The 72089-nt window shown below is 42.1% G+C and overlaps 3 protein-coding genes across 9 annotated transcripts; all 3 read right to left on the reverse strand.

Annotated features, from left to right (window-relative positions):
- Positions 1-18291: 18291 nt before the first annotated feature.
- Positions 18292-23581, reverse strand: morf4l1 (mortality factor 4 like 1). 2 transcript variants are annotated; one of them, XM_084554533.1, is made up of 12 exons: positions 23398-23531; positions 22371-22417; positions 22208-22275; positions 22032-22118; positions 21343-21420; positions 21226-21251; positions 21028-21119; positions 20763-20864; positions 20592-20680; positions 20302-20474; positions 18857-18941; positions 18292-18776 (listed from the first exon to the last, which is right to left on the reverse strand). In XM_084554533.1, exons 1-12 carry the CDS (start codon positions 23435-23437, stop codon positions 18692-18694), a joined length of 972 nt encoding a protein of 323 aa, XP_084410659.1. In that variant the 5' UTR covers positions 23438-23531; the 3' UTR covers positions 18292-18691. The 2 variants fall into 2 exon arrangements, with proteins under 2 accessions (XP_084410659.1, XP_084410658.1); XM_084554532.1 differs by lacking the exon at positions 22371-22417 and having other exon boundaries at positions 23398-23581.
- A 721-nt stretch (positions 23582-24302) lies between these two features.
- pias1b (protein inhibitor of activated STAT, 1b) lies at positions 24303-33169 on the reverse strand (the record flags this gene model as incomplete). Of its 6 annotated transcripts, XM_084554528.1 has the most annotated exons (15): positions 24303-26238; positions 26869-26906; positions 27339-27478; positions 27613-27790; positions 27871-28001; positions 28612-28772; positions 28977-29050; positions 29454-29559; positions 29639-29773; positions 29868-29958; positions 30605-30652; positions 30828-30912; positions 31097-31529; positions 31660-31767; positions 33134-33145. In XM_084554528.1, 13 exons carry the CDS (start codon positions 31524-31526, stop codon positions 25906-25908), a joined length of 1950 nt encoding a protein of 649 aa, XP_084410654.1. In that variant the 3' UTR covers positions 24303-25905. The 6 variants fall into 6 exon arrangements, with proteins under 6 accessions (XP_084410654.1, XP_084410657.1, XP_084410652.1 ...); XM_084554531.1 differs by lacking the exon at positions 31660-31767 and having other exon boundaries at positions 33134-33169; XM_084554526.1 differs by lacking the exon at positions 31660-31767 and having other exon boundaries at positions 27613-27775; positions 33134-33157.
- A 1434-nt stretch (positions 33170-34603) lies between these two features.
- skor1b (SKI family transcriptional corepressor 1b) lies at positions 34604-40266 on the reverse strand (the record flags this gene model as incomplete). Its single annotated transcript, XM_084555898.1, has 7 exons — positions 38533-40266; positions 38104-38197; positions 37875-37979; positions 37680-37739; positions 37017-37091; positions 35169-35243; positions 34604-34701 (listed from the first exon to the last, which is right to left on the reverse strand). Exons 1-7 carry the CDS (start codon positions 40255-40257, stop codon positions 34604-34606), a joined length of 2232 nt encoding a protein of 743 aa, XP_084412024.1. The 5' UTR covers positions 40258-40266.
- Positions 40267-72089: the final 31823 nt, after the last annotated feature.

Raw genomic sequence — 72089 nt, forward strand, 5'->3', positions numbered from 1 at the left:
TCCAACAATATCAATATATTTCATTAATCTGAGTATGTAAGGCAACGCAGGAAAACAAAATAAGCCTGTAAATCTATAAAGAAATCCTTAAATGATGAATGTGAGCTAACATTTACTCTGCTGCTTCAACATACTGTTGCAGAAGTAGATGTGAATTGAACCAGCTGCCTCCAGACAGACAGACAGACAGAAAGCTGTCTGCTGCTCTATGGCTGCTATCAAACAGCACACCATGACTTCTTCCAGCTTCCAGCACGCTACCTGCATACTACGTCCCCCCCAGTTGCCATGGTAATAGAGACTGGCGTAAGTAGTGACGGGCCAACCACAGACATCAGAGCAGCTGTTAAGCAGAAACATCAGACGACGGCTTGGCGGAGGTGATTTATTAAGCCTGTGTTCAAAGTCCATCTGAACCATAACAAGCCTATAAGCATGCAACGGATCGAATACATTAAACTGGTTGAGAGGGCCCTCTCCCTCTTCATTACAGCGTTCATATTACATTCCACCATGCATGGAAAGGCTGAATGAAGGGACAAACAATACGCCGAATACAAGAAACTGGAGTGTGCTCAAAATCAAGCTCACAATCTTATTCGGTGCATATCATGTTTATGCACGGTGCGAGCCACAATTTGCTCCTAAATAACTGACTTCTGCGGTGTTAAAATCTCCGGAGACCCTTTTTGTTTATTCACTGAATGGCCTTTAAAGCACACGCAGCATATTAGCCTTTCAGAAATGTCTTGTCAGGCCCGCCACCAGGCTCTGCATAGAGACTCTTTTTCCACGACACCTTTTCCCTGAATAATAACCTTCAACTAACCTTTAAACCACAGTGAATAATTTCAATCCTATTTTCATATCAATGGGTGAGTCAAGCCAGGCAATTATCTTTTATCCGTATACTTTGCTGTCAGTGGAGAGAATAATAAAGTTTTCCCTTGTGAGGAGCTGGAGAAGGGAGGAAAGAGAGGGAGCCAAAAAGCAGAGCAAGATGCCTGAGATGCTATCTAAAGACATTAATGCAACGATGAATTATTCAGTAATGACTACAAGATCTGTCATAAAAAAAAAAAGCTCTGCTAACATCTGCACTGTGTTCTGAGGGGGCTGAGCAGAGCAGGGCATTGACGCCAGAACGCCTCTGAAGATAAACATGACAAATTGGCAGATCATCTGTTCAATTAGTATAGCAGAGCAGGTGTGCCGGTGAGGTGCCTCTGCCACAGGATGACACAGTTACCAAGCCAAACCAGAGGCATGATGGGAAATACCTTGTTTGTGTGACAGTGATTTAGAGCGATGCACCAGAAGGATACCCCTTGAAAAAAAAAAAATAGGATATTCCCCTTGGTACTCATTAAAATTTCGACTGCAGACGGCACCCTGCCCCTCTCCCCCTCTGTTTCATCGCTTCATCCTTCTGCTTTTGGCTCCTCAGCTGCCTGACTGGACCTTCCAAGATCATTTCTTATTAATCCATAAAACATACTGCTCTGGTGATTGGATTGAAGGGAGCAGCGGAGCAGCAAAACACGAGATATGGAAAAATATCACACATTTTGGCGAGCAAGCCGGCAGGTTGGGGCGGCTGGAGTGGGGGGGGGGGGTAGAGGAGAATAAGTGGTGAACAGGGAATGGGCTGCATGTGTGAGAGATGATGCTGGGGGGAGGAGAATCACGGGGGCAATGGAGGGAGAGGGGCTCAGGGGGGGGGGGGGGGGGGGGGTTGCAAGCAAGAAACATGTTTTGAAATATTAATCCGTGGTTCTGGCCGTGGGCTGGTGCACAGAGATGAAAAAAACGCAGGGGAACCTTTGAAGCGGGGGAATGTACCCTGAATTTGTAAAGCAGGCGCTGCACAGACGGCCATGTTGGCGGAGAACAACTGGAGCAGGTGCAATGTTTCTGAGAGCCCTCGTCTCCACTCTGTCCCGTTCGGCTTATTGGTGCAGTGTGTATTTAGAGTGCTCCCTTTTCCTAGCCCTGACACAAATGAGATGAGTGTGGTACAGTCTCTTAATCCCCAGTGCCTTGTAAAGCCTTTGAAAGGAATACTTACTGCGGCATAAACTATCGTTCACAGTCTTAAAGCAAGCACGGGCCCTGCGCTCTGAGGGAAAGACAACTTCCTACGCACAGCATCCACACACACAGGCACATCTAGCATCATTAGATGTAGGTGAAGAGGAAAAGTGTGTAACAGGATATCACAAGATCTTATTGAACCTTAATGACCTGCTGAAACCCTGCTGAGGGACTAATAGATTCAGCACCGTGTTGTGACTGCCCTGTGTGCCTGTTATAACCCCGGCCCACTTACTCACAGCTCTGTGTAGCCGAGCGGCTAGCCGCATCACCTCTCAGCCATCTCTCAGTGGTATCACACATGATCTCTCTACACGCACAAGTCTCTGCACAGAGATGTAGAAGAGGCGCGGCCGCAGTACACGTGCAGCAGCATTGAAGACGTCTGCAAGAAGTGAAGGCTCATTAAACATGGAGGAAAAAGACTCATTTAGGTGGATAACTTAATATGCGGTCCTCGAATTTACAACAGCAAACACGTCCGCTATGAAGACGATACATTAAAACATTTTGAAAAATCACATTGGGGAAAGTCATCATCATTAAAGCGTACTCAAGCTAAGTATCTTAGATGAATTATGCTCGCTGCATCAAAAGACAGCAGGAATAACATTGAGAGTGTGTCCTTTCCTCTTCTGTTCCCTGGCAGCACCCTGCTGGGAAACTTGAAATTACCCTCTGTCTGGCTATTCCCCACTAATAATAATGATAAAGTTTTTTTTTTCTTCTACCTAATTATGCAAAGAACTCTCAATTAGCATAACTCGTCCTCTGTGTCAGTACAAACAGTAGAACACCCCGCGGGCCCATGATGGTTTCATTCTCAGTCTGTTTTCTTTTTTTTTTTTTTTGAAAATCATTATTATTATTATTTATTTATTTTACTTCCTCTGGTGAGATAATGAAGATGTACGTTAATAAAGATAGCTGTGATGGAGGTAGTGGTGGTGGTGGTGGTGGTGCAGGTGGAAAGAGGGAGATGACGCTGTGCTTAGTATGCTGCCCTCTGCAGGCATCCCAGAGGGGCTGCAGCGCTGTGAAAGCAGGCCTGCAGCCTCAGTGGAGAGGCAGTGGCACACACACACACGCGCACACACACACACACACACACACACACACACACACACACACACACACACCCACACACGCACACACACGCTCCCTCTCACGCAGCCTGCAGCGAAGATTAAAGATGTATGTTTAGGGCAGATCAAATAGAATGCAGAATCCACAGGCCTACAGAGAGAAAACAACACATTTTAAAAAGGGTTTTAAATAAAACCATACATAGTGAATCCTCGAGGCTTTGTCTGAGCCTGGATTCGTGGCGGCTGATAACGTCCATCATGCTCGCTATCATCAAAAGGAACAGGCGTCCTGAAAACCAGAGCTATTCGTTCGTTATAAGGACAATATCGTCCTGAGGGAAAACCTTGAAAGAAGCTGCAAACAAATGAGGATCCTGTTCATGTAAATGTATAACGTGAGCATGCTGCTGCAGCGAGATGGCAATCAGACACGTATAAGTGACCCCCTGAGACTCAAAGGTGTCATATATAGTTTTTAAAAAATTCACATGGGTGTGAGAGGAAAATAAGACATTAAAGCGGAGTGAACACAGGCGGGGAAGTGTGTATTATGTACCGCTGAGTGCTGATGAAAGTGCCTGTAAGTCCTTAAGGGGCTGGTAGTAAACACTACAAACAGACAATCCCCAGAGAGCCCCATCACCTCCCTCCTCTTCCTCCCCCTTCTGTCTCTGATGAAGTGCTCTTTGAGAGGGAACGCCATTAAGACCACACGGAGGGAGGAGACGCAGCATTTCCTTAAAAAAGTCAAACCACACGCCAGAAGCCCTTGAACAGATCCACTTCTGCTGCTGACTTGGGCTCTATCGAGTGTCGTGAGCAGTGAAACAAGTTGCAGCTGAAGGTGTGAAGTGGACACCCAGCCACCACATGACACGGCGATATCCAATCAGCGAACAACTTTTTGACACATCAGCAGCACTCCAGAGGGCCTGTGTCGACTCAAGTGTCCACATTTCTGCTCGGTGGGCTCTCGTCCCGGCCAGGAAAACACACACACACACACACAGGCACGTACAGTGTGCAGGGTGGAGCACTGTTTCCTGTGAGAAGTGGAGATGAAAGGTCACATTATGGTGTCAGATTAGACACGACTTTGGGTCCGGCCCTCCCTGAGATCGGTCAGACACATTAGAAGGACATGTTTTCCCTTCGCCTCGTTTGAGGTGTGCTTGTGAGTCTCGTGAAATCCTCTCCCTGCCTTCCGCCGCCTCAGGCTCCTCACAAAGAGAGAGCGAGAGAAAGGCAAGAGTGAGAAAAAGAAAGAGAGAGAAAGTGTGTGTGTGTGTGTGTGAAAGAGAGAGAGGATTTCACAAATGCCTTCATCATTTAAACGGCTGTGCTGTCGCTGGAGCGCAGCATGAATAATTCAGCGAGACTGCTCCTTCTTCAAACAGACAAATAGAACAGGATTACGCCTCCACAAAACAAACGGTAAACACCACAATCAAAACAACAGAATTAATTAGGTAATTAGGGAGACAAAATAAATGTGAAATAATGATAAACTCTTCTGAGACCACAGCTGCAACTCCGCTACTGTATGCAAATATGCAGATTCGAGAGTTCAGAATACATTACGGGCTCGGAGGATTGTTTGGAATGAATGGCACTCGCAACCATTTTTATAATGATGAGATTCGACGCATAATCCACATCCAAGCACACTGCTGAGGAGGAATTTCAAAAGTCTATTTGCGAGACAGCCTTGCGCAAATCTATACGAAGCCAATCAATCACTTGTGATGAATATTCAAAGCCGTTTTCAGTAGATCATCAGCAGAGACTGTATTGCTTACTTAATGTTTGAGTTGCTTAAAAACCTTGGGAAAAAACTGACTCATACCCTTATTAATGCTTGCTCTTGAAAGCCGAAAGAGATTATGAGTCTTGTCTGTCAAGTATATATTTGTATATATACACAGTGACACCATTGAGGAGAGAGAGAGAGAGGAAAAAAAAAAAAACAGATGGGTTTACATAATTGAAGAATGAACAGCAATCCAGCTCAAGGATTTGTAGTTCATTTGCAGCCGAGAGTTAAGAAGGCCTTTATCTGCTTCTCATTCCAGCTGGAGTATTTCACCGCTCTATAGCCGATTAAAAGTGTAAGCAAAGAGAATCCTTCTCATCTCCGAGAAATCCAGCCATGAGGAAGAAGCGACAAAAAGCGTGCGGAGAAGCAGGGCCTGCAGAGAATTTTGTTTGCCTTGTGATCTGGAAAGGTCAGGGCTAAACTTTGTGCTAGCAGCAATTAACGTCCTCGGCTCATGCACAGGAAGTACAGTTGACATCCTCTGCTTTCATCGCACGACAGACTCTGGCGCGGGGGGCTTAGGTAAATATGATCTATTCATTTCAAGCAATATTTAAATCACATTTCCAAATTGCAGCCCTTGAACAGCAGTTTAGAGCGGGGATGAGGAGGTTGAGGCGTAATGACAGCTTCTCCGGGGTTTATTGAAAGTGATGAATGCACAGAAGAGGGGATTGCTCACTGTGAATTCATGAATTTGAAAGAGATTATTTAAGCAGAGATCAATTTGAAAGTCCTACAGCTCAGCACTGATTCAGTGTTTCAAGGGCAAAAAAAAAAAAAAAAGAAAAAATACTGAGCACCACCAAGCGAAAAAAAAAAAAGGCATCCCTTCAACAGCCTGAAAAGCCCTTTTGCCGCTGGAACAAATTAGCTCTAAATCTGATAATGCTTCCATCCGAACCAGTTTCATCATGACACACTAGAGTGGAGAGACACTGTGCAGATACCGTGCGGCCTAATCTATCCACTGTATATGCGGCTGCAGCATGTAATGGTGGGTAAGTAAGAGGATGAAAAACAAGCCTTGATGTGGACCAAAGCAGCAGGGGGTCACAAAAATAAGGAACAATCAGTAGCCGTTATGCCTCAGAGTGAGCGCAGATTTACTACCGAACTGCCTCTAAACTGCTGGGACTAACTATATTAGCCACTGCTGAATACAACCCCCCGAAGACAGCATTAAAGGCTCCACGAGATAGACTGGAACACGGCGGTTTTATCAAAGGACCACAGAAACAGATCCCCCGTGTCATTGGAAAGAAAGGAAAATACATCACTAATAAACGAACATGAGATGCAAAGAGAAAGGGAAAATCTGGGACAAAAAGAACGCGGCGCGCGTACTTCGTGCGAGTCAAATGGAATAGCGAATGAGGGGCTGCTGCTGTCCTGCAGGGGCAGGGCGGCTGTTTTTCTACAGCAGCACATCCCCGTCTATGCCAGCACTCATTTGCTGATCTCATTAATATCCCTACTCTGAGGAGGAGAGAGACAGCAGCCGTGAAAAAGCCTCCCCCGTCTCCTCCTCCTCCTCCTCCTCCCTGCATCCTCCATGTGCCTGTTCCTCTGGGTCCCCCTCCCTCTCCTCTCATCTCCGCCTCTCTGTAGTTCAGTAATTGGGCTCAGCTCATTGTTATTCAAAACCCTGTAGAACCAATTAGCAGCAGACCTCCTGACCCTGGGTTGCTATGTAATGGTGCAAGCTAAAGACTCTAAGTGAGGAAGCCAAGAGCAAAGGTTTTAAATTCCTTTAGTTCCTGATTAATAATCCTGTCAGGGCGATCAGAGACATTAAAGAGAAACCCTGGTTCAGCTCCTGCTTTTATGGCTTCTCCCTCATTTCTAGGCTGTCCATTAAAGCTTAATGATGCCGGGGGTCGCTCTCTCTCCTCTGTCTTGTCAGATAAATGTACAGTTAACAGGATAATGAGGAATCCTGATCCTCCAGCAATCTGGGACAAAGCAGCCCCCCGCGACCCCTCCGGGAGGAAGTAGGACAGCGAGGGGGAAGATGAGCGGGCGAGGGCAGCGGCGGTGGAGTGGACGGCGGGCCGAGATGTCCGGCTGCCCTGGAGGATAGAGATGAAAGAGCCGGGGCGGGGTAAAACCTGGTGGGGTGGAAGGCAGAGATGAGAGAGATGCAGATAACACCCTCATGCAACATTGATGAGGAGAGTGAAGGTAAAGGAAGAGCAGCGGTGGGGGCTGCCTCGACCGCCTGCTGCTACAAGTGATTTGTTTGGCTGGGATACTGGAGTGCAGTTGTTTCGCAGAGGAAATAATCAGCTACCCAGGAAGAATGTCTGTGTGCAGCTGTTTAAGTATGCCGGCGTTATACGAGCATGTATCCATAATTTGATTAATTTTGCATATTAGATCCACATGTCATACGGCGAGGCTACATTTAAATACTAAACAGCTCTCCGATTCTTAAAAAGGATTTAGTGGAGGGCACGTCTGCTTCTATAGTTACGGCCCAGAGCTATACGGTTTGGGCCGAGCCTCACTGCTTTCATCAATTCAACAAAAACCTCCAAAGACAACTGACAGACAAAGCTTGTAGCAGCTAAAGAGGCAGATGGTTCCCCTGAGAGATGGTGGAGACCAAAAACTGAGAAAAAAGCTAAACGATTCTCGGGTTTACATTCGCCAGTGACCACAAACACATGTCCAGGTGACAGCTAACATCGCTCACTGTCTGCGAGCTGGTCCACGTTAACTCGGAAGGTGTCAGTCAGTGTTTACAGCTCATCTCTACTACGCCTCCAAGCTGACAAAAAAAAAAGAATCTTCCGTTTCAGGTCTAAAACTAGAGCTCCACATCCTGAGAGGTGTATTTTTATTTTTTTATTTTTGCTCTCTCGCTGTGAGTTACGTAAGAAGATTGACACAACTCTCTCATCTGTCAAACCGCCTAGCTTAGCATCAAGACAGTGAGCAGGGCGAAACAGCTAGCCTGGCTCTATCCAAAGGTGACATCCACACACAGATATGAGAGGGTTATGTCATCATGGAAGAAAAGCAAGTGCCGTCATTTATTCAAACCGTTCCTTTTAAATATACTGCTGAGCAATTTTTAAATATATTAAGATCTGTCAACTGCGTGTCTGTTTTCAGTCTCAGGTTTATAGAGCCAATAATTGCATCAAATCTCCACGAGGCACAGAACCAATATTTCCTAATCGGCCCATATAAGGCCTCGACGTGACTTGTTTGTGAATCATCTCGGCAGGTTGTTGCAATCTTTGAACCGGGACGAGGACGAGCTCACACCTGTTTTCTGAAACCTATTTGGAGCAGTTGTGGTGTTTGCATTCCTAGCGCTGAAGTGCTTATTTGGTTCAGTTCTCCAGGCTTGGCCGAGAGTTTAGGGAGGATTCACATGCGATGCTGTAAACACTGGCTGCTTCGGGCCCTCGGACACTGATGCATGGCCTCCCAGGCTGCTATAAATCCTTTTACAACAAACTCCATAAAGCTCTTTGGTGCCTAAATATTTACGGTTGCCTGAGTTTCCCTTGAGGGTTGTTTTCTGTCAAAGCACCAACAGCACTAAGTCATGTGGAGCGACTCCAGACATCTTATCTGGGAGTTGGGCTAAAGGGCCTGGTGGTCTGGCCATCTCTGGCAGAAGAGGGAACACACAGAGAGGAAGGGCCACTGATGAGTGCCTCTCCCTCCATCACTGGCCTCCTCTGTTACTGGACTCAATTGACCCGACAAACAAACATACCACTGCGTGACCTCTGCTCACCAGACAGACAAACAAACAAACTTTTCCGTGTCAAAACTACCAAGCTTGCCTCTGTGCGGGTCGACAAGCCAGTCAATGTAGGACAAACACGCTGGAAATATCAATGGACACGGGACAATAACGGACATGACAGGCTGTAACCCGAGCAGCCTGCTGCGTGACTCACAGATCAGGAGGTCAAGCGGTGTTATTGCAGTACACACCGTCTGCGTGTAGCGGCTGGGGAGTAAATAAAGGTGTGCCGGTGGTGAATCTCATAGGTGGGTGCCTTTGTGAAATGTGTAATTTCGCCGGTTGCAGTGGCGCTGTCAGCTGCTAAACACAGTGGCTCCTTGAAACAAGTGTCTCTAAAAAAGCAGCAGCGGGCCTGATGAGTCCTCAAGCATCCTCCCAGTGCTGTGATTACTGACGTTTACCCTCTTTAATATGTGTAATTCCCATTTTCTCTGATTCACGAGTAAGGGCCCTCAGGGGGACCACACTAAGTGGCAGTCTGCCAAAGTCCTCCTGTTGGAAAGGCTCGAAGTCACTTCTCCCTCAGCAGTTAGATGCAGCGTGACAGTTACAGGTTGTCTCATCTACCTTTATTATTGTTATTTGCATCTAGGAGCACTGACGATGGCTTGATTATACAACGTGCATGCAGGTGTTGCTTCGATTTCGGTTCATGACTGCATACCTATAAAAGGAACTGAAAAATAGAAACACAATATTTTGCAAACAGCAGCTATACGCGAGTCGCAAACTGCTGCTTTTGTCTGAATGAGCTTCAGAGCCCATATAATGACCACTGCTTAGTGTGGCCAGAATAACTGACCACAGACGGGACTGCAGCATGTATTTTCCTAATCCATTTTCCAATATGGTCATGTATCGAGACTTGAGGTCGTAAACACGTTTGAGGTCAAAGGCAACTGCAACGGCCCTGCACAAACATTACATCTGTGAAGGCTCTTAATGTGAAATGTGTCAGAGAAGAGCTGCGAAAGCTCAAGAAAAACATTACCGGTAACTCTAGTTTCTGCACACATGCAAAGACAGGCTGATGTCAAAATAATATTTTTACCCTCGGTTAAACAAGTAAGAGAAATTCAGTCACCGATCGATATAATATTGAATTTCTCCGTCTTCCTGGCAGGAGGTAAGCTTCATCTTCACCGGCAGAGAGAACGTGAGAGGTAGCGATTTCGTTTAATGTCTAGTTAGTGTATTCTTTTCATCTCTGGGTTGCAGAGTGTGCTACAGGCCAAACACAGAAGGCTCACTGTTGGAGAACAGCTACATGATGACAGACCCACCAAGAATGTTACCCTGACCGCCATATGTAATACAGCACCAGAGTTCCCTTATTAAGGAGTGAAATAATTTCCACCAAAGTGGTTGGTGGTGCTGACAGCTCAGATTAATGCTCTCTGTAAAACAGCCAGAATAACAACTGCTCCTGCACGCATCGTGAAAACCAGTACGTTTGGCTGAGGGAAGCCTGCCAGCTCTACAAATTCATGCATATTTGGGTCTGTGAACATCTGCCAGCGCAAATAATTTATGCTGTTCTCTCAGCTAAGGGGCAATGAATCCCCTCTGAAAAGTTTTCTTCAACTTCCACAGTAAGCCTGCACCGCCCCCTCCCTCCCTCCTCTCCCTGGTGTGAAGTGGTGCAGACACACGCTCCAACCACAGACCGGGCTGAATGAGGAGCGTCCTGAGGCGTGTGGGAAAGTCCCAGGCACCACTTCAGTCGACCAAGAGCCAACTGTTTCCTGTCCCTCTTCAGGCCTCGGGGCTAGAGCGTGCTGTCAAGGCCATATCCACAACATCCTCTATGGTGCAGCGTGAACGGAGCCTTGCCTTGGGTGGAATCTCTACAGCAGTCCCAGGCACACGGCAAATTTCTGCATGCACGCCTCTCTGTTGGGCCCCAGCAGACGTGTTTCTCCACTGGAGCGATGAATATCTTATGATATCGTGGAGGTGGATCAAAACATTTGAGCTCGCTGACACGACGGCGCTTCCAACAGCTCCGTTGTTGTGTTTCAACACAATGGAATCAGGTGATTAGACATCCGGCGGGAGTCGAATTGATATTCAAAACGCCACCACAAACATATGGCGTATTAATCATTAATTGATTCTCTGACGTTTCTGTTTGATGTACAGCACAAAATTCTGGGCTAATTTAGCTCCAATATGATGACACCTAGACTATTTATGAGCTCAGAGGAAACCTAACATTTTCCTCTGAAATTATAATAATACACTGCTCCCTGTGCCCATACAGTAGTCAACAAGCCCAGTCGGACATGAAGCCAACTCCATCATGCAAATCAGACAACAACCATGAAAATATTTGCGTCATTTTACACCTATAACTATAACCCGTAAAAACGTACCTGGGAGCAAAATGAAAGTAGTAATTTAATAAATTAGTACGTTGCCCTTTGACTCACGCAGTGGAAACGTGTGGGAGGAAGGTCTTAAAAAACCTCACATCAACCGTGCCAAACGTGCAAAAGCGTGTGTGTGTGTCAGGCGCTCCCCTCCTCTCCTCATTACTCCCCCCGTCTTCTCCCTCTCCGCCCAGTGCGAACCGGCCTCCTTCTCTCCTCCAGCGGACTGGCAGGAGGTCAGCGTCGGGCCAATCCCCAGCAGCCCCAGAAGGGAGCTGCTGTCAACAAGCAACAGGGATAGTTTGAGCACTGAGGGCAACGCTGTGGCACGCCGAGGTCAGGAGAAATCACTCAGCCCTCGAAACTGACCAACAGCACAGTTGGAGGAGCTGTAACTGTCATGGTTCAGGCCTCCTAATGAGATAGCGCCGTTACATTCTTACAAATCTTAAAGTGCGCCGCTGCCTGTCCTGTTCGGAGGTGGGATTTCACGGAACAGCTGTTAAACTGTGTTACTACACTTTCACGCATTCAAATGTTTCCATGATGATCCAGAGTGTCTCAGAAAAACTGTAATGCAGCTAGAAGCACATCTCAGATACCAGATGATTAGAGGCGCTTAAACACACTGTAGGCCAATGCAGCAGTCATGCATTTAAAAGGATAGTTTGGTTTCTTTGAAGTGGGGGTTGTATGAGGTACTTATCTATAGTCAGCACTTGACCTACAGTTTAGAGAACAATCAACAGGGAAGTAATTAGCTGCTCTGAACAGGTCAGCAGCAAAACATATGATACCAGTTTAACAGCATGTTACATTTAAAATGTTATCACTGCTTTACCTTTCTGTCACACACCTAGGTGTTTCTAATCTTATAAATAAATGAGGTGTAAAATTACCACAAACACTGCCAGAACAGTTTAATAAAAAACTAAGCACGATCTCCAAAAACGATCATCTGAGGACGGTACCAAGAGGACAAGATTTATTGCAGAATTGTTGTATACGTCCGACGGTGTACCTAATAAACTGGCTACTGGGTGAGGCTACTTCAACTCCTCTTTGCTTTCGGCTTTTTTCCCCTCAACCAAGTCTGCCCTCTGCAGGTCAAAACAGGAAAACTCTCCGTTCTCGGTTTCGTATCTGCTTTGAAAAAGGTTTCATGAGATTCAACTTCATTTAATTTGTCACAAAAAAATAAATAAATAAACAAGAAAAGAAAAAAAAAGCACACACAAATTCAAAGACAAGAGTAGCCAAACTTCTGGTTTTTGTCCAAATTAGGTCAGAGTTCATGTGAGGTCAAGCTATCTGAGATTTTCTACTCGAAAGTACACCTCGTGTTCCACAGTTGTACTTCCTGGAGACGTTTCGAGCAATTTCTTTCCTTCCAAGCAACAATTCATTTGCAGAGAGTTACAGCACTGTTACGCAACATCTATGTTTCTCTTTTGCGGCACCGCCCCGCCAATAAAATTTACTGCTTGAAATTTACGACGCTTAGCCGACTGATAGATTGCTTCCATGTGGAATCCCAAAAAGGACATCCATCTCTGTCATGAGAGGTGTCAGGGGTTAAATGACATCTCTGCCCCGCACTTATCGCCTGAGTGGGGCTTTCCAGAAATGGCTTATCAGGAAATCCAAATTAACATAGAGACAAATCTACAGTGAAGAGGAGCAATCGTACCCAGCCGCTCGGGCGGCGCGGATCAAAGCCGTGGGGAGACACAGGGGGATAGCAGATGAAAGGGGTGCACATTAAGCTGTTTACTAAGGTGACATGAAAAGGTGTTTTAGCTCAGTATTCAGCCTAATGAGGCACAGAGACAGAGGCTTGTCTTTTTAGATATTCAGAGCTGCCAGTTCACAGCTTTTTACATCCCTGCTCAACATCAAAAGAAAACTCCATTTTCTGGCAAGGTGATGTCTAACACAGTGAAGTCCCTGTAGATTAAATTTACATCTAACTATTTCAGTGACGGGCTCGTTTGCTCTGGGTTTCTGACTGAAGCTGAGCTGAGGTCTGAGCAGCATTATTGTGACTCCAGGACACTGGTCCTCGAAGGTACAGGCCCTACAAAAAAAATATGTGTACATTCACAAACTCATTCCCAAGCTAGAGGACAAAATAAGGACTCATTCTTCCTTACGAACATGTTTTAAATTAGTGGATACTATGTAAACATGCAAGATATTGGGAGAAATATTCACATAGAACAAGAAAGAAAAAATAACCGGTGAATAAAGATAGTGAGTATACATGCCTTTGTTTCAAGGGGCCACAAGCTGAAATGACTACAAGAGGCTGTTTCAATCTCACTGGCTGGAAATAGAAAAGCGAAAATGCTGAAAAGTGAAGAACGAACATTTACCAACACCCTCTGAATAGAGAAAAAGCTCTGGGCAGAAACAAAATTGTAATTATTTATAAGCAATATATGTAAAATGACTAAAGGCCCCAGCTCGCGCTGAAATCTCCACAATTTCATAAGTTTGATCCTCATGAATAAAGATTTCAGAATAAGGCTGTGGCGGTTACTGATTCTCAGAAAAGACTGAGGTATGTTTTACTAATTCTCTCCTTTCCCAGATCATAAAAGACCAGACTCAGACAGAATGACTGATCTGTGTGGAAGAAGTATTCAGATTACTGTAAATGATACCACAGTGTAAAAAACACTTGAGGAAAGTATCTGAATAAATGTACTCCAAGTTACTTTCCACACTGTGCTCGGGGTTGAGTTATGTTTCAGACGAAAGATCGACTCATTGCACATGTGATAAACCTTCACTGCAAATGCAGAAAAGGCCCCAGCCCGCTCTGAGGCCTCCACAATTTCCTCAGTCTCCCACGGAGTCGGGATCCTGTGCACCAAAACCACTACTACGCCACATTGAAAACAGATGGATCAAATAGTCCTTCCACTTTATTTGGACTGCTCTCTGTTATTGGAAAGAATCTCAGTAAGAATTACCAAATCTGGCCGCCTTTCAGGAAAACAAATGGACACAGATGTAGTTTTCCATTTTACAGGCTGTTTATGTCTTGCAAATTCCTTCTCCAGAAGAGCGGGATAGGTCCTTTCATGTTTTAATGGCTCAGAGTGACCGCAGCCCTTTGTGGCGAACGCACTTTTCCAATACTAATGACATGCAGTCACACAAGACTCTGGCAGCAGTGTGCTACTGAGGCTGCGTGCCCATTGTGTAATTAGTCTACCACTAAGTCCTAGTCTGGGGAAACATTCACAACCACATTAAACACTGACAGTCTTTCACCTCAGAGAGCTTGAAGCAGATGGATATGCTCTGGAGGAGGAACACGGAGCACAAATGGCTTTCATTAGTCATTTAAACGGATAACATTTGTTGTCTAATAAGACGGGACTCTCCGCTGTCCCTGCAGGAGTTTGTCTTTACGGTCTGGAGGACGAAGAAAGATGACAATCTCTTTTATTGGCGTTACATCTCCACGGTAACTTAATCTTCCTCTAGAGTCGATGTATCATATGTGTTGCTGTTAGGAGACAAATGACTCTGGAAATAAATCCAGGAGTCAGCACTGTCAGTAATGACATCCCACAAAAATCCCACTGCAAACCAGAAAACCCGGCTTTGTGAGAGATGTTGTTCTGAGCAATCCTGCCATCTGGTGGCCATCGCTCGGTATTGCACCAGAGCAAACTTGTTTCAGCAGCAGGTGAAGTTTTGATTTCTTTCATTTAAAGTGACATTTTCATGACATCAGCACATTAAAACATGCGACTCCCACAGTAATGAATCCTCACTCCTACTGGTTTCACAGGATAATTCTAGTCCACGGCAATGAAACCCTCCACACAAGACCTGCTGAGCAACATACCCCAGACACAAACTGGAGAACACAGCAGAGGATTTTGCAACCGAGGATTCCCCTCAGGAGGTGGTGGAAACAAAAGCTGAGCTATAAACAACAGGCAGCCATCTGTATGAGCTACACAGATGTATATATAGATCTATATGAGCACTGAAACAAGTTCATCCTGCTGTAGACATTCCTCACGTTAATCCTGGCCGATGAGGGGTTCGTAACATGTTCACAAAGTTCCAGTCCTTCAGCTTCAGTGCAGGGTCGTAATTCAATAAACTGGTTTCCTTCACACAATAACACAATAACAAAGACATGTGTTGAGCTGCAGGGGACTGTTAGTACAAACAAAGGACAAACTTTTTGAAGATTCGATGGATAGATGTGGATTTTGTCACCCACCATTTCCACTGAAAGTACAGCCACGGGCCTCAAAGCGGTTAAGAGGCTCTTTCTCGCCAGGAGCCATCAGGCCACACATGGCCGAGTCACCTCCTGGTACGTCTAGCCCCAGCTGACCGTGACTGGAAAACAGACGCCACTTACGGCCTCGACTAAACAAACTGTGTACAATCCCCTCGCACATGTGCCGTTTATACACGCTGTTGTCGTCTCAACTGTCCTTAAAGCAATTATATAAACAGTATATTTTGACAGATATTTGTGAATATCATCATTTTTACCTTATGTTCAGTGTGAACAGAAGGTTTTTTTATGATTACAGCATAAAAAAAAACACATTTCAGTGCTCATATAGCAAGGCTGGAAACTTCTGGTTATTAGGGTAATTTACATTGTGAACATCCCTTCTTGAAAAGTATCAGTTCCCTCAGCAACAGGGGTTACGGTCAGTCATTGCAAACTGCAGGTAAAGTAAACTGAGGGTGAAAACATAAACCTAAGTGATTTAACTTGATTTCTTTATAAAGAGAAAAAAAGGAGGCTTAAAAAAGCTTTTCCATCAGAGAGTGGCTGGTGTTTCCTCCTCCTCCCAGTATTTGTTGAAGGAGCAAAGCCATAAGCTACATCAAGTGCCAAAATAAGGATATCTTTTCTACTGAAAGCCTCCTTCTGTGAAGTTTAGTGGAGCATAAGTATGAAGCAGAACAAAATATTTAAAAAAGCAAAGCACCATAAAAGTACACTCAAGTACAGTACTTCAAGTGAACTTTCTACAACTGTTTTTTTTTTTTTTTTACACTAACATAAGAGCTAAGGATAATTTGTTCTAATACGTAAAACACAACCTCACATTTATTCGGTTAAATCCCGTGTAAGATCATCCCCAAAGGAAATGAACTCAGGACATTTCTGATCCAAGTGGTTTCTGCAGACCTGTCTGAAGTGCCTTTAGGTTGGCAGACCAGAACAGACGCACGGGAGGTAAACCTGCTCAAACCATCACTCAGGCTCCAAGCAGTATCATTAGTGGTGGCAGTACCCTGCATACGTCCCTCTCATCTATCAGGTAATGACAGCGCTGAGGCTTCTCGTCACCTGGATCACATGAAAGCCCTCGCACCAGAGGAAACCTCTCGGCGACCTCTAAAACTTGGCGTGTCAAGTGTTAATCGCAAGCGCCGAACGGAGCCAAGCAAGGAGCAGGCACTGAGGTGTCTCCCTGAACGGATCTGCAGAGAAGCCCTGCGTGCGTGTCAGTCTTTCTGACGGGCCGTTAAAAGCCATGAGGGTGCTGTGATCTGAGAGCGACTCCAGCGAAAACACATATGGTCTCGGTTAAGGCCGGGGGAAATTGGATTAAAGAAATTCTTTTTGAATTGTTCTTGCCATAACAACTGCGAGCAGCTGACAGATGAAACCACAAATCAGCCTGAAACTAATATTTAGCTTCTCCTTTTCATGTCAAGTAAGTCACAACAGTGGAAAAGGAGCTGGCTGGAGGGGATTGTGCTGAACACATTTTTTAGTGCAGAGAGGTGAGAAGAGTAGGGCGCGCTGGCCTGGGTTCAATAGACTATTACATTTCTTTGCTCAACAAAACACCCAGACTGCAGCACACATGCTTTCCATCACCGGGGTTTTATTCCACCACCAGTTTTGAAGAGCTGACCGCGTTCAAACCACCAGAGCAGGAAAATCCTCTCAGCCAGTACGAGGGCGAAAACACAGGTGTCTATGACACCCAGATATGTTTAAAATCATTGGGTAAAGTGGAGTATTAAAAGCTTTACAGCAGAGCCACAGCTCAGAGCCAAGACTGCTGCTTTCAAGTGTTTAAATGAAGACCACCTGTCTAATTCAGACTAAGTAAGTCCTACGCTACTTTTTATTTCTGCAGAAAAAAGTAATCTTGGCTGCAGTCACCAACAATTAGCTGAAATAAAGCAGAATACAGTCTGTGCTGCTGATGCTCCAACATCCCAGGTCAACTAAACAAACCAGAGACGGGACATGAGCAGATGATTAGGAAAACTAATCAAACACAAGTTAATTCCAGGAGGGGGAAAAAAAAAAAAAAAAAATGAATGAGCACTGGAGGAAAAACACACATGCTGATGATAACATTAATAACGGCCAATTTCTGTGCAATAAGTCATGTCAGTGAGCAAACACACACAGAAAATAGAAAAGAAACTGGAACCTCACCATGACTACTAACATTTATACCCTTGATCTTTCTACTGTGTTAAATGATGATTACACTCTGTGCTCCTGGTAGATATGTTTTCCTGATTTAACTGGTGTCTGCCGGCCAACCACGTGACCTGTAATCAGCTCCAATAACACACTTCACTCACGACTCACATGGGAGTTCCCACTCACAACTGCATACAAAACTTAGACTATATGAAAATACATTACTTTTGCAAAATGAGCAATTAGTGGGGCTGTCAATTACACAATTAATAAAGTAACTACTATTAATTTGTGATCATGTATCCTGAAATATTGTCCACATCAAGCAGCTTATGTCATAAATGAGCCGCTTAAACCTAAGATATTATAACAGTAATACTTCAAACTGATTACTCGCACAATTAAAATTTCATTAACAGAAATGCACATTTCTGCATTCAAAATTAAATGATTTTAAATGCATTTAAAATTAGTTGATTAACAGAACTTCCTCAAAATGTCACAAAAACAAATCTTCTCTGAAATAGTTGATTATTTGAGCAAAACGTACTCTTCAAATCAAGCGACTTAACAAATAGAAAACTCCATAACACTTATGTGAGGACAGTATATCGTCTGTAACAAAAGAAAAAATAATTCCATCATCCACCGTAGACTCTACTTACATCTAAAATCAGCTTCAAGACAAACACCAACATCTGGAGAGTTAAAGTTTTTATTAGAAAACGATGACAGTCTAAGAGACAAATTTAGCCAGCATCCAAATCAAAAAAACAAACAAACAAAAAAACATTCATGATGAAATCCTGTTTCTGAAGATGTTGATAAATGTTGGACCAACAAAAAGTCTTAGAAACTAAAAAGTGGTACTCAAAAACATACCAATACAGGAAGAGCGTAATCAGCAGCTTTCCACATGAAAGAAAATAAATTTGTCCAGGGATCAGTCTGACATCTTGTTGCGATTCTTCTTTAATAAAAATCAACAGATCTCGCACAATCCTTTCTCCAAAGGCGCCTTGTGAAATCCTTTCGACAGGTAAAAGGACGTCGTCTGCCAACGTCAACGCACGGAGGCTTCAGATCCTGAAATATAAAACCTCAAACGGCCTTGCGGTGGTACTCTGGAGGGGCAACTTCATAGTCGCTGGCATTGAAGAGCGACGCCGAGTTCTTTACAAGGTACCTGCAACGGAGCAACGTTTGTCTCAGCTGCTGCGGACTGATCACTACGAGGCTTTTGTTAAGACATTTCTGAATACTCACTTGAGGAAGTCTTGTAGGTAACTGAGCAGCAGTGCAAGGCTCTTCTCATCAAGAGGAGTGTACGCCAGCATGGCTCCGATCCTCACTTTCAAAACCAAACAATGACAGAGTTTTACACCACGTGACCTTGACTTTTATAGAGGAAAGCTCATTAGAAATACGTCAATACCTCCACTTCACTCATCTCCACAAGAAGATACTTCAAGTGTTACTCTTTTATATCTAATGTGCAAATCTACCTGATGTGTGTGAGAATATTTCTCTTTAAGCGCAAGAGGATAATGTGATGGCTGGCTGAAAAGCTGTAAATGTGGCTTGAATTGTTCACGACGGTGCAGAGATTCGGTTTAATGTTCAAAAACAAATTATAACTTCTCATCATTGAAGCCAGAGTGAATTTCCAAATGTGATCAGAGTTTCAGAACTCATCACGCGCAGACACAGGGGAAATACGTGTCTTTTAACTCAGAGATAACCGCTGCCAGAGTTTTGAAAGGATTTAATAAAAGTGTTTCTGCGGAACATCATGTCACACCGACGCTGACCTTTTGAATATAAAATGTCATGAATATAAAATGTCATCCTTTAATTATTTTATGCTCTTTCATATTTATTGTTAAGGTTCCTCATAACAGGAACGCAGCTCCTTGAGTTATGGCCAAAGACGGGATTTGTGAGGTCACAGTGACCTTGATAAATCACATCAAACCTTTAATAGATGATCCAAAACACACAATAACCAGGCTTCACAAGTGCGCACACCTTTTTTTCTAAGAGAGCGCACGGCTGTGTTCACAATCAAATTCTCATCCAGCTCATGCGAAGCGGTACACACCCATCTACCACTGAAGTGACTGATTAACTCGAAAAGAAATCTCATCTGTTCTCGTAGGATCCATCGGCCACAAAGAGTTTACAAAGAACAGATGTAATAAAAATCAGAGCGTGCTTCAACTAAGTATTAGCATCAGGCAGTTAGGTCATTCAGTGTTTTAGACTTTTATCTTTTCTTCTTCTTCTTTTTTTTTTTACATTAAATGGGTCACACTGGTTTTGAGTGTCATTACGTAGGTTGTCATTTTTAAGATATATATATGCACATCAACTTTCAAGGCCTGACGGCGCTCTCAGAGTTCTGGCTTCCGTCATGTTTTGGATCTCCCTCAATTGTGGTCTGATGTCGAGACACAGTCATTAGAGAGTCGTCGTGCAAAACCAAGTCTTGCAAGAAAGCAGTGAAATCTCTAATGAGTACGGAGGAGATCTTTAGAGATCTCTTTGATTGATTTATCTTTATCTTAAAGTGGAGTTTCATGGCATAAAGTTTCAGACACATTTGTTATTTACGTCATGTCTGCCTCATCCTGATGGCATTTACTGACTCTTTAAAGGCCATTGCTCATTTCTGTAAGACTCCACAGTAATGTTATGTTGAGTGTTTTTACCGAAGAGTCTGAGTAGATGAGGAGCGCCGTAGATCTGAGAGATAGATGTGTCTGGGTGGTTGGCCAGGATGTCTGCGTACTGAGGCCTCTCAAATTTGTAGAGAAGCTGCGTCCCCAGCATAACATTGAAATATTCCCGGATACCAGCGACCACCTCGTTTACAGCAAACTCCCTGAGCAGAGGAGATAAAAACGGTTATTTCTCTGTGGTGAACCATTAACAGATATTAGTAACAGATATAACAAGCGTGTCAGCTTCATAAGAGAAAATGACAAGTAACAGTCTTTACTTGCTGTCAGAGTTTCCTCTTGATTTCTTGTAGTTTGCATAATCTTCAAGCACTGCATCGACATTCTTTTTGGCAGGTAGGTGGAAAAGCTGAAGACAGAGAAGACAAACCATAGTGTAAATACACGTCACAATAGAAACTAATTAAATCCTAAAGTCACTGCTTACGAACCTGTTTTTGCCGTGTAATCAGGTCCCAGTCATCCACAAGCCACGGCTTCAGCTCCTCGGGGATTTTCACTTTGACCTCCACTCGATTTATGAAGGTTTCCTCCTAAACACACAGGAGCAGATTTAATAAATACCACAACCTTTTTACCACAATATTTAGCTCTACCTGAGCTTGTGGTGTTTGTTGTAGTTTCTTCTCATTCTATTACTTTCAGTGCAGATGAGATATATTTGGCCAAATCACAGCAGGAAAAATATAAACTCACACTTTCCACAGTTGGATCGACACGTGCTCTCTTCTTTCGTGGAGGGTGTGTCGGGTCCCCTCCCGAACTAGTCCCTTCTCCTGCTCCAGGAGCTGCACAGACACATAATTAACGGTTATTGACAGCTGTAAATTGAAAGAATTAAATTTGTGATATTAAATCAGTCAAACAGGTAAATACGCAGCATGATATACTCACTCTTCTGTTTGTTCTTTTTGGTTTTCCTGCAAAAGAAATTAGAATTTTTAAGTGCCTAAATCATTTCAGAGGCAGAGGTTCAGCAGTCGACAGATAAAACAAGCGACTTGAACTTACACATCATTTTTCTGCGTAGCAGCAGGTATTTTCTTATTCGGCGCAGCTCCCCTCATTCTCCCTTCTACATAATGGTCTCTAAAAGAAAACCAGACAAGTTCATTTAGTTAAGAATACATCATTTATACCAAAGTCTTTACAGGCAAGCTAGTTATACTGGGTTAACATAAACAGACCCTTATGAAAATGAATGGAGATGGGAGTCACTAATTGCCAAACGCTTCAAAGGTTTGCTGACTTCACCCCCAAAATAATGTTTAAAAAGCCATTTCCCTTTTCATCTTGTCACAGAATTCTCCCATGATGTTCAACTCAGGATTTACAATGATTTGTCTCCTCCTTATAAAATATCAACTTTGCACAAAAGTCAAGGAATCTGTGTTATGGGGATTTCAAGACACAAGATTGCAGTGGGTTTCGTAAGGAGGACACTTTTGGAAACTTAGGATCTGTGCATCTGTGTTTTGGAGATACATATCTAGCCATCACAACTTGACCGTTGTCAAAGCTGCCCCCCTCCCCCACTGACAGGTGCCATGATAATGACACAATCTGTGTTATTCACTCAACCAATGGCTGATTGATGTATCTAGACATAATGCACCGTACTGTGTACTCAAGATGGAATTTAAAAACAACAAAATTTGTATATATTAAAAAAAAATACATAAAAGAGAGACTGAACTTACTGATTGGCCCTCTGAAGCTCTTTCTGTTTCTGCAGATTACTGTCCACATACTTAAGAACTCTGCTTTCAGGAACCCATTCGTCCCAGCTGGAAGAGAAAACACCAGGAAAGAAATCAAACACGGGTGAAACCGTTACTGTACACATGTTCTTGATTTAGCCGAGAGTAAAACTTACTTCTTATTCCACCCACTGTAATGAATAAAGTATTTGATTTGTTTTTCCTTGATGTTTATCTTAACACACTGCAAAGAGAGGCACGATTCAATGTCAAAACACACATCAGAGTCACAGAGGAGGATCGCATGATCAGAGAGACAGGCTAACTAAGGCAGCCTACCTTAGCTTCGTAGAGCAATGGCCCATGAAAACACAGCACTCTTTCACCTGAACAGAGTGTTGGTCGATTAAAATCAGCATGCGAGTAGTCCACGTACAGTTGAACAAAAACAAAACTAAACTACACAGACACGGCTTCTGACCAGAAGCAATTAGCATGTAGTACTATTTGATAGATTCTGATATGTGAAACATTTAAGAATTTAAAGTCAGACATCCAAGGACAATACTTAGGCTCAGGTTTATGGCATCCACTTTCATGGTCAGACTAATCCTAAAGGCTAATTTACACTGATTGTGCTGGAGAAGCAGATCTGAATGGATGCACTACTACTAATGTTGTTAAGCACAATTTTCAGGGCTCCTTACCAAACTGAATTTACTTTACTACTTTCTTCTGCTCCATAGTTCAGCTGTATGTTAAAACAAACATTGCTCTTTTTGAATCAACTAAATGTACTGGACTGTTATAATTTAATTCCAGATTAACTGATAATTGCTAAAGATGACCACGCTAGCCTTGGTCCAGCTAATCATCTTAAATACATCGTGGACTTGCATATAGCAGCAGAAATACCTGATAACAGCGAGCAGTGGTTTTTATTTTTTGATTTTTGTTAAAAGATAACTCGGCCCCACAGTAAGGCCAGCTAGGAATCAGCTAACCATTAGCTCAGTGAAAACAGAGGTGAGCGGTTAAATCCATAAAGAGCTAACGCTGCATGAATGAAACGCTCATTTTATTTGGCTTGAACAAGACTAAAATTGAAAGTGCGAGCCTTTTTCTAGCTAACACCGAATCATATAGTAAATACAAGACTAAGTCGGTAACTAAAGCGGCGGATAAAAAAATGATAAACCCTAATTTTGTGCTCATAGCAACAACAATAAATGCTAATAATGCTAGCCGTTCTGCGGCGGCGGCAGTGTTTGTTTCGATCAATGGCGAACATTTTGGACCTTTCCAGCGGCTCCGGCACCGGTCGCCACCGCAGCTCCAGCAGCACAAGACACGGGCAACTTCTTACCTTCTTGAAATTTAGGCTTCGGGTCCTGTTTCGGCGCCATTCACGGATTAAACTATCAAAATATGGGAAAAATCGCCAGCTCCCATTCCAGTTTGCAACGGCGCCGCTCTCTAAAAACGTCATGACCAACGCGGTGACGCAGTAATTGCGCGACATAAGGAGCGTCCATTCACCAGTATATACAGTCAATGCCATTCACCTGAAGTACAATCTCAAAATCGGGTTAAAAAAAAATGTGCTTTGTAAAATGAGTGCTTCTGGCGGAGGTTTAAATCATTGGTTGAGGAAAGTAAGTTTCTGGCAAAACCAACAAATACAACTAATCCCTTTTAAATTAAACCTATGATTTGGATTCCAGCCCTCCTTGTTGTTTCGACAAGATCCATTACTACATGGATGTCTAAATTTTGTTACAATCATTAGCATGAATATCATGTAACCATACTTAAAGCCTAAATTAAAGCCTTTTAATGCCTAAATCTTTGAATTGTATGTGTAACTGCAGAATGTAAATTCTAATATTTTCAGTGCCGGTACAAGATTAAGATTATTTTCTGGTGTACATGTTACTGAGTCAAGATACGTTTTATTTTAGAGAACTCAGAAATGAAATGTTTAAGTTTCTTTGCTTGATATCATTTTTGCCATTCTCCATTTTATTTGCACTACAAGCTTTTTCCTCTGTTTTGTTTAAGCGTATTATAATTGCCTCACTTTGTTACTTTTATGTAAACTTTTCTTGTTTTTCTGGGTTGCTGTACATAACTTCACCACACCTACAATGTCTTACGGATCCTCTAACAGAGAGCCAGACAAAACTGAACTGTCCTCAGACCAACTACAAACATACACTTTCTTGTATGGGTTTAATTCTTACAGATATCAAACAGCACAGTAGACCTTGAAGCCGTTCAAAATGATCAAAGCGTCTATTGAGTTATTGACATCATCTGATAGCAAAACAGACAGGAACAGAAAATGTTACATGTCAAGCAACAATGACATCTTTAAATAGCATTAATTATATAATTACAAAAGAAATATCACATACAATGACAGCAATGCATATCCACGAATCAACCAAATGCTGAAAATATATATGATAATAAATAATCCTAACTGTAAGCACAAGTCAAAAGAAATAAAGAGCGGGGAGGCATCCATAATAACTTCAATGGTTTTCAACTTCTCGGCCAATATGCATATTGTGATTCACTCAAAGACTAAGCTATCACAGTTATCTTAAAGGCTGTTGCAAATACACTAAACACAGAGAAAGGCTGTGCATCCTGTGGCCTCACTAAGGGACAGCGTAGCACTCGAACAGGTGAGCTTTCAGGTAATTTGCAGAGACATACAAAGCTGAAAACGACTCTTTTAAGTGTGACCTGTGACGCTTCACTGCTTCACAAACTTTGTGGGGAGAAAAAAAAGAAGCAAGTGCTAAATTCAAACATAAAGACATAATGAAATAAATCCACTTACACTTAGTGAACAGCTTTAAGTCTTTAAATTAAAACATTAACTCTGCGTGAACTAGAAGATAGTCTCGTCTTGAAAGTGGAGCAGAATTTTGTCAGCATCAACACTTCTCTGTAGTTTTCTGTGTATGATTTTAAGAGCAATAGGCAAAATAAAGCATATAGTTTAAAAAGAAAAAACACAACATTGAAAACCTTAGATGGATATAAAGGTCCAATTGTGGGTGCCTTTTACTCACTCAATGCTAAAGCCTGATCTCACAATACTGACTTACTCCCAATTTCTATGTACCCAAGGTACAGTCCCAACAATAAAATATTGTTCATGTCTGATTTGACTGCAGGAAGCGAGGAGAAATAGTTATGTCAAGAGAAGGATCTAGCGCTTGCTTTTCATTTCTAGTGGCAACAGTTCCTAGAGGCATAGGGAATGCTTCTTTTAAAAAACAGCACACATCCAACATAACTTACATCATAAATAATTCCTTAAAATGAATGACCACAGCATGAATGTCTCACAGAAAAAAACTACAGTGATGGCAAAAATGGCCAGATCTCTCTGCTGTCAAAACATTTTGACAGAAATGATGCCATTTAGAAAATAAAGTGTTACACATTCTCCTGTTTTGCTGTGACTTGCCTTTTGTACATCTATAACAATGCCCATTTTCTTTATATTCTAAATATTTATAAGGTGTCACCTCTTTAGGTTCTGTGCATGTATACTGAAATAATGCCATCGACATGAAATATTGAAACAAAACTGTAAAAACCAGGTACAAAAGGTACAATATAATCAAAGGACCACATGAAGAGGTGTGAAAAAGTCTTCAGTATTCACAGAAAAATATCAACTGAAGTAACTCACCGGACAGGAAGCGTCCTAAGTTTATATACATATGATAAGTAAAATTGAAAATAGATTTTCCTCTCTGTACATAGCACTGTATTCTTTCTTCTTCCTCTTCCTTATTTACATAGAACTCCTGTTCTTGAGGTCTCCCTTGTCGTTCAGTTCTGTGTGCATCTAGTCAAGAGAGATAACGTCAGATATGGAGCCATAAATGGCCGCTGCCGCTGCAGCTTCCACCGAGGACCTTGACAATCCTGAAATGCTGTGGCTGTCCCTGTCTCTGTCTTTGTCGCGGTCCCGCAGACTGCTGGAAGACACCAAACTACTGGTGCTTCCACTGTTGCTGCCTCCATTGGTGGCCGTCAACGTGCTGCTCCCGGGGGTGCCCGGCTGCTCCCGTAACATCTGAGTGGAGCTGTAGGGCAGGTAACGGTTGAGGAGCAGGTCGTGGTCCTCTGAGGCGGAAGCTGATGCAGCAGCTGCAGCAGCCATCACCATGTTGTAATGCTGATCAGAAAGAGAAGAGTGGAAGTTACTCAACAGCCAAATATACTGTACAGCAGTATGATGCAGCCTGACTGCACCACCTTTGACTTGAGAGGCTCACAAAACGTCTAAACGGCTACAACAGCTAGTAACTGGCTGAGTTATGAGTGTCACTTTTAAGCTTTAGCCTAATAATGATATGCAAAGAATTCAAGCTCTTAAAGTTATCTCTTAAATGAGGTGGAGTATCTCAGATATGTCAGAATTATTCATCAAACCAGTGCCAATAAGGGAACATTAAATTGGCTGTAGGACTATTAAATTGGGTGCAGAGTTTTTTTTCTCTTATCTGTCCGTCGAATCAAAAAGGTGCGTCACACTCATTCTGACAAGAATTGAGTCTGGCTATACCCTGCTAGTAAATACTAACAACAGATACCAATTACAGACAGCAAGAAATACATAAATGAACCTAGCACAGCCATCACTGAATGTATTCGAACTGTAGTATGTATGATTAATGCAAATACTTTTTTGTATAAGCCCTTTGAATATTATTAAATGCAACACTTTATCACTAATTCAGTAGATTCCTAGCAGTAGGATATGTAAATACAAAGTATAAGACACCTGGTGTTGGAGCAAATATACCTGATTGTCGCCTTGGAGGAAGGAGAAGAAGTTTAGATCTGCAAGAAAAGGAAGAATGATTCAGTTAATTCATTCTGGAGACACATTGACAATACTGGCAAATACATCTACGTCCAAAGGTCTTAAAACTGAATCTGCATGGCTTATGTACAATGAGTGAATGATTGATATCTGTATTCATTCTTGGTGTCCAGACCAGCAGTGAAGCAATCTCCCCAAACTACACTGTAAGACAACAGGGACATAATCCACCATCCTGTCACCGTCTTGGTATCCTGGTAGTCATGTGATAGGGTAATCGCTGGTGTTTTATCATCGGGACATAATGTTCTGTTCTGTTAGGATGTGTTGCTTCACGGACAGGAGTGGACAGGATGAATGATTACTGAATACCATCAATAAAATGCCATGGTTGTATTAAGACTTGAATAAAATCTAAACCTATCCTATAGGGCAGTTGACATGTATACCTGGCAGGTCACTTGTTGTGTGATAATAGTGGCGGTAGTCCTGGATAAGAGGAGGAGGAGGAGGAATGTAGCTGGTCTCCACAGATGGCATGCTGGGAGCTCTGGTCACAGGAGAGGCCTGGCTGTGCAGATTCAGCACTCTGAGAGGAAACAACACCGCATGAGGTTAGAAAAAAAAAAAAAAAAAGAAGCATCCGGAAAGAGCCGAGAACAAACATCCCAAAAATATAACAGTTCAGTGCTCTCACTTCCTGACTTATGTGCGGAGACTTACCCCTTGTTTGGAGGTGGAGAGACGGGTGACAGCGACGGACAAGCGCGTTTAGGAGGTGGCTCATCGTCTAGCTCGTCCTCCGAGGAGCTATCCAGTGTCAGATCAATCACATCGACTTTCTTGCTGTTGTCACTGGATGACCCCCGTTTCTTTTCATGTGTTTCTGTTAGAGACAAATCTGCGAATAAATGGCAAACTCACACAGCGCTCACAGATCATAACGAAGACTAGATGTTAAGCGTCTGAAATGTTACGTACCGTCTACACCGTTGTAGGAAGCAGACACCTCCTGTACCTCTTTCTTTGACCTCATGGGGGCCCAGTTTCCATCTTCTTTGAACTGGATTTCATCACAGTCAGAACAGCTGTTCAAGATTTCCATGAACAACCTGTGAAAACAGCATGTTATTTCAATACCGTTACATAAACTTGAGTACTTTAACATCATTTGAAACTCAAATTTCAGCTGTGACCCAACGTCACCAAGGTATTAAAAGACTAAACGGCAGATGAAAAGTAAACCTCAGCAGGGATTTGGATTATTGGGAGATCCTGTGCAGAGATTCAGACCAGAAAGAGCACTGTGTATAAATAAATAAATAAGTAGAAAAAAAAAATGTGAAGGCGTATTGGTTCAAGAGCCCATGAGACAACCGATCCAAAAAGTCTGTTTAAGTAAACAGTGCTTTATGTATTATGACTACTTCAATCTCCGAAAACTGACAGATTAACTCCAAAAATATCCTCTTCAAACATAATCTACCAAAAACATATGATGTTAAAATTATACCAGGTTCTACTTTTTATCCAGACAGCCTTTGAGCTTTCAATGGATCTAAAATCTCAGCATCTTTTGACATATTCCACAATAACAATGGACACAATAAACAATACAATACAAATTTAAACTATAAGGAAACCCTAAAGATAACTGCAGTCACATTGTAAACCAACCTGTCACAGTGGGATCACACTAGAGAAATCAAGTGTAGCGCTCACCCGTCAATAATTAGGTGCTCATACGGTGCCTTCTTGTCACAGACAGGACACACCCAGGTCGGTTTCTTCTCATTCATTTGAATATAAAGTGTAGCATCGAAGCACTGAAGGTGTGAGCATGTCATTGCTCGGCAGGGGATCGTCAGCCTCATCTTCCCCAGCTTTAAAACGAAGGACAAGACGTGTCACTTCTCATAACGGTGTGAAATAACACTCAGTTTTGTACAGAATAATGCAAGATTAAAAAGAAAGTAAAATAGTTATTAAATATGAAGTATGTTATTTCTCAGTAAAATTGTAACTTAAATACTATACTTGTCACAAATATCTACAAACTAGTCAGGAGAGTGATTAATAGTATTTACAGGACAAAGGAGAGAGACTCGTAGACTGGTAGTAGCGATCTCACTTTCGGGATCAGCTGTCAGTTTCTCTTTGACTGAAAGCACAAGCAAAAAAAAAAAAAAAAAAAATCTTAAATTCAAGTAATACAACAAGAACCCCTTTCAAGTTTTATCTCTGTAATTTCCCACAAATCACACTGAATAAAATTTAAAAAGGAGCTTCACATACAGCAAACAGTACAAAAATATGACAGAGAAAAATGTTTTGTGTCAGCTCTCTCGTCTTTATCAAGAGAAGGAACAAAGGAACATTTACAGAATTTCCCTTTTTTGGTTCTAAGTTAAGCTCATTTTTGCTGTAACCGTGTGATCAACAGACAAACAAAATGTACAGGAACTACTCCCCGAAACTCATGCGATGGCATTTGAAAAGTCCTGCTTCTAGATAGTGGTCAAACAAGTTCTAGGAATGTGCTAACAATAAAGGCGGTTACTCACTCAGGGCTCTGGAGTGGTCAGGATTCCTAATTCCTTTGGCCCGTAGTCTTTGCAACAACACCGCAGACGACTGCTGCCTCACCAAATACACAGCCATGGAAAAACTCTAACAAAAGAAGAAATAAGTCAAGCTGATGACAACTGTTTAATATAGTTTGTTACTTTTAACAATAAACTTATCTTACCCTCCCAATTTCTGAAGTCCATGACACCACAATTGTGTTGGGGACTGTGGTGGATAGTCGGACGAGAGACGTTATATTAATGGGCCGGCTGGGCCTTTTTGGTTCAACGCCATTTTTGGTGGGAGGAAGATATCCCTGCAGACGAAACACACCACACAAAAAAATTCAAAGACTCATACTGCACCGGAAATATCAGAAGAAATGTAAACAACAAACTGTTTGGACTCACCGGGAGATTACATGGCTTGCCATTCACCTTCACACACAGGTTGGGGGGGAAATGATCCTCCTGGGGACAGCTGGTTTCTGATAAACAGAATCTGAAAATGGAGAATTTAATGGCATACATGATATGTTAAAGCGTTGATGGACAAATGTCAAAGGCAATTTGTTTCTGTTAAGTTACCACTTTCAAAAAAAGGTTGGCTTTCTTGCTTATTTTACCATTTCAGTTGTGTCAAGTACAGCCGTCACCATCTATGATATAGGAGAGCACTTCTTAAAGTACATCATTCATCAGTTTTTAAGTCATTAGGTATTCTTTCTCAAGTTGACAAATATGTTTGGGTGTTTGGCTGGACTGTTTCATGTATTAGGCTGTTTTCATTTTATAATTGTTTGCTTCAATGTGAATAAAAACTCGAACAACAAAAACATTTTGTTCCACAAGAACCTGTAATTAAGGTAATTCAAGTCCCTGTCTTCGTCATTTATTACAACTTATAACTTGAAGTTAATAGATGTAAATGTACCTTACAGTTAAAATTTAGATTTAACTTCCTAAATCTGAAAGAATGAGACTAAAAGGGAATTTCTGATGATGAAGATTTTAAGACTGGAATGACACATAATTGTAGTGAAGTGGCCGGTTAATCTGGTAGCTTCAAGGTCAATAAAAACCAAAAACAAATAAAGTAACTTCAGGTTTAAAAACAAGTGCTCTCAGTAAAATTGTGTCAGACATACCTTAACTGGACCTGAACAGCAAAGTCACATTTGGTCCCAGATATGTCCCTAAAGAATAAATAAAAAGGCAGGTCAGGCTGGACAGAACGGCTTGGTTTTGAATGCTAACTGATGTAAGCAGTGAACTGTAAAAGAACATGACAGGAACAAAAATGTCCCAGAAGTAGTTTGTCTTCTCTTTGACAGCTTAAGACAGTATGGACCAGGAAGCTTTCTCACTTACATGGAGCTGCTGATCTGTTGAACTTGCTGCGGTGTTAAAGCAAAGGCATAACATGCTTCCTGGAACCGTTGACTGTTGTCTGAAGCTAGGAAAAGAAAGCAGATATAAAAGAGTCAAGAATGGAAACCCGCAGGAATGATATGGCATTAATGAAACTGAAATTGAACTGAGCACAGGTCTGAAAAGTTAAATTTCAGACATCTGTGATCTGTGATCACAGTCAGTTTGTACACGGCCATGTCAGCACACACTAAGCTGAGCAGGCTCACCCAGACTTGTTGGCTTAATGAGTTCGTCCAGCACATCGTAGAATGGCAATCTCTGGAGCTTGACATCTGGGTGGACAGGGTGCAGGGCGGAGGGGAGGTGAGGCAGACTTAGCTCATGTTTAGGCCCGAGTAAAGAAACAGGCAGCAGCGGTGACGGGGAACCGTGGCTGTCAAATCCCAGCTGGGCGAGGCCAGCGGGTAAGCTGGATGCAGAGTGAACACCGGGCAGAGCAAGGTCCACCGGTGAAACCATTTTGGTTGGGAAGCGCCGTCTGTAGAGCTCTTTTATCTTCATCTGAACTGCAGGACTGCAACCGGCCTTGAGTAAGTGGAGAGCTTTGGTCAAAAGTTCATGTTTGCGTCCGTGCTTATTCCGTCCCGCATACCCCAGCAACACTTGGAGCTCAGAAACTCGAAGGCTCATTACCATTTGCTGGTGAAAAAAATCGAGATTGGAAAAAATGGTCAATAAAAACGTGAAAAAACACTTTCCTAGTCAGATATAAAGAAATAAGTTCTACTTCAGACTTTAAAAGATTATTGTTAAACCACATTGGCTTTACTTTTAGGGAATAAAATTGAATCGTCCACACCCAGACATGTTAATCTCTGGCACACGGAGCAGGAAGATCTGTATTCTTTCTTTGGTCTTTGTCTGGCTGCTATTGTGTCTCAATGAAAAAAAAAACAACAACAATAAGGGCATCATCATACAGTATATTTAACAAAAACACACTCTGCGGTGACTTTGGCAGAGACAGCATGTTGGCAAGAAGCAGAAATGCATTTTTTTCCCCATCAGTATACTTTTTCAAAGCCTTAATTCATAAAACAGGAGCACATGCTGCAAAGAATAAAATAGGGTGTGGACATCATAACAAGGTTACATCGGTACAAAATAAAGGAATCTGATACACCGGAGACATTTCCTTGAGACAGCGCCAGAGTTGCTGATTTAACTCTCTGGCAATGGTAAATAAATAAGTTTGTATAAACACTGCTTTAAACAATTAATATTTTAAGCAACGTCAACATTAAGAGGACAAATTGTAATTATGTCGCACACAAGTAATGAACAACATGAGCCAAAGCCTTTAGTAACTGTCAACATCTTGATGATGCTTTAAACTGGCCTGTAAACAATGTGGTGGCGCACAGCTATGCAAGTTTTAACTTTTAATACAATTAATACATGTGGGAACTCTTAACTGATAATAAACTGAGTACATTTTAGTTGTACAACACTACAAAGACTTACAATACAGCTGATATGACTGAAGCAAAGAGGGAGTGTTAGTAGTAGAGGTGTTAGTTTAGCAGGGGCACAGATCATAAAACAAACGTTTCAGATTGTAAGGTAGGTGTTGCCTGTCAATTAATAAGCAATTACTGACATCAAAACAGAGGAAGGTGACAGGAAACAACACTTGATTTAGTTAGAAGACCTCAGCTAACACCGTCTGTGTGCTGGCGGTGAAATCTGACAAGACAAAACTTCATTATCTGGTGTGTCTGAACAAAAATGGCCAACGTGAGCTAAATTACAGCTGACGTGAATGTAGACAGTGACTATATGCCGTTGACAGCCGTCGTATGTCAAAACTAACGCTAATGCAACTTAACCTGCGGTTGGATTCCAGGGAGTAGACAGAGCCCACTTCTAAACGGACACTGCATTCCGCACGGTGGGCTACTGATAATGACGAGAGACTAACATTACAGCGGCGTTGGGTTTAAAACGCTGGCATGAGTGAGGGTTTTATCATTTGTAAAGGCGATATCTGGCCTTATCTGCAGGTGAGCCGCAGAGGCAGCCTAACGGAACGTCGGCAACAATAACAAAGCTAATGCTAACGAGCTAGCCAGCCAGCTAACAGTGTGTCTAGTCCCTTCCTTTCTGCTGTTTTGTTAGTATATGGTTTGATAACAGCTCCCTCCATGTCTTTACTGTCAAGTGCTAATAGTGCTGTGATTTGAAATTCAAATCTCAGCGTGTGAAGCGCCTATTTGTCAAGCTAATACAGGGGCTCGCTTTACCTTCAGTTCCGCACTCTCCGCCATCTTGTTGTACTGGGTGCGCAGGCGCAACAGCCGCCCTCAAGGGACAGATCAGATTCAAAATCGTCCGTCGCTCGTTCTCAGAAACATCCAGCAGGGGGCGCTGCTGTAACACAGAAAACCACCACACGGCACAAAACATGACCCGAATCATCATTAGTTGAAATAGTTTTATTCTGCTGTAAGAAAAGGACAAAAACTGAGACACCGTCCGTTCAAGGTGTAAAATATTGTTACTTTATTGTTACTTTGCCTATTTATATTTCTTCTAAAACAGTTAATTGACTATGTGATTAGTCCACTGAGCTAGAATGAATGACCGGCATCTTTTATTATTATTAATTTATTGAGCACAAATAAAGGGAAATATTTCTAGGTGATTTCAGTGTGAGATTCTCAGTAAGACGTCTTATTACTAAATATTAAAAATATTCAGAGGTATCGCCAAGCTGTGGAAACATCCGATTGGCGGAAGTATGAACAACCAATCGATTAATCGATACAAACAATAGCCGTCAGTAGCTTTCTTCCATATGTTTACCCCTAAGAAAGGTTTTTGTTTTTGTTTCATGGACATGATGGCCTTTTCGTGCTAATACAAAAAAGAGTCATTTTAAATTCAACACAGTGAGGTGAACGCTGCACTCACATCCTAAAATAAACAGTGTAATCACTGGATTATGGACTATATTTCGCTGTTGGATTGATTTCAACTTGCATAACTTGTTCAGAGCGAAACAAACATTCCTGTTGACCGCACTAAAGGCGCAAACACACGTTTCTTTTGATAAAATGATTTATTCATTAGCGATGGAAACAAATATTACATGGACAAATAGGCTACTCTTAATAGAATATGTTACTTACACGGTCGCAGATGCACTAATTCAGCCTATACTGATTTCTGTGTTTGTCAAGTCTTCAAAAAAACAAAAAGGTTTGACCGCTACAAATAAATTTATTGTAGGCCCATTTCAATGCAGTTTTTTTTTCTTTTTTTGTGGTAATTCCCATCACTCGTTTAAAGTGCATAACATCCAAAGTAAACTACTGGCCTGCAGAGAAGAACACAGCAAAAGTAGTAGGCTTATTTACATTACTGAGAGGATGAAGAGCGATGATTCAAAGCTGCTGACAACAGAAAAACTGAAACAACCCACCATTACAACATACATAAATACATTGTCATTGCACTTTGCCACAAATAATAATCAATGGTTTAATTTCAGTAAAACAAATTTCACCGTATATGAGATGGTTACATGGATGCTGAGGGTGGGGATACACATTTTTTTTTTATTTATTTATTTTTTAAATATTACAAGTAGTAATTACAATTTAGCCTCGTTTCTGCTGGATTCCGGGGAGGTTTTCCGTTTTCCACGGTCTGATGTCTGACAGAAGCTGCAGATGTGTCCCTTGGTCCTCTGTCCTTTAAATATGTCTGATTCACGGTGGCAGCAGAGGGGATTTAAAGGAGCAGGATCCGGTGCAGTGACGAGGAGTTAACATCTTGCACGAGAAATGGTGCAAAGCGTCGTGAGCTTCTATGAAGAAGGAGATCAAACAATCAATAGTGCACGATGCAGGTTACATAGTCTGCAGTTGTGTGAGTTAAACACATTTATACAATTGTATGATGGAGCGACTCAAGGCTGTTCAAGAATTAAAGCGTTTAACTTGCATGACAGTCTGTGAGATTCTGGCTGCAGAAATATACATCATGCTGATTAACAATGATCTTTAACCTTTGTCTTTCTGGAGGATGCATGAATATGCAAAATGGCAGGGTGCGATAAATATGACTATGTACAGAGCACTAATAAATAGGATAATTTATGTAAATTTCATATTAATTTACATAAATCTCTGCATGTAATTCACATGTTGTAAAAGTAGCTATGTGAACATTTAACTTCAGCTGTGAATCCCAAAAGTTTCCTTGTGGCCTAAAACAAAAACTGATTTCAAAAACTGAAAGCCCGTGTCTTTCCCTTTGCTTTATTTGTCTCACCTCTGACGATGTGAAGCTGCTGAACCATCTCCTCCCTGTACGAGAGTTCCCTTTTCATTTGATCCTGAAAATTATCTGGGGGAACAAATGGTGGGCAGAGATTTGATTTTGTGCTGCTGAGATATGTGGACCCCTAACATTTAAAAACAAAACCACCAATTCCAGTAATAAATATTGTTTAGTTAGCTGCATACCCGAAGATACTGGCAATAAATTACAATGTCAACGTAAGAATGAACCAAGGCTGAGGTGAATTTAATCTGACCCAAGTCTCCTTTGTAACTCGAGTATTAAACTGGCCGGACTATTGATCAGCCTGTAGGGGGCGCTGCTCTCAAACTAAAGGCTCCACATCTTCACAAATACTATAAATCAGGGAAAGGACATACTTTAAATTGGCATTTAAAATATTCAACCCTAACCCTTATCAACCCCCCCTTAACACTGAGTTAAAATTTTCCTTTAAATTAAGTATTATTTGTAAGAATATCTCTTAAATAAATAAATGATAAATAATGTTTAGAATCTTTTGTTGATGATCACTATGTTCTTGTCTCTATATGTTATCAGTCTTGTAGGCAAACAGTGCACACCACTGGGAAATTAGAGCACATTGATTAATCATAAATATGTGGAGTAATTGTAGAAGAATATCACAGATAAACAAGTTCTGCTGTTCTGTCACTCGTCCTAAGGCGTGTGTCTAAAACCCAACTACACCCAAAAAGTACCTGATACACAGTATTTGCTGTCTCAAGCACAACTTACTGCACAGATTTACATTTTATAAAAGACAACTAACTATGAACTGACATCATATTTGCTGACATTGTTGTTTCCCAGAAATTAACAAATGAGCGTTTTACTGAACACAACAATAAACTCTACAGTGGTTTCAGTCGTAAATTAATTTCTAAGATGCCCTTCCTACTTTGACATGAGCAATGTTGCACACAACAAGTCATATTAAGATATTTATTTAGATAAAAATAGTAAATAAGTATTATCCATAGGCAGCCCTGTGTAGTTATTTATTGCCATATCTGTTATAATTGTGTGTCTTTAGTAAAGGAACCATTTTAATCAGGTAACTTTACATGACAGAGGCTAAGATCTGACATTTGAAATAATTTTCCAAAATATATTTTCTAAAATATTTGCTGCCATATCCACGAGCACATCACCTATAGTATATTTTCAATTAAAATTAGATGAATGAGACATTTCTGGAGAGAAGGTGGAGGATGTTTTGGAGTTATTATGTTTTCGTCACAGTCAGACTGTGAGTGGTGTTTTTTATTTCTGTACTATTCACCTGAGATTCATCTGATCACACACCTCATATATTCAGCTGCTTCTTCTGGGCATGGATACGGTTTTAAGAATTATGATCTTTACAGAACCTGTCTGGAGTTTTTAGAGGCGGTCCAGATGGTCTAATGCATCCAGTGCAGATGGGAATTTTCTCTGATATTTTTCATTGTGGTCATTTGAAAAAAAAAAATTTAAATCATATAGTTTGATAAAAGACTCTCGTCCAAAATGTTAAACATGAATTAAAGAGGGCATTATTATCAACAAATATATTTTAAAAGCATTTCGTACACACTGACTCAGTGTTGCACCAGATAAAAATAGATATTTCTCAGCTCTGCTTCAGCACATGTGAGATGGATTTGACCATGGCATGGCAAGGGTCATGTTTTAGCCTCAGTCACAAACAGGAGAACCACTTCACACAGCATCAGAAAGACTTTTGAGTCTGCATGTGTGTGTGTGTGAAATCTTTGCTGTGATGAATAAAAATAAATTGTGTGAAAAGTGGCACAGTTGCAGAATTTAGCTTACCTTTCAAATGCTGAAATTCACGTTCCAGCTTTTTCCTCAGCTCAACTTGCTCTAACAGCTGCTTCTGTAGCTCCTCTAAAAGGCAGGAAAAAAATAGAGGAGGAGAAAAGATATGGGGCTTCTTTTTTTAAATCAGCTTCCATCTGGGACAGTTTTCTATTTTTAATGACAGTGATGAGGACACCATCATCATCATTTACACTGAAAAATTCAGAGCAGGTCTTCCTGGGCCTGCACTCAAGAAAAAAAGGGCTATATATCTAATTTCATAATAATAATAATAATAATAATAATATATAGTAATAATAAGTAAAGGCGTTGTCTCATTTGGTTTAAATTTAGAAAGGAATTGTTTCAGCGTGTGAAAGTGACGGTTAATTAAAGGTCGCTCCAATTCAGAAATACAAGACTCTGGCCCCAGGGCTTTAAAAGTGGTTGGAGATGAGTGTCAGGATGTGGCTGATAAAACCTGATTAAAATTTAGTTTGTAGAATTACACGCCAGTATAACAATATCTAATAATATTTGCTTAACATCTAATATCTAAAAACAGGTTTGGTATAATTCTGTGAAATTAAATAGGAGGTAGAATGTAGCCTTGATATTTAATAATAATAAAAATATAAAAAATATTTTTATATCTGACAGTAGGACACCTCTTACCTTTTGCCAGACTTTGTACGTCTCTTTGTGTTGGCAGAACTCTGGCTGGCGCGTCCTCGCCTGAATACACACAAAATAAATTAAATTCTTCTATCTGTAGAAAAGGGGGAAAAATAATACCAGACCCGTATATCTTAAAGCAGAGCTCATAACAAAGACAGAAAAGTCCTCTTTGCTGACCTCGGAGTAACTTACCTTCATCGTGCTCTCGCTGGTTCTCCTCTCTGCTTTGTTCATTAAAAGATTTCGTTTCGATCTCCTCCACTGTGGAAGACGGCTCTTCTTTACTTGCACTTTCATCTTAAGAGAAAATAAATCGATGTAATTTTTATTTTATCTATCTGCCTTGTCTATTTTTTATTTTTTTTTTGGTTTGCTTTGCAGCTTAATGTTTTACCAAAAGCAGATTAAAAAAAAGTCTAACCATTTGTTGTAAGTACTCCAGTCTGGTAATTGGCAGGTCTGAACTGATACGGACTGCTCCTTTGTTGCAGCTCACTCCTCTCCGGTGTGTAAACCTACAGAAGAAAGAATCACCCCTACTTTGAGCTTTGGTGAAATAATTAAAATGAAATTAAATCTAGAATTAATAATTAAAAATATACTCTACGTTGACATGTATATATTTTTATTTAGAGAAATAATATATATATATATTTCAATGCTGTGAACATGCTCTTTGTTGTTTGCTGTTACACCGTGTTAACATAAAGGACAAATCCCCACACAAGGACACATTTATCTAAGTACACACAAAAAAAATAGGAAAGAAAGAAAATCACTTGCAGAGAACCTTGAGGAAAATATTACAGTTTGTGTTATCGTCAGTGTTTCTCAGTTATAGGTGACTCACTTCAGTGAAAGACGCAGCTATGTGGGTCTCTGATAACTGCTTGCTCTGCAGTTCTCTTTCAGAGGACTGGGCCACGTGTAGGCTCATTTTCTGGGAATTAACCAGACTGCTGTCCTGCATGCCTTTGGAGTCCGAGTCGTTTGGTGAAACACTGTGCGCCAAACCAGGAGGAGTCCGAGGACGCACCGAGGACAGAGGCCGGGATTCCTCCTCCTCCTCTTCGGGTGTTTTGTTTGTCTCCACGTCCACGTCCGGATCACCCTCGCTGTCCACGCACGGGGACACAGACCGGTAGCTCGAGCTCTCGCTTAAAAAATCAGGTGATAAATAACCCGTGCGACACCCGTTGTATGCGCCCCTGTTGCCGTACAGCTTGGCGATGCAGTCGGCGTCTTTAATGACGGGCCTGAATGCGGAGACGTAGCTGATTTTCCGGGGAGGAAGGGTCACCCCCTCCAGCGGCCTTCCCTCGTCCCCTGACTTATCGTCTTCGTTACGCATGGACTGGGTGCTGGAGCATCGGTCGTTGTCAACCATGCTGTCTTTAGAGGTGTTGGTGCTCCGGTCGCTGTTCTCAGAAATGTCCATGTCAGTCTGTCTAGGAGCACACAGCAGCTCTGGTGGAGGTTTGTGCTGAGCCTGGGGGTATGGAGGGATGGGCAGCGCGCCCGCCGCGGGCCAGAACATGGGGAAGGGGTGATAGGCGCTGTCCTTGGTACCAGGCCACAGGACACCCGGGAGGCCGGCTTTGCTCTGCTCGCCCATCATACCGTCTTCTTTCTTCTGGCACAGGCCGAAAGCTGGGAACCCGTACGGATGAGGGAAGAGCGGCGGTGGGATCTTTTGCAGCATCCCAAAACCTTTGCTGGGCACCGGGATCACTGGGTAGCTGCGAGCGCTCGTCATGGGGCCCCGGTTGTCCTCGCAGCTGATGATTTTCGCAGGTACTTCGGGCGACTCTCGGGGACGGCTGTGCCCGTGTGATTTTAACTCAGAGCTGGAAGATGACCCACCGCCGGGCAGCGTCCTCTTGCGACTGCCTCCGTTGAACATGGCCTTCACGTCTTCCCACGCGTGTAATATATCTGTCTGACCGGCTTTTTCTGTTAGTTTGAGATGCCGCCTCCACGAATTAAAATTAGCTGCGTCTGGCTGCGTGTACTTGGACTCCGGCGTGCGATGCGAGTGAAATATGAATTTATTTGGTGAAAAATACATGTTGCAATAGGAGCACTTGATGCACTTGGCCCTGGAGCTGTTGTATCGGGCCGGGATGAAGCTGCCTCGACTCCCCCAGGCGCACTCGTGGGTGACATCAAAGGCAAAATTTTCTGGAAGTTTAGGAGGCGAATGAGCTCCTAGGAACGACTTACAAAGTCTCTCGGCCTCGCGTTTAGTGATCATCCCACAGCGCCTGGAGGAGATTGGCATCGCCCCGGCCCTCCTCAGGATCTCCAGCTGGACAGGGGTGCACTGGACGCAGGTGATGCCCAGCGCCACACGACGGTTGTGAATCTCGTTATAGCTATAATTCTTCAACAAGGTGTTAGATATCTGCGCAAGGCAAAGTCTCTCCTGGCCGTCTATCACCAAAGACACGATGGGTATTCCGTACAGCACCGTCTCCCCGACCTGGTTGGGTTTCAAGTTGGTGGTCGGGTAGGAAAGTTCTTGTTTGGAGCTTGGCGAGGAGCTGGAGTCTCGCCCCGCAGGTATGGAGTCCATCCTTGGAGGCCTAGAAGCTGCAGAGGCAACATTTAATATGTGAGTCAAACGAATCAAGCAGAGCTTCATAATAAGCTTTTAGTTATTTCAGGCCGGGGTGCAGGCCTTTTAATAAAGTTGCAGGGCGTTTTATATTTGAGCTCCATCTTTTAGGATAAAAACACACCATAAGTTGTGTAGGTAACTTAGCTTTAATGCGCAAACTCCACTTAAATGAATTTGATTTGTTTAAAACGCCATCCCTTTTACTGTTAACAGAACTCGATTGTTTGAAGGTTTAAGTTCGGAATAGTGTCGTGAAATAATTTTATAGACTGTGCGTAAAGATCGCTAGAAATGCCGTCCAGAGGACATCGGTTCCCAAAACTCACCTTTATCTTTCGCGCAGCTCCCCTTCGTTGCAAATGACAAAGCTGTGGATCAGGTGGATGTCGGAGCGATTCGAAGTCTGCGCTGGAGGACGTAGAGATGTTTGCTTAAAGAGTGGGACGCAGTTGTCCGCGCAGCACCGCCTCCCTCCTGCTCTCCGTCCTCCTGTCTCTCTCTGCTCCGCTCTCGGTGTGTGCGGAGGGTTTGTGTTGCGCCACCAGCAGCAGCAGCGTCCACATGGCAGGCAGGCTGTGGCACAGCCCCCTCTACGACAACGACAGCAATCAAGTGACGGCAAAACTTATGGCAAGGCACTCCCACTCACAGAGGCAGTCTGCATTGACTATGGATTCATGACCAATGAAGGTGGTTTGATCTGAGTGTCTGGTCTTAAAGCAGCCTGCAGGACCACATGGGTAAGATGTATACAAAAGGGGTGAAATTATTAACTTAAACAGTTTATTTAAAGCTCGCGTGTTTAAATAAACGACACATTAAAGGGCTTATTGTGTCGCTCATAACGCATTTAATTAATTCTTTTGCACTTTCCTTTTCAAAAAACGCATGTTATTGAGATTATGCGCAGAGGAGGCTGCAGTGGGATTTGGCATCCCGCTAAAACAGCAGGGGCCCACTGACACAATTGTTGTGCGCATGGAGTCAGGGACCGCTGATGAATACGGAGTGCAGGCCTCGATCATGTGTCGGGTTCCCACGGACGCGCCGTTTACAATCTATCTGGCCTACACGCGTTGTGACAATAACCAGCTGCTCTAAAGGTCGCTCCCTGTGATCTGCGCTTAGTTTCTTCCCCACGCTGAAAGAAAAGTGGGATGAGACAGGAGAACAACGCGGAGCCTTGCGCCAGAAGCGGCGCACGTTTAACTTTTTAAAAGTCAATACAGGTTTGGGTTAATCGTTTTCATCTGGCGCGGCGACAGGCACAGATGTAATATTGATGAAGGTAACAGGACGCGCTCCTGTTGGCCCTGTTATTGACTGGAGTGGGACAGAGCTGTACAGCAGTAATGACAACCTGTGCGTAATTATTCACCAACTATAGGAGAATAAGGTGCTTTGTTCATATAGGAAACATACATATATTTCTATAATAATAATAACAATAATAATAATAATAATAATAATAATAATAATGTAATGGCGTAATGAAAATATATTTCATTTAATGTTTTACTAAACAATATTTAAATAATTAATTTGGAATAAATACACAGGTACTAAAAATGAGATCAATTTTTAAAATATTTTATTAATCTTAAATGATAATACATTTAATTAAAAAGGCAATCAAATTCAGACAATTGAGAGCCATCTCATCTGTCTATCTATCGATCTCTCAGGGTCTGTGGAGCGCATCAAAATAAACCTCTTAATTAACAGACATCGTTCCTTTCAGGTTAATTCAAAGTTTTATCGAGGATGTTCAGATGTCCAAAAGACCTTAAAATTCCCACATCTTATCAATACCGCAGATTTATCTGGAGTCCGTGTTTTTAAGCCAGCACTCACAGACCAGTTCACTTCAGGAAGTAATAAACGAGCTCCAACCAAACCAAGAAGGCGAGGAAATGGGAAAAGTAAAGCAGGAAAAAAAAAAAAAAAAAAAAAGTCAGTGAGGTCATTATCAGGCTCACGATTCTTCTACCTTTTTTGTGCAAGAGAGCACAGCTCATTTAAAAGTGTGTCTGCATTAATCACAGTGCTGCATCAAAGTATGATAATCACCTGAACACTCTATTAAAATAAAAGTGCCAGCCCAGGGGAAATCTTACCTTACTCTTTAATTGTTTTGAGGCTTTGATAGGCTTTTTAATCTAAGATTAATTTATGCATTCTTAAATAACTCTACATATGATTAATAAGCTTGAAAATTAAAAGGAGACTGAAGCAATTATAACAAGTGGTTGGTCATCACCTCATTAGATGGTATTAGAAAGATGCAGTTTGTGTGTGTGTGTGTGTGTGTATGTGTGTGTGTTTGCCTGATTGGGTATCACAGAAATTAACAGTGGAAGGGTAAGAGCAAAATGTGGAGAGGCTGTTAGATGACAATCAGTGGGGAAAAAAAGTGCTGCAGGCTAATTATTATTATAGATAGTTCCAGTTTTGTCTGTATGAGTGGGTGAGTGAAAATGTATTTTAAAAAAAAAGACAAAAAAAGTTCTACATCAGTCCAAGCTGCACAGATCAGATCAAATGCATAGAGTTAAGATGATTCCACAGTGTTGATCCTGAACTGGAAGGACAACAGAAGAGAAAGATCAGCTGTTTGAGAGGCCACCGGAGAGACGCAGTGAAAACAGTGAGACTTGCTAAATGGTCGCTAATGTGTAAACAAGACATCACCCCTCTCCTGCTCTGATGTTTATTTGTCTCCTAAAAGCCCACCCCTGGGTCCTGACCCCCACATCCTCCACCGCTAAACGGAACATTTCTTCTCGCAGGAGGTGGTGTGCAGTGTGTGTGTGTGTGTGTGTGTGTTATTGTGAGGTGGGGGGAGTTCATCACTGCATCAAATGAGGCTGAGCGCTGGGACCCTTTTGTCACAGACAGGGACTCATCTGCCAATGGTGAGCTGTGAGGTCCTAGGGGAAGGAAGGAACAAAGGTGCTAAAAGGCTGTGTGACAATGAGGGTGCTCCGAGGAGAGCCTTCAAGTGTGGGACACAGGCTGCACGGGACAAGCTGTGCCAATCACCGCGCAATTACTTTTTTGTGCAATCCAGAGGCCTTGTGTGGGCATTCATGGAGGGATGCAAGGACACGAGGCGCCATGTCTCTCTGAGCTTCGCTTGCAATATAGAGCTGACCTGAGGCTCGCCACGGAAGAAATGTATAGTAAATCACCTGCTCTTCTATTGTGGAGAAACTGACAAGAAAAAACTCTGGCAAATTCAACCAGCTTTTCATGACGGATACAAATCAAAGAAGGGAATGTAGCTCCAGCCCACACACATATATATATATATATATGTAGTATAATTAAATCTCTTATTCTACTCAATAAATTTCTGAAAGACTGAGGAGAGTGATAACAATCCTGATGGTGATGGCTTTTTCTTAATCTCTCTGTATAGAAAAAAACAAAATAAAAACATATAACAACATATAAAATTGTTGTAGCAGTAGTAAATGTTAATCTCAGATCTGGCATGTCAGATGATAAGGACTAGCGGTCCTGGATTAAACGGCTTAACCCAAAATCAATGATACAACAGTATTTTTTAGATGGCGATAATTATCAGAGACTTCATGGGATGTAATCTGATTTATCCTAAATGTGTTCCAAAATCAGTTTCACACACTGTCTCACCTTTCACATGTGCACAATAAAAACCCAAACAACAGTTTTTGTTAAAGTCTCAAGTTCACTCTCGCCATTCATTTGGCCTTGGAAATAGCAGCTGACAAACAACAGTCTCCCCCTAAGCTCCCTAGCTAGAACTAATTTTGTTGTTTCATTAAAATAAATAAGTAGGGCAGAGAGATCTTCCAGAATAGAAGAACATAATGAAATTGTCATGATAAAATTAGAAGTCGATCTAAAATCATATTATTTATTTAAGGACTGTTATCGCTGCACACGGGCCTCTCTTTAATTCAACAACAACTCTTAAACTTAATTGTCTTCTATTGAGTGCTTGTGTATTTAGTGACTTTAAGTTTTGTGTACGCTCACTGTATGCTACAGTGTAATAAAGGAAGATGCAGGAATTTGTCTGTATCCAACCCAGAGCAGTTTCAATAGTGTAATGAGGAGTCAAGTGAGAATGGGAATTATCGTAATGATAACAAAGGTCTATGCACCATAGCTTGGGGCTGTATTGTAGGGCATTACCATAAAGATGCGATGTGCTTGTATTGCAGAGGTTTTTTTTTTTGTGAGGGAGCAGGCCAAAGCGATAATAACTATTAGTAGATGACAGTGCTTTGTGGGATTCCAGCTGTGGAGCCCAAATTTCCATACAGATAGAATGGCTCTGGGTGGATGATATGCGTGTGTGGGGGAAGGGTTGGGCGACTCCGTGGACTCATCTGTACGCGTTCCCAGACACGCAATTGGGGCCTGGAAGTGGAAAATCTCAGCGCCGGACTAGGTCTTGGTGTCCCCAGTCAGATGTGGGGGGAGGGGAGGAGGGGGGAGGGGGGAGGATGAGGTGAGAGCTTCTAGTTTGAACACCCTGCAGGTCTCTGTGGAGGAACTGTCCAGAGTACTGAAACAGCGCGCTGTTGCTCCGCTGACAGCTCTCAAAGTCGGGAAGTGCAAAGAGCGCGTGTGTGTGTGAACAGAGAACCAGAGATTTCCATCAAGACCACACGCTGGTGAGAGGGTGTGCAAGAGACTTGTCGGCACCATGTCTAACAAAAACTAAAAGCCCCCTCCTAAAAAAAAAAGAAGAGATTTTCAAGGTTATAAACTTCTGAAAACACACGCATCAGGAAAATACTAAGTGTAGCCAGCATGTATGGAAGTAAAGAGGTACTGTTTCAATATACTCATTCTACTTCTTCTGAGATCATGAGCAGCAGCTGATTATCTTAGCACAAAGACTAGAAACCAGAGACTCTCCACTGACCACTACGTGACCAACAAGGTTAGTTAAGGTAGTATTTACCATGTTTACTACTTTATTCAAACCTAAAATGTCATACGTTGACATAGTTTTATTATTTTTCTTACATTACAATAGTTATATTTTAGAAGGGATGTTTGAAAATGAAGTTCTCCGTCTTTATCTGACGCTTCTCCAGCAACACACTCTCAAATGGAGTTTGTGTAAATGTTTTCCTGGGCGACAGACCCACAAATTAGAGCGAAAATATTGTGATAAATAAATAACAGCACAGAAAAGCTTCTTAAATCTTGTGTGCAGTGTATTCCCAGAAATAACTGCAGAGTTTGTGCTCTGAAAGGAGGACAGCTTGCTTGCTTTTTTACACTTTACTCATGAGAGACTGCTTTGTCAGAAATAGAAACAAATGTATGAAGAACATTTTCCCCTTTGCTGCTCTTTTATTAATTGTTCGTTATGTGACTTTTAACTTTAAGCTACAAGTGGACGAGTTGGTGAGTCAGCTGAAAACGAGGTGAGACCTTCACCTTGCATGTGTCCACCGAGAGTCCCCCGACTGAAAACAATCAGCGCTGAGGGCCTTTCTTTTTTTTGGGCAGAGTCAGGGTTGCCGTTTTAAATATTCATGCTAAGCTAAGCTAACTGGCTCCTGGCTTTTGCTGCACACCTGAAGGACAGCGTGGCAAACTCTCAGCAAGAAAGCAAATGTGGGCAATTCCCAAAATATCACATTATTCCTTCAAGGGTCAAAACTGGAATTGGTTTTACAAAGTAATTAATTCAACTTGAGCAGCAGCGGCTTCTGTGCGAGTGTGTCGTTACGACCCAGAAAGGACATGCAGATGTGAGGAATCAGGGCTGAGTGAGACAGAAAGAGTGTGTGATTTGAAGGCAGCTGTGATGAATTATCTGCGGGAGGAGGTTAGTTTAATAATAGCAGAGGATGAGCTGGTGGAGAATTCAAGACCGCCGTCTCTTGTGGTACACTCAATGCGCTGGTGTAAATAAGTACACAAACATCTGTAAACAAGGGTGCACATGTTCGTTTTTTTTTTTTTTTTTTTATCAAACAAACACAGCTGTTCCAAACCGGGCCCCGGAGATCGAACAGGTAAGAGGGTCCGGGATCCCGGGACTGAGCAGCTTTTTTGGTTGACTTCCAGTGGCAGGCAGGCAGGCAGGCTGGCTGTGTGCGTTTATGTAAAGGCGAGGCTAGCAGGGAGGAGACAAAGATAGTGAGAGCAGAGAGCGTGAGGACACCAATCACCCTGTAATTATCCCCCTGGTGTGTGAACTGCCCAACTCTCTGTCCTTGATAGATTCACCTGACCCAATAACACAACACACAGCCACAATGGACCGGAGGCAGGATAAAGACAACACCATAGATCAGCCAGGGATCAGCAATGAGACAAAGACCTAACATCTGGGAGCTGTGGTGAAATTAAAGAACCGAAGACCGAACCAATCCTGTTACAGCTCTCCAATAATAGCCTGGGAGCGGCTTGAGAAACGGAAAAAGTGAGGTAACGCAGGATTCAATTTCATTTGATATTAAAGAAACACCCCTTGGCATCTCTCTCCTTCTCTCTTATATCCTTTACCTCTGCTGCTCACACCACTCTGTTACCTTAGAGTGATGTATTAAGCCATTTAAATTAACAATGAAATGACTTATTCTAATACGCCCGTCCCATGGAGAGGCTGGGATGCTTGCTGGAGTGCTACATCAACACCACTTCTAAACCTCAGGCTGGGCAGCGATGCATATCGCTCCTTCCAGATAGCCCAAACAATCTGGCCGGCACTCCATCCAAAAGGCAAACATTCATATTATGATGTGGAGAGGGTGAATACCACCACTGAGCCCGTCATTACCGGACACAAAAACATAATCTCCCAGAGACGAGTGAGCACATGTCGTTTCTGAAGTGGAACAGAAAGAAAAAGAATCAGTAAATACACTGAAGTCCTATAAAGAAAATGACTTTTTGGGAGTCCGAGGCAGCGAACCAGACGCCGTAGTCTTTATGAAGTTCAGCAGCAGCTTGTAAAATCTCATATTACTGCCTCTGATCCTGTCTATGTCTGATATACAGACGTCTAAATCATTCATAGTAAGGCCATGGTCAGCTGAATACAAATGAGGATACAGTGGGTGCTTCATCTGTCCCTGAGGGGGTGTACAGAAATAGATCTGAGAAAAGCATAGTTTGATTGATGCCGCTACACTCTGAATAATGATCGGTTCAGAGGTCAAACTACTTCAGCGGCATGCATTATATCATTAATTACAGACATCAATAAACAATAGGACGCTGTCCATATGTTTTAAGTGTGCTTATGCCTCCTCTTTTCCTGCACTGGATCATTTCACAATTAGTAACTGTTACACATTGACCTTAAAAATGCATAAAAAACACGCTCATCCGTTATTGATTGCATTCTCAGAATATCACAGCAGAAGAACGTGGCGTAGTAATTACACGTGATGAGAGAAAGCACATTTGGATCTCACAGTTACATATGCAATTAAAATATTATTCATTACCTCTTAAATAAAAGCCCGGTTCTGAAATCCCATTAAATTTGGGATAATTGTGTGTGTTTAATTATAAGCCGTGGCAGGAAGGAAGGAGAGAAGGAAGGAAGGAAGTTTCGGAGAAAGTAACAGAATGTGCTGTGACCTAGATAGCGGAGGAGACATTTTGTTTTAAAAGTGACCTTGCTGCGAAACCTCGGCTCAGAATAGCTCAGATTTTCCACATTCTGCGAGTGCACAGACCTCTGGTTAAACGGAGACTGAAGCTGTGAACGGGGCCATCAAATCCTCAATTACTGTTGATAAAAATCTCAGTGATGAATCTGCTCTGTATTGATATTGTCGGAGTGGCTGCAGCAACACTGACTGTTTTTTAATTAAAGTTGCAGATGCTGGCCTTGTAGGAGCCGTGGAATATTCCTCAATATATTTACTTAAGATATTAAGTTAAAAGATCAGAGTACAGGGTTCAGAGGCACATCAGGTTGCAGATTACAACAAACTGAACATCCATTGCTCCACCCTTGTGTACGGGTACCTACTGTACGGTAAATGCAAAAAATTTGAATGGTTCTCTCAAGAGCCAGTTTCAGGTTTGTCTATTCTGGGCTCCAGTAGAAACAGAGTGGTGCATTTTGACCACAATTCAGGGAATTTGATGACTGGAAAAATAATTATTAAAACTGTATTTCAATTTCTTCCAGTACCTCCCCCTAATTCATACACACTCGATGTTCATGTTCAGTTTAGAAACAACTGTACTTTACCTGAATGCGGAAATAATAGACACATGCCATCGTTAAGGGGCTTCTGTAAGAATTAAACTGAGTCTCTAGTGAGTTTCAGAAGTTTTGGTAGGGAAACAACCAGTTGTTTACCCAGGCTATAACTGGCTGCTGGGCTGGCTCTACATAGATTCATATTTAATAGACAGATATGCACATGGCATCGCTACTTTCTTTAAAACTCTTGGTAAACATTATAAATCTAAAATTAAATTAAATTTCTTGGAACTGAGGAACTCATGGATAAAATGTCAAATTATTCCATTTTAAAGCAACATTATACATCTATTTTACCTTAAACTGTTTGATTTTGGTGTTGTCATATGGAGAATGTCACCTCTTTCATTTGTGGCCCTGTTCTGGCACTGCGTAATTTGGGTTGGGTTTTCTTCACGGGACCATGTCACAAACCACCAACTCTAAGTCCTCAGCTAGCTATAACATGACGTTAGCTCAGTATTCTCAGTATGGACATCATTACAAAGGCTAATAGACCAAAGACGACGTTGATTGAAGAAGAGAAAAAGGTTACAGTGACCGAGCAAGTGGTCGAACAAAACTAAATCTTGGACTAGCTTCGGTCACTGGCGAGAGCTTCGCGAAATGAAAGGCTGCAAGAATGGGACTCACTAGATCTTCTGCTGTTTTAGTTCATTTTTATCTGTGATAGCAAAGCTGTCGACTCGATTGTTTTTTTGTTCTTAAGTCTAGTCAGGCCACTTCCACAGATGTTTAGCCGCTAGCTAGACATTGTACGACTGTAAGGGCACTCTGAAACTGCAAGGCCACCCAGGCGTGACAAAAACCAGTTCTTGCATAACAGAGCTTTAACTTTAAATAGTGTAAAGGAAGTCCCTTTAGCTCAGCTATAACATTCACATATGTGCTGCTAAATGGGTACATTCCTGACTTTTCATTACCAGAGTATATTTGCAGAACTTTCCCTTGTAATCGAGTATTTTTAAATTGTAATGTTTTTGTCCACAGCCTTTCTGCGGCCTGTGAATACATACATACGTAAGCTGTGTGCTGCCCCGGCCCAACATCCCCCGCTGGCTCCCTCAGAGCAGCTTGGCTCGGGCCGGTGGCTTCAACCTGCAGGCAGCCATAGGACAGCCCAAGCGGAGCTGTCTGCCACTCCTGTGCTTCATTAGGAAACAAAATATAAGGTTTCCACTCCATTAGGAATGACTTTAGGAGTGAAAGCACATAAGACGCCGACTCACCTCATCAACAATGCATTGCAATAACGGCTGAGGATGAATGAGAGCGAGCAGAGAGGGGAGAGAGAAAACAGCATTAGCCTGTATACAATGTCTTTACAGCAGAGTGGAAAGGAAAAAAAAATCATTAATGCAATAAAATGTGGTCAGATTAATCAAATGCCTCAAACTCTTATGAAAATATTACAGGGGGAGAATTTTCTATTACATCTAATGGTATCTAATCTAATACTGGCAGTTAAGGGCTTGGGCATCTATTTATTGTGAAACACAATTTAGGAAGTTTAAAGGGAGGCAGTGAAGCATGCGTGCAACATAGCCGTCAGGAACATAGGCAGAGAGAGATTTTTTTTTTTTCCTGCTATTTTCTTTCCGCCAACTCATAAAAGCTTACCATTAAAGACTGTAGGTCGCTCCGAGTTTTTTAGGGGCGGGGGGAATACACAGAGAGGGAAGGCAATATGTAATTAGCGTGTCATAATCAAAATGACCCACTCGGACACTTTATGATCAGCCAGACAAAATTACTGCACCACTGGTGGCAATCTGTGGGTATGTGTTAACACCATTAACATAATGAAAATACACAAATGTTAATAGCCCACCTCTTCATACGGACGAGGAGCTAAAGCGCAATGTTAATTTCACAGAGCCTTTTCGCTAACCTGCAGGTTGCGGGGAAACGCTCAGAAAAACACAATGTTTTTGTAAATGGCTTGGAAGAAGAAGAAGAAGGAGAAAAAAAAAGTGTCTCTTAAAACAATCTTTGAAAAGTATCATTCCCCTGTCGCACATCTCCAGCGAGAGACTCTATGGAAGATCTCATTTTCAATTAAAATCTCATTTGCTTGGAAGTTGAAATGAAATCATGTTGTGAATTAGCACATGAATTTACATACTGGGATGCCTGCCAGTGTGCAGGGAGACTAATTTACCTTAAAGATTGATTTTTCTAAAAAAGGATTTCAGCGATGGCGTGAGAGCAATGATGCATACGTGAGATCTGTGAAAACATTTACCAACATCCAGCAGCAATGAAAAACTGGATTGTAAGATGTAACTAGTGGGGGGAAAAACAAATTTTGTCTCTGCAGTACGAGAGCATTTACCACGGAGGAAAATAGTTTCTATAAACTTAAAACAAAAAAAACAAAAAAAACACTTTGTAAACTTTTGAAACCTTCACAAAGACACACAGGAGGATTGTTTGTTTGTGGCTAATGGCTGCATCTAAATGGATCATTTGAAAATAGGAAAGACGTGTTGAAACTACTTGTCCTTAATTATGGAGTTAAAGACATTTATGCGCGTCAAGATATGACAAAGAAGCATCCAGGGCTCTTGTCATCTTTATTCTGAGAAAGAAAGAAACATGTTCTCAGTCCTCAACAATAAAAACGCAAACATCCATTTAAGCGTTTTTCCCTGTAATTTGTTAAGTTTTTAAAATACCCACCTGCATCTAGCTACACTTGATGATGGTCTTCCACCCAGAATACGCTCCTTCCATCAGCTACCCACTCGGCCTCGGATTGTCCACATTAAATTACTTGCTCATTTTGCAAAGGCCTTCTCTGACAAAGCGCTGCAGCTGTTATTGATTCATTCTTTCAATTAAATAAAGCTTTGCTCTCTCCACTCCTTGTAAATACCTAGAGACCCCCTATCCAACACAATATCCATTCCTCTTATACTGCTAACGTTATCAGTCTGCACGCAAAATTAATTCCCCCACTATTGCTGAAATAACTATAATTGCAAACTACATAGAGAGAGAAATTGGAAGGGGCTTTTAATATACATTTCCAGGTGTATTCTCCATTTGTTCAAGTCAATAACATTTTTCATTAACATTTGTAATAAAAAAAAAAAAAAAAAGCAAGTTCTGTCCCCTGCTCATTTCCCTTTTAATTCAGAGATGAATTCACGGCACTCTCTCCAAACTGCTAGGAGCCCCACTTTCTCATTTAATTTGGTTTAAGACATCCAAATGAGATTAATGCTGGCTATCAACTATAAAACATTTTAATTTACATATTTATCAGTTGAATGAGCCATGACTCACAATAGGTAAGATGTATTAACATGATTGCATGTTGATGCAACACTTTTAACATCATAGAAAATCAATACGTGGATGAAAGTAGACGTCAGCTGTCTTGTCATTTTAGGTATTTACTGAGTTATTCCTTCGACGGACCAAGCATTTGTAGGGATTACTTGAAAATCCCATTTACCACTTCAAAAGCAGCACACGGTTATGTGAACAGCTGCATTCTTTTGAGGAGGAAAGAAGAAAGAGGAGACGGTCAGCGTGCAAGGACTTTCAGGTTTCTGTGCAGACGAACCCAGAAGAAAGGGAGAAAAGAAGAAGAGAGAGAGATAGACAGACAGACCCCTGTGTCTCTCTTTGCCTTCATTGTTATCCCACTGACTATCCAGCAGGTGGGCAGAAATCAGTGTGGCTTGGCCTCAGCTGTACTGAGGTCAGCTCTCCGCTCGTCTGCGCTGGAATTATGGGCTAGCCTTTTGCCCGTGGCTCACAGATTTAGACGTGACCCCGAACACAGCCTCCCCCAGAGGCTGACAAATTTTATCACCACGTTTTCCCAACTTTGCTCGAAAAAACCGACCCGACTCGCCAACCCCTCAGCCAATCCAGCCCCACCAGTAGCTTCCCCTAACCTCATATCTCATCTCAGACATAATGGGAAAATCAGACCTCTGTGAACAGGAACCCTTTAAGATTCATAGAAAATGAGGGCATGTGCCGGAATGACGAGGGACAGTGAGCGCTCACAGCTTGTACTGCAATAAATTAGTACAAGACTCAGAGAATTATAAGATAGTAATTATTGTCAGAAATAATTGCAGATTTACATTTGTGTAGAATAATTGAAATTAGTTAAATAATAATGTAAAATAATCTTAATAAAAGAGATCTAGGTTTTCATTTTTGCTGATAAAAAATTAAGTAAAATAAATTAGAACTAAGGTTTCTAACTGGGAGCTCAAGTCTTTTTCGTCTTATATCTTTGATACATTATTTAAAAATTACCAAAATATGCACAGAATTTCTATCTAAAAATTGCGTGGATGATATATCTGTTGATCCGATGCAAGATGAACTGAAAACCGCTCTATCACGTGTCTCAGATTCGAATGCAAACCTGGCCTTTCGAATCACGACAGGAATAGTGCGAGCCCTCACGGTGTTTGCACCTCTCCTCTCTACCAAAGTGTTTGAAAAGCACATATTCCTGCAGATAAGGAAGAAGGGAAAAAATTAGCTCAAACATGAAACCTAATAAATCAGAAAGCTCTTTGCTAGCGGCTGCATACACATTAGACCACATCTCCAAGATTTTCAGAGCAAACCGTGGAGCAAAACTCCATTACCTCCTGACACAAAATGCAAATGAATCACAACATGGGGTGGGAAGGAATTAAAGACCCTTCTCTAATCAATGACAAACCAGGATGAAACCCTCTCTTCCATAGCTCTGCCATAGGCAAGCTTCAAGTCCCCTGAAAACAGACACACACACAACGGTGCATGCATGCACACTCTCAAAGACAGACTGACAGACTCCCACGTTTGGCACGATCTCACTGGCTATTTTCCAAACTCGACTTTTCCATGTGAGCCTACTGCACGAGTCTTTTCTTGACCTGCTGCAACCTTCGCATTATATTTGACTGTGTTTCAGGAACAGACTTTGTCAGGTGCACGGTGCCGGACTCGGGCTGTGAGGTGAAGGGAAGAGCTGTCTCTGTTCTGTTGTGCTCTGTTCTGCTCAGACAGATGCACAGGCCTGTGTAAATGACAGCCTGAGCCCGAGGATGTCTGCTGGCTGCCGCACGGCCTGCTACAGCCTGCAGGTGAAGTGTCTGTGGCGCCATATGGAGCAGGGAAAATTAACAACGAGAGGAAATTCTCCAGAACAGCGGGAGGTCTTGCTAGTCTCTCCTCCAAACAAAATTTAGAGACGTAGAGAAACAAGAGAGGGGGAGTGATAAAATTAATGGGGTTCAACATTTTAACACAACACCGACGGCAATGTTTGCACAGAAAAACAAGAATTCCCTTTACAGTTTAGTCACATTGCACTCCTGCATTATAAATCAGTGCCTGGCTTAAGTAGTTTGACCTGTTCTATAAATGTACATTAACCCTGCTGGTGCTCTCTCCCAGGTTCTGGTGTGCTTCACAAGCCCAGCACAGTGGCTGTTAGTGCAGGTGAGCTGCCTCCATCCCTGGTGGCTCCTTATGCTTCCTGCCATCATAGCGAAGGTGCACCCCGTGGAGCCTCTCTTGGTTGGGTCATTGATTACAAAGAGCCTCCTGGTTTTGTCTGACAGATGTGAATCCATGCTATTTAATTTGGAGAGTTACCCTCAAAGGGACCACCATTAGCTATCCAATCTGACCACAAATAGTGTTCCATTAAGCAGAGAGTTTGAGAAGCTCTGGTGGTGTGTCTCCTGACAGCATGGAGGACGCCTCGGCATATTACACTGAATGTTAAATGCTCGGTTGTTTAAACAAAAGGGAGATCTTACTTTAAAGCACGTCTTTGTTTTAGAGATACATAAAGAGTCCCCTCAGCGGGATTCTTCAGGCATATTAGAGCTGAAACTGTCCTTGTTTAGTGTCTAAAGAGGGTGGGGTTGGTAGTTAAAATGTTAATAAGTGCAATTCAGTTTTAATTTAACAGCCTTCTGCATTCCTAATTACTCCACTAGCTGTGAATAAATGAGGAAGAGAGCTCATCTCTTGCCCTCTGCTTTCAACACAAAACACATTCTTACCATTTCCGATATGGAGCTAAAGAGGACTGTGAGGAAAGTGATCTCAGCTCGTCCTCTCCTCATGAACAAAGCAGCATGGCTCGGTTAGCGATTTTAGCTATTATTCTCTCAGTAGGCAGAGGTCTTCAAAGCTTTGTGAGAGCTTTTACAGACTTTGTTGGCAAAGTAAGGAAACAAGTGTGAAAAGAACGAGAAAGTAAAGCAGATAAAAATCAAAGACGATGTGAGGGGAATGTGGGGAAATGCTATTTCTAAAACATTCAACAATAGGAGGATGCCTCTCTGAGCAGACACGGGTTAGAAGTGTGCATAAATTACTTTATGTAATCATACAATGTAGATTAGCATGATAATGGTGAGTGTTAATAGATGCCAGGAAGGAGGGAGTGACAGCACTTTGAAATGAGACATGCTTGGGGCAGTGGGCTCACACACACTCATGCATACACACAGCATTGGGGAATAGCCAGTGAGGCTCTCGTGCCATTACGACAAATGTGAGTGACGGGGAAGAAAGCCACATCTAGCAGGCTGCCTGAAGGCTGCTACAGTATTTCCACAAGTCTATAGGCTCCCGGTCTCGAGGGGAGCTCTATTAATTGTGAGCAAAATGGTCCACCATTAGATCCAAAGCTTTTAGAGACCAGAGGACACCTTTCCCAGCCACCTGGGCCAGACTCAAAAGCTTGCTGAAATAATGCCATCCTTGATGACCCAAAATTCATTTTTTTAAATATTTCTCCAGGAATTAAAGCAATTGAATTTAAAGGAAAGATAAAGGTGAACAGGATATGATCAAAACACCTTCTGAATAGTCATCAGTGAGATGTAAGTAAGCAGACCAGGTGGACGTCAGGTTTAATCTCCTCCAAGGCAAAGAGCAACCTGCACGATGCCGAGGCTTTGAAGAAAGCCCTGCAGTCACCCTGAAAAATTCATTTCTAACAGCATCGCACCCATTAGTTAATCAGACTAAATTCCCCCCCCCCCCCCCCCCCCCACAGAGACAAAGGATGAGTAACAAGGAGGCCGAGATAAACCTAAGAATAGGTCAAGGGCACTTATTTAAAAAGCCCCCTTGAACACAGTTGGCAGATTCAACAAATATAACAAGTCCCATTTCCTTTCATCCTCCAAAGCCCCAGCGGATCACAAAGCCTAGTGGGGCTGCAAGGTGGAAACACAAGGGTCTATATAGATTTACAGAGCAAGTGGTGTGACCACGCCTGTGAACTGATCCAAATCAGAATGGCTTTAAGACAACAGCAATTTGATCAACTCTGATCCGGCTTATCCACGGGCCACCCAGATTTGTACCCGTGCACGGCAAGAGGGCAAGAGGGCAAGAGAGAGCGGCACTAAAACCCGTCTCTGTTGAATAGCCGATACAGCTACGATAAAGACAATTACCATGGCAACCACCAAAATAAAGGTCACAGCATCACTGAATGTTACACAAAGACTTGACGTGAGATATTCAGTCTGTTCTGTTTATCATGTTTAGCATGCTCTTACACAAGCTTGACTGCGTTTTCCTTACTGACCTCTAACACATTTCTTATTAGGACAATGTTCCCAGCCTCCTGAGTCCAGGACTATAGAAAACAGGGCTCCTGCTCAGGGAGCCTGCACTGCTGACCTTCTGACAGCCAGGGCTGAGGAGAAAGCTACATTCAGATCTACATTCAGATCCGGGGGTCAACATCACCGCACAAGCACTCCGAGGAGAGCCGACTGAAAATTAATTAAAAACGCTAGTGTGCAGTGAATGACGGGCCGCTTTTGTTGGTCGTCTGCATTGACGGAGGAGGCAGGACGGTCCCGTGTCCCTGGTGCTGGCGAGCCCCTGGTGGCCTCAGCCATTGTCTCGCTGCCAAGCTCTTGTCTTATCAGCGGCAGCATATCAATGAAGCTGCTGTCGTGTTTGTGCAAATGGTAATTACAACATCCATATTTCTGTGCATTAAAACAATCACATCTTACTCAGGAGTGAGGAGGATTTCGAGGAGCACGGCGGACATTTAAAGAGGCTTTTGGGAGCGATGCCAACATCAACAAAGAGATCTCATTCTTGTTTCTAACCATGCATTTGATAGAATAAATAGACTCACATATCAACCACATATACAGTTCAAATGACAGGCCAAGAATCTCTTGGATAAATCTTTTACAGCCTCTTCCCTCAGTGATATAGCAGAAAAGATTTAGAGAGCAAAAGCATTTAAGCAGGATGAAGCTCAGAGTTTAATGTGGTCCATCAATCCCATTCACACAGGGTTGCAGCCTCTACATCTGTCCTGTGAGACCATCAGAGTAGTTTAGTGGCATGTTGCAGTTTAAAGGTGCAAGAGAAGAGTCAGGTAACAAGGGACAAAATAGTCTCGCCAACTCTCAGTTTTAACTACCCAGGTTCCCTTTGGCCCACACTCATTAAATGCAGAATGCATTTGTCCTTGTAGCTTTTCACACACGTGCACACACACACACACAACCACACACACACACCAGAGTAGTTCACAACTCAACACATCCAAAGGCAATGGCCATTAGGTGTAAATGGATGGTGTTCTGCCCAAGTCTCAGCTGAGCACATGTTTCAGGAGCAAAGTAAATGCAAAGGCCAACAGATCCATTAAACTCCATCCAGTTGTACAGGAACCTGTCTCCACCACGAAGACTTATACTTTGGCAAAATAACACAACTCTAAGGTTCAGCCAAAGTATCTCAACAGAAGAAGCAAAACTTGTGTGCTACATCACTAAATATACAATTCTGGCAATTATGAACATCTATATCATCCAAATGGGCATGGGTAGACAATATGATTACAGTCGAAAATGATATTGCACAGTAAAGTTCAAACACACAAGAAGAAAAGCCAGTGATGATCTGGTTCCAGGTTCTCTGTTTACTTGGCCTTTAAACTGTTGGCTGGACAAAACATTACATCTGAAGATGCTGTCATGGGCTCAGGGAAAATGTTCTCCTAATATTCTGGTGTTTTATAGAACAAAAAATTGAAGATGATTCATCGTTGAAACAATCATTAGTTAAAGCCCTGTTTTATTGTGAACCGTATTTTTACACCGACAAAAACAGAGCGAATAAGGACGTATGGAGTAAAGGAACTGGATTCATTAATTATTGATGAAGAGATTAAAGAGGACCATCAGACTTCGGTGCCAATGACAGTAGTGATACTTTAGACATAGAATAAACCTAAGACATATTACAGCACATGGGAATGCCTTCTATACATGTGTGGCTTGACCTGCTTGGAGTAGAGTGTCCAATGGATCCTTAATTTACAGCTTGATGTTGTCATAGAGGGCGGCACAGTGGCGAGGTGGTTAGCACTTTCTGTGTGGAGTTTGCATGTTCTCCCTGTGTCTGCGTGGGTTCTCTCCGGGTACTCGAGCTTCCTCCCACCATCCAAAGACATGCTCATTAGGTTAATTGGTGATTCTAAATTGGCCGTAGGTGTGCGTGTGAGTGTGAATGGTTGTCTGTCTCTCTGTGTTAGCCCTGCGATGGACTGGCGACCTGTCCAGGGTGTACCCCCGCCTCTTGCCCGATGACAGCTGGGATAGGCTCCAGCAGACCCCCGCGACCACAACTTAAGGTCTATTTTTTCCAAGTTTCAAGCTCAACTGAAGCTAAAAAACAAAAGACGGTGGTATCATTCAAGCTGTCCACCAATGGACAAATACTCACAGACTGCTTTTAAAGACTTATTCTAATGAAAACAATGCAGCACTTAAGAGTCCATTAAACCTGCCACAAACAATGGAAGACGTGCGTAAAAATTAACTAATAAACTATAAACAATAATATCTCTTGGATGGCACAATAAAAACAGAGGCGAGCGAGTGCTCTGTGGAGGACTCTAAGGCGGGCTGCAGGGTCAAAAGAGCTGTGGTAAGCTCAATAGTCACAGTCAAGTGACTCAATTACCACATTTGCTCTTTGTGTTGACCCCTCAATTAGTGTGGAACTGTAACAATCTGCCCACCGAATACAGTCATTCATCACCAACTGCCCAAACCACCAGCCAGCTTCTCCGAGCCACCTCACTAGAGAAGAGGGCAGGCAGAGGTCAAATTAAAGTCTGGCCTTTGTAACTACCCTTCTTAATACCCTCTGTTGAGCAGGATGAACTCTGATAGGTCCACAGTCATTACACATGCAGTGTAACATGCCATTAGGCATTAAGGTAACATAAAGAAGAGATGACATGACATCTAAGTGCAGCAGTGTTTGGTGAATGTCTGGGATTTCAAATAGTTTACTGTCTGATGGCGATATTAGATGCACATACTATGTGATCCAGCAACAAGGACTCTTTAATTTATTTTTTTGACTTCCTCTTTGGTGCTGGAAATTTAAATAGGTTGTTATTAATTTTAAATTATATTTATAAATCAGCTTCCAGACCAACAAAGCCTAAACAATATCCTTTTCACTATATATACCCCAAAACATAACACAGGGTGTGTGATCAGTAATCAGAAGTGAGACTGGCATCAAGAACTGAAAGTTAAAAGGCAAATCCAGAAATGGAGCAAATGAAAAAAAGCGTCAGGCTGCATGGGGTCAGTGGGTTTAAAAATGTGCAGGAAATCTGCAGGTTAATAACTAAATTTCCACCTTGCCTCTCAAAGGTAATGAACAATGTTTAAAAGGAGTGCGGTAAGTAAAGGTAATGTAGGAGTAACTAAGAGCGCGATAGCACGGATATCCAGATAAGGTCTAAGCGGGTGTTAGGCGGGAGGCTGCGGCCCCACTGGCTCCTGCAACGCTGGACCATTCAGCGGCGCTCGGAGCTCTTGGTTACGCTGTCATCACCGGGGCGGCAGAGCTGTGTTCCCCTCACCCCTCTCCTGCTGTGGTTAGGGTTGCAGCCACGGTAAAAGCGAAGCGGTGATGATTTAATTATGATACTGGTTCATTCAGTCACCGAGGTTAGGTTTCCAGTCAAGGGTGAACTGATATGAGCTAAGTTTGGTTTACGCTTACACCGGCACATGTTGTGTTCCAAGCAAATAAAATTTAATCTCCCAAGAAGGCCGGCCAGAGGGTGACCCCACAGAGGGAACGTGTCCTATCCTGGGGTCACCGTCGACTCTGTGCAGGAAGACCTGTTGCTCTGCTCTCTGAGGGCTATTTTCTTCATGATAGATAACCATCACTGTCCTGCTGCACGCACCGCTTCATCTCCTGCTTGATAAAGTGAGTGACGTCCCTCACTCTGGAGGGTTCGGTAATTCTGACAAACTGCTTCACAGGTCTGTAACCGACTGCTTTGATTAATGGAGGTCTTCATCTGAATACTAACAGATATTCATCTCAACCTTGCGCTTACTTAACCCCTCGTCAACTTATATAAGATACAGCAGCGCAGCAAAGCACAGAGAGAGAGGCTGCCTTGCTTTTGTTCCCCTCCCCACACAACTGCTCAGTCTGTTATGACTCCAGGGTCCTCTCTTTACGTTTTAGCTTGATGGCTTGCTTTTCCTTTAAGCTGCAATCAATACCTTTTAAACAAAATTTGCATTTCATAATTAAAGCAAGAGGGAGATATCAATTTGGAGCCATTATACACCAGGCCTTATGGTGTCTGACATTTAGTTGTGATTACACCAGTGCCTGTATACTGTCATGGAAGTCATTAGACTGCTGTCATCTCAACATGTTTTCCTGGCCTCATTAACGCTACTTTCATAATGCAAAGTCACAAAGCTAACATTTATTGAAAACCTAAGATTAATTTTACTGTTACAGAAGAATTGTTTCTGTGTTATTTGCCCTCATAGCAGCAGTATTGGTGTGTTCACTATTTTGGTCCAGACTGAAATAGATCAACAGAAGATGGATGGGCTGCAACAGAATTTTGTAATGTTGTTTTGTGTGTATATTCGTGGTTCGACAATGATTCCTACTCACACCTGTGACGTCCTGACTTCACCTGTGGGTCAAAAGTTCACAGTGTCCGATAGCTTAATTTAGCTGCAACTGCAAAAATGATTTAACATCATTTTCACCAAACTATTTTGAGCATAGTGGCAATTAACAATTGTGAAGGTGATGATCACCAGTCAGTCAAGGCAAGTCATGTGCAATGTAAAATGATTGCTGTTCAAGTGGTAACATCAACTATTAGTCATAAACACACAGCTGCTAGGCAACTGCTGGTGAAGTCACTGAGACCAACAGTTTATCAAGGTAACAGCAAGCTAACGAGATGTTGGAAATGCCAAGGTGTAATGGTAATAATATTAACATTCTCCTAAGACATTTGACACACACATATGAAACTATGAAGAAAACTTTATTTCAAACCCATCTCAATGAACATTTCTCCTTATGAGGTTGTGAATAGCACAAGAGGGAACCACTCAGGTGGACATCATCCCCTTTCATGAGCATGAGTAATAGCTCCATGAGTGTTTAAATTTTTACAACCAAGACACATCATATTGTTTCTTAACACTAATGAACTGGATTATACAGATTACAAGAGACAAGACAGTCACTTTACCGGTGATCTCCTATTATTCCCTGTACACTATTTGATTCATCACATCACACAATCCTGCTGTTGCAAAAGTTGAGCCAGGTTCAGCCTTGCCAGACGCCTTATTTTGGCACTACCCCGACAGATCAGCCATACAAATGTAAAACAGGGCAGCGTTTTTCTACAAAGAGGTTGTTTCGTTGAACGCGACCTTAGTTCTGTTTCTCTTGTGGTGTGTTGAATGAATGTACAAATAGCAAAGCCACATAATCCTTGAAACGGCGCTGCAGTCAACAGCATCTTATTTACATTCAAGTCTTAACTCTGCGACATCAACTATTCATGGTGTTTTTAAAAAAACGCCCATCAGATGACAGCCGTGACCCAACCTGAGCCTCTTAGAAGCACTAGTACTCCAGCTCAACGGCGCCAGAAGACGAAATTAATTCCAATTTGAACTTTTCTGCTTTATGTTGGCACTCTTTTCACCCGCTTTATTTGTTGAAGAACGCTTTGCAGTATTGGGCAATGAATAAATAAAACCTGACTTGTCTTTACGGGGAAGCAAACCCATCTGCTGAGCATTTATGGACCATACACAGTATTTTATTTAAGCCCACCTGAATGAGAACTGTCGTCTTACACAACCTGCAAAAGAGAATGAGGAAATAAGAAATCAAAAGCTTGACAAAGGTTCCAGACTGGGGAGTCATTTTTAAGTATTAGTGTGGCTTCTGAATGATTGAATTCATGTTGTTAAAATGTTCACTTGAAATTATCGTGTAAGGTAAAGCACCATTTTCATCACCAAGCCCACAACAGACCATATTCTTCAAGAAGCTGCGGTACTCCCTTAGCTGTAGGTTGTTGTTGCTTTAATTAAAAAGACAGATGGGCATGTAAATAAAAAAAAAAACACAACAAGGTGTATTTGTGTGTATTCAAACAGTTCTCTTTCTTTGTGTAACTGTACGGCATCCTGTCTGACAGATACTACGCAGAGAAAAGCCCAATAGACCACCTGGCAGAATTATTTTCTGGGAAAGCAATCTAATATAATATCCCACATGACCTGCTCCGCACAAATAACCCATGCGTAGCGGTCAGCTTGGTTGAGTTTTTACAGGAGTCGGTGCATGTACATGAGGTGGAGCACAAAACAAATTACGAAGCAGGTAAATGGCCACAAGGCTCGGACTCTGGTGCTACACTGAACACGCCGTTGCGTCCCGGCTGCACGCACACACACTACAAACATCCCACGCAACATCTATTCTGCGGAGGCTGCTGGAAGCTAAATGATACCGTCTGTGTTAATAATCAATTCTGTGGGATTAGTTAAAAGTGGAGGACAAAACACTAACAAATCAGGTGGCTTCTTCTAAAACAGCACCATAAAGACACGGAGCAGCAGAGCATATAGATTTTCCACAGGGCCCAATTGTGTGAGAAGTTGTTGGGCTTGCATTATTGACTTTCTCAGTATGGTGGAACCGTGGTAGTTAGGTGCCTTTCCTCAACTCTAATTATGGTGTCATAAACAGGAGAGACCATTAATGAAAACCACTCATGGCTTTAAAACCGCAGATAGGATTTGGAGAGTAAGGAGGAGGTGGGGCTGAGAGAGGCTTTAGAGTAGTCATGGTATCAATCACAGCAAACTACTCCTCTGTTGAGTAACGAGCATGAGAGGTGGTCAATAAGTCAGCCAGAGAGTCAACAGAGTGTAATAGAGACACAGCGGAGGATGGGAAACAGAGGTATTTGACCTGAGACTGCCTGTCATGTTCACGGGGCCGTGGCTGTGCATCATCCAGGGGAAAAAGTCACTCTGCCACATGCTCGTCTGCAAAAATCAATATCATACAATATCACCGCATGTCATGCATTTCCTACAGTGTCACGATCAGAAAAATCGGTTTTTAGTTTTCTTTTTTGGCCGAAGAACTACTGAGACTTGGCCCTTCTCGTAAGCTGGAAAAACAACTTTTACAGAAACTGCACATATGTAACTATAAAATCTGCAAAGGTCAAGCCGTACGACTGAACAAGCCAAGGACGCACCTCTAAACATCCGAGCAACAAAGCAGGTCACATCAAGTTCAGGTGCTGCGAGAGGCGGAAGATCAATACAGCATTTGAGCGTACAAAAAAACCATCACACAGGCGAGAGACGAAGCTGATGGACACTCGGCTGCAAATTTGTTAGGTTAGAAATGTTTTGTCCGATGTTGACAAAGGTCGTTATAACAGAAGTGGGAAAACAAGGCACTCGCATTGGCACCACAGAACAAGGAGAATACAGAACAGTTGAGAGTTACAGAGCCCTTTAATTTTACTTTACATCACTATCAGGTTTAGCGAAAAATGAGATTTAAGTCTTTAAACAAAAACTGCTAGAAGATATTTTATAAGAAAAGAGTTAATGAACTTTGCAACATTCAATGGCTACATCTGCATCACTTCCAAAAGTATAAATAGTTTGGGCAAGGTATGAATGTCAGGGTATATTAGTTGTGTGGAAATTGCAAAGTCCATTTTCTCAATTACTGTTTACCTAATTATTTATTTTTTAGATCTTTTTGTAATGTACACCATATATGCAGTAGCACTACAAGTACAAATTACTGTGGATGACAGTAGTACAATACTAGAGTACAGTACTAAATACTAATATGAGTTCAATGCAAAGGTTTACTAACGGCACCAAACATAGCCACAGACATAAAGCACTAGGGATCCTGCAACAGAAGGTCTAACCTCCACAGACTCGTGATCTCAATATTCAATAGTCAGTCTGATATTACCTAAAACTGAGAGGTTAAATACCAGAATAACTGTGGACAGATCCTGGAACAACCTGCAAGTATACCGAAAAACTGCGGAGAACTGTTGCTGTTTCAAAGGCTAAGGATTGTGACACCAAATATTGATTTGATTCAGTTAAGACGTTTTAGTTTGCTGAACTTCGCACGAACTTAACGGATACAATCAAATGAATCATGAAGCAATATAAGCTGGCTCTGGAGACTTCGGAGTGAACACTAAGGCGAGGGTGGCAAGGAAAAACTCCCTTTCAACAGGAACAAACCTTGAGCAGAGCCGAGCTCATATGGAGGGGACCCATATGCCTGAGGCCAGCCAGGTAGAGAGACACAAAGGAAGCAAATAAAACGGAAGGAAAACTGAAAATAACACATCAACTTAACTTTTAGTCCCAAACTTCTACACAGTCATGTACAATTTTTTTAATAGCTCATCGAGTGGAAAAGGAGGGCTGTACTATTAGAACTGATAACTGTTATGAGTTGTGAGTTAGTATGTGTTGTCAACTGAGAAGTGCCAGTTTTTGAGGTGATACTCAGATGCGTTTAAATAGATGCAGCTTCTTTAAAATCTGCATCTCTTGTAGATTCATATGGGTCTTAAAGCTCCATGTTTCATTAAATCCTGTTAATATAAACTACAGTCCTGGTATAAATAAAAAGATAATTTCTGACTGATTACAGCTTAAAGTAAAAGCTGACGCAGGGCTATTAGATTACCATTCCACTAAGGCGTTTTTGGTGTTTTCTCATGTCTGACGGTCTGAGTGGCTCTTCCTCCCAACGGTGTGGCATGTAACACGTCTACATGCATTTACAATATGATGGCCGCTGTAAAGCCATTTTGATTTTCTGGAGTGAGAGGCAATAAAATGTAATTACAACATGTTTTACTATTAACTTCAAGACGGACTCGCAACGGCCAAAGCAATTTCATGCCGCCTGTAAAACCAGTATCCAACAAGAAGGAAAGGCAGAGTCATGGTTGAGTGGCAGAGAGCGTGAGCGAGGCGTTGATAGCCCTCCGTGGGCTAACCGCACACCAGACCACACACAAACACCGCAAACCTAAACTAGACAAATCTATTTCAGACACATATTAGATAAATATTTATATGCAATAAACTGTATCAATAAATCCCCAGGGGAGGGGAAGCTATTCCGCGGTATGTCAATAACTGATTCCACCAGCAGATAATCATTTTTCTCTCAATGGTGGAGCTTGATATGACGTCGATACATGCTGTCAGAGTTCATTTTGGCTGGAGCCGTTAGAAAGAGCATCACTGAGGGGATATGGCACCCTTCTATTCAGCTGCATTGATTGGGAGGCAGTGTGTTAGTGGGGGGAGAAGCGCTGGCTGTCATGTCTTATGTCTTATGTTGTGTGCCGTATTAAGCTGGAGGGAGACTACGGGCTGTGTGGAAGGTCTGCAGCTCCATTTGACCGCGGCGTAACGGAGGGACACAAGGGAGTCAGGCCTTTTAATTGTCTCCCTGAGACCTGGCTGCATACAAGTAGCCATGACACACAGGAGGGGGAGAGCACGAGAGGGTTCATGGGTCTGAAATGGCAATTGCACAACAGTAGTCTGATACGATGAACATATACGATCAGTCAGGATAAAGATCTCACCCTTGGCGGCATGAAAGGGGGAAGTGAGCAGCGCTCAGGAAAAATCAATACGGAACCGCTCATTTTGGAGGGACATGTGTGTCACAGTCAATAGGAGTTAATAGGCTGGGTTGTTCAGTGAAGACAGGCGGCTTGGGAGAGCAGCCCACTCTGACAGCTTAATACATACTGAATGGCAAGCTGGCTGCATGTAACAGTCACTGTGGACACATCAAGTGTGGAATGGAACCTGATGGGCGCAGGCAAAAGTTAATTATAGAACAGAGCTGAAGGTCTTACACACAGAAGTACCGAATTACCCATCCAGTAATCAGAGCAGACAGATCCTGCTGACCCACAGTACACGCACCGCTCACATCTACCCGTTATTAACAATGACTGTAATATTCGCTGTGGAGGAAAGTTTGCTGAAAGCTGCTGCTGCTGCTCTGATGGATGCTTTAAACCAGATGCTTATAAAACTCTCCAAAAAGATGTTACTGTCAACAGATTTACAGGGGGTTTCTGTGTATTTGAACATAATTATCAGGAGGATTATGGGGAAACAAAACATAAAAATGATTAATTCACAGAAGACACAAAACCATCAATATCTTTTTGAGAAAACTGACAGTTAAGTGTCAGACAACACATTATACGAGTTTTTTTTAATGCTCAAAGCTACACATATAGTATTTTTAGGGTACTGTTTGCTTCAAAAGCCAAGTTACAACAAAAGCTTGAATTTCTGATTTTAGTGTGTTTACACTGACATCAGCTTATAAATCTATTTTTGCCACTACGGTTTCATTCAGACAGCATGAAGGGAGCAAGGAAATGACATGCAGCAAAGCTCCAGGTGGCCGCGAGTCACTGACACCAGAATTCCACAAATAATCAGAATAATAACTCAATCAGAGTAAAAACAAAATGACCTGAAAGACACCTTAACCAGAACAGACTGGCCCGATGATCTGCAGTAATTTTTAGTCTGATTAAGGGTAAACATTTGATAAAATATTGGATATGAAACTTTTACCATCTAATTGCCATGTAAACACTTGATCAGACTGTTTGATGTTTCCTGCTTATGGGTGCTGTGAGGAGTTCCTGAGAGAGACAGAAACATGCCAGCAGCAAAACAAGTCGTTCCAGCAGCAGAAGCCAGAACCGTTGCAGAACCAGCAGTGCAACTGAAAACGTGGTTCTGTCTCAGGAGATTTGATGCAGAACCACAACATGCTTGGGTGCAGACATGGCAGACAAAGCAGCAGATAAATACGTACACCACCGCATCATGTGTAGTCCTCTTTGCTGCTCTAATTAATCAGCGTTCATCAACATCTCATCACAGGTTAATTGGTTTGAAGGATGGACGAGGGACCTTGTGGCCAAACAAACCAAACCACATTTTCCAGACTTTTGCGATGTGTTTTGCCTTCAGTTAAACGAGATCTAGACACAGAGAAATGGCTAATAATAACTTAATTAATTGGGGTCTTCAGGTCGTGCTGTTTGATTCCATAAAGAAGGATTCTCCTCTTAATTAGTGCGCATCAAGAGCTAATTTGGATTGTTATCATCTCTTAATTTTCATCCAGATAATTAGTAATTAATTACAATTACAGTATACAGTAGAGTTCAAACTATCTGATTTAACATTTTTATTTGTCAAATAGAAAGCTGCAAGTCATGGATTAATTTTAAGAAACAATATTAGTCTGCAGTTAAAAAAAAAAAAATCTCTGTGGGATCAGTCGTCACAAGAACACAGTGGGTTTGCATTAAATATTAGGACGCATCAGTTCAACTGTTCAGCCATGGTTAGGGATCAAGGAAGGAACGGTGAAACAGTCACATTTTCCCGTGAAAGACTGAGAAGAGAAGTAAAAGGGTTTTGTCTCCAATTGACATTTCAATAAGTGGAACAGAGCGTTAGCAATCCATTCCCAACTTTTCTGAAACAATTATTGAGATGATACCTCCAGGCGATGTATGTTCCTGGTCCCTGGAGTCCTGCTGGCTGAAACAGTAATTGACTAAATTGTAGAACACATCGGGGCCATTTACAAATTTGCCAAAAATGAATCGTTTAAAATGAAATGAGGGTGACTCTCAAATTAGCAAGGAGTATGATTGAGATGTGGCTCTGGGAATTAAGGAACATGATTTAGAGCTCTGCAGAAAGGAGCATCTGTGAATAGTCCAGTGTTACTCACCACCCTGCTATGACTCGTATTTAAATATCACTGAGGTTTAACACATGTTCACTAAAACATGACAATTCATATGTAAATGCTCTACAATGATAGATAGATAGATAGATAGATAGATAGAATATGCAGATACACAAATATATTAATATAAACTCACAAACACTTCCTTTCTCATGCCTGTGATGTGTTCATTTTACAGCTATTTGTAGTCTTGTGTGATTGACTAGACATAAAAAATGAAAAACAAAGCAAAACAAATAATAAAAGCCACTGAGCCGTAACACTGGGCAAAAAAAATAAAAAATAAAACATGGAGAGGAATGTAACAGTCAGCCACGCAGTACATTGTAGGATTCAGTGACTTCAGGCTTGAGTGGAGTCATTTGAGCCCATAAAACACTTTCTTAGCTAAAAATAATAATTTTTCTCTGAGCAGTGTGATAAATCATACAACACACATCTCATTGGTTTAAACATATTGTGCTGCAAGGTGTTTGGGAAAGTGATCTTAGCTACATTTTACAAGGTGTACTCATTTCTGAAAAACACCAGTGAATTACTCTGAGTGTTTAGGGCCCGACAGGTTTGATTGATTGTAGTGCAGACACTGTGTTGATTGTTGCCTGTTGTGCCATTCCTGTGGCTCCCAGCAGCCACTGCTTTCATCTCGCCCAGGCTAAACTCTTCCAACCAGTGATGAGTAATTACTAAGTTCATTAGCCACGCTAGTGGCCTAGAGATTTATTAAAACTAAATTTGTCATCAACTCTGCACTGCTTTTAAACATCCTGAGTGTATTTGGCTTTTAAAAAGGCAATTATTACTCTATGAATGACTCTACAGGAGAAATTAACCAAGATAATCAATTTAAGAAAACGGGATTAAATTGAAAACACCATAATCTGGAGTCAGGGGTGATGGATCATCCACAGTGTTGGGTTTGAGGGTAATGTTTGTGATAATTATTTAACGTTAATTTATGTCTCATCACACAAGGTCAGGTCACCTAAATGAAAATGCTCTATCACCTTGTTTAATTCAAGTGATGAGATGGATAAGACTCTACATATTTCTGAGCAGTTCAAGATCTGATTTGGACGTATAATGAAGTAGCCCGGCGTAGCCAGACTCAATACTTATCAGAATATGAGTCCGGTAACAAACCATTTGGATTTCAATATGAGGAGAGAAAATACCTCCACATGCAACTGAACAAGTTCAACTCCAGCGCTCAGAAGACGGATATGACTATGTCGCCGTTACTCTATTGTCCATTACTGCATAAAGTCTGCCCAAACAGTTCGAAAGGTCAGACAGATATTTGCTGGAGCATGATCAGTTCCCATGTGAGTGGACCAACTTCCTGCTGCTTGTGCATTGTTTTGGAAATCCTTCTCTGCCGTTGTAATATAGATGAAATAAGTGTATTTAGAAAAGTAAAATGGAGGAAAAAACATGGAGAACATTTTTTTTTGCCTTTAAAGCAGACAACGCTATAGAACTAATGGATTTTTGGTTGATATTTGATTGTGTACATCACTACCTCCTGTCAAGATCAATTAACTACTGTCCATTACAAACACAAACAGTAGGATAGATTTTGAAAGATGTTCAAGTTTCTTTTTCCATTCATAAATTGGGATGTGGAGGTTGTGGTCACTTCTTTTGTTTTTAAGCCAAATTACTGCTGAATGAAAAGAATATCATCCAGACAAAATTACACACACCCCACTTCAATGGAACCTTTACTCCGTGACTGGCGTGAAGCGAAAGAGCCACGAGCTATCTTAGTACAATGTCCAGGTAATTTTTCTTTAATAGGAAAATTGTTACTTATTGATCTGCACTTTGTAAAGCCTTCCAGCAACGCTCCAATCACCACAGCTGTCAAAACCATGGAAACACATTTTGCTCCTTTGCGATTTGATGGCACACTGATTCCCATCACTGGCACATTTCCAACGTTAATTACCTTCAACATAACATCATCTCCCTGAAAAGAGTCTCGTGCAGGCCACTAGTGTCCCACCAGAGGACAGCGGGGGGTAAGAGTGATAGGGCGAGTGCGGCGATATCGTGCTTTGCCTGTCTAGAGCTTGTGTTGAATCTGTGCACCACTGAGTCTGGCCATTAGGCAGCATGATGGGCTTTTCTTTTCCAGACCATTTCCCATGGTCAAAATAGCATAAAAACACCATTTTGGTTCAATAGCAAAGACTTCAACTGAATAATCACAAGGGTGAAACTGTAACTATTACAGAGGCACCTCTGGGATAACCATACATAACAGGGGTGTCAAAAACACTGTAGGTTTTCTGGAGGGCAAAGTGTTTAAAGTGTACGCTGTTGGCTGTTGCTCTAACATCTGCTTTTAATTACTCAATTAGCGCAATCATTTAGTCTCCTTGACATTCATCCAAATGGCAAATCATAGCCGGAAGTTGTTCTGTTTAAACAGAGCGTTAAGAGGAGTCATGAAAAATGCATGCACGATAATGTATATGGATACTTAACTAATTGAACCAATTAAAGGGAGGGAACTGGTTTGAGTGAGAACAGCATCGGAGTCGCCCTCCGGGAAGAAGCTTGACACCTCTGATCTACAGCCTCCCCTCTCCCTATTCACAGACCCGGGCCTGAGGTCATATTTCAACAGACAAAAGGTTTTTGACTTCAGTCATACAGCAACAATGAAGTCTGTGTAAACCATCACAGGAGACATTAGCAGCAGCGTTTCCTGATAATGAATACTGTACGTAGAAAGTGCAAGAGAAAAGTACATTGAGGATGTATGTACAAATTAAAGCTCAGTGTCATTGCTAACATCATTAAAGAACTCCTTCCTTTGTTTGTACTTCAACCACTTCTGTTTGTGTTCCTGTCTCAAAGAAAAATCTCTCTGTGATGCCGATGTGTGTGTATATCCTGGCGCAGACATACCAACAGATCATCCTCGGGGTTAAATGAATATCTCCTCTGTTTAAGATGAGCTATCTTCCCAAAGTTAAACCACTGCAATCCCCCCACTACAAAAAAAAAAGAATGATTGTACCCCTGCGGTGGTGATTTCCTGCATGCTATGGATGCATAAATAAACATAGGCATAAATACACAGAGGACACTGACTGGGACTAGCTGGCCAAGTGGGGCAGCTGTTATTAAAAGGGCTATTTATCACTGTCACCCCTCTCAGGTTCCATCCTTCTCTGCCCTACAGCGATGTCACTAGGCCGCACAGGAACAATGTGGCTCATCCAACCAAACCTACCCCCCCATCACGTACACAAACACATGCAAACACACACATGCTCATAGTCGCAGCTATTCCTGCACCGACGCATGGCTTTGCCCGCTTTTATGTGTATACTGCATGCATTCACGAGAATTGCCTTCACGTTTGATGACTTGGCTGAAACAAACACAAAAACAAGAGCCTCGCTTCTTTCGATTTCCGTCAAATATCTACAACACAGCTACGCTGCGCACACCGTTCATTTTCTGCTCTGTTACTTTATCGATCCCGGCCACAATTATCCACTTTTCTGAAGCACTGCATTAAGTGAATTCCCCCTTTGTTGGACAATAAGTACAGAAGGTTGGCTAAGTCATGCTATTCCTCAGCCTGAGGGGACAGACTACTTCTCCTGCACCCTCATCATCATTAGCAAGCGCAGATAAAAACACACCTCAATTAGTCCACCTCTGCTGCGGGAGGCGTGTCAAAGTAAGGCAGGTGCTTCCAGCTCACCCATGACATGACTTCACTTACAGCAGCACAGTTTACGTCCAAACTGAGGGCCAAAGATTGCATTCCCTAACAGTCACGCATTGCTTAAAGGTTTCAGCAGTCAAAGGGAGCCTTTAATTAAAATAAATACGTAGATATCAGTCCGTGTGTTGCAGAGAAAGTCAGAAAACAATATACGTGTACAACTCACACTGGTTTAAATATAGGACAATATAGGTATTACTCAACATTTGCCATAAAACATACACAAGGGCTACAACTATTAATTATTTTGTCAATATATTGCATTTTAAATATAAAGAAAATTGTCAAAAGATTCCATCCACTTCCCATAGGACATGTTACGTATAAGTAAGTGTATCGGTGTTGTCTAATCTAAAGCCCCAAACCAAGTTCTTCTGTTTCTAATAATAAATGACAAACAGAAGCAACCATTCACCAAAATAAGCAGCTGGAACCTGAGAAATTCACTATTCCTGTTTAATAATCAAAGTAACTGACTATTTGCTTCCTGCCTACTACTCTACTTCTCAGTTAATGGATTATCTCTACTTTATATAGTTTATTCTTGCCTACATCTACTAAGCT

Source organism: Chelon labrosus, assembly GCF_963514085.1.
Source record: "Chelon labrosus genome assembly, chromosome: 11".
Taxonomy (NCBI): Eukaryota; Metazoa; Chordata; class Actinopteri; order Mugiliformes; family Mugilidae; genus Chelon; species Chelon labrosus.

Bases quoted from the DNA above. Each gene is read 5' to 3' on its own strand.
- morf4l1 (XM_084554532.1), bottom strand. From the start codon at position 23,553: ATGTCGCGCAATTACTGCGTCACCGCGTTGGTCATGACGTTTTTAGAG. The intron at 21,120-21,225 runs GTGAGTATATCA...GTGTCTGTGCAG, and splicing joins CAAAAAGAACAAACAGAAGA to CTCCTGGAGCAGGAGAAGGG. The intron at 20,865-21,027 runs GTGAGTTTATAT...CTGTGTGTTTAG, and splicing joins TCGATCCAACTGTGGAAAGT to GAGGAAACCTTCATAAATCG.